This window comes from Vipera berus, assembly GCF_964194415.1.
Source record: "Vipera berus genome assembly, chromosome: 1".
Taxonomy (NCBI): domain Eukaryota; kingdom Metazoa; phylum Chordata; class Lepidosauria; order Squamata; family Viperidae; genus Vipera; species Vipera berus.
Window position 1 is genome coordinate 160,264,991 of NC_138202.1, and position 72,089 is coordinate 160,337,079.

The 72,089-nt window shown below is 40.7% G+C and overlaps 1 protein-coding gene across 2 annotated transcripts; it reads right to left on the bottom strand.

Moving 5' to 3' along the window:
- Positions 1 to 10,989: 10,989 nt before the first annotated feature.
- On the bottom strand, positions 10,990 to 37,233 carry SP3 (Sp3 transcription factor). Of its 2 annotated transcripts, XM_081332450.1 has the most exons (7): positions 36,739 to 37,233; positions 36,165 to 36,313; positions 35,792 to 35,893; positions 23,745 to 25,101; positions 13,474 to 13,666; positions 12,959 to 13,155; positions 10,990 to 12,724 (listed from the first exon to the last, which is right to left on the bottom strand). In XM_081332450.1, exons 1-7 carry the CDS (start codon positions 36,743 to 36,745, stop codon positions 12,408 to 12,410), a joined length of 2,322 nt encoding a protein of 773 aa, XP_081188576.1. In that variant the 5' UTR covers positions 36,746 to 37,233; the 3' UTR covers positions 10,990 to 12,407. The 2 variants fall into 2 exon arrangements, with proteins under 2 accessions (XP_081188576.1, XP_081188575.1); XM_081332449.1 differs by lacking the exon at positions 36,739 to 37,233 and having other exon boundaries at positions 36,165 to 36,578.
- Between the last annotated feature and the right edge of the window lie 34,856 nt (positions 37,234 to 72,089).

A 72,089-nucleotide genomic window follows, 5' to 3' on the forward strand; every position in this document is an offset into this window, starting at 1 on the left:
GACAGACAGACAGACAGAGGGCTTTTTTTCTCATAGAACGCTCAGAACGGCGTTCCGGCACCTTTTTTTTGCAAAAAAACCAAAAAACCTCCCTCTATTGGCTTTAGGAGTAGGCAATCTTGGCTCTTTTTTATGACTCACGGACAACTCCCAGAAATCCTGAGCCAGCCATGCTGAGGGGAAAGAGAGAGGTTTCCAAGCTGAGCCATGCTGACCCAGGAATTGTGGAAGTTGAAGTCCTTGAGTCATAAGAGAGCCAAGGTTGCCTACCCTGCACTAGAGGAGGACATTAAAATTATTTACAAGGTTACTTCTTTAGGAACTAAACTTTTAGAATCTAAAACAGCTAATTCAAAAAAGCCAACAGGAAAGAACCTCACATTTTTCATCTTTTTCTGTCTTTTGGAAGGTAAAATTAGATAACAAAATAATCTATTTCCTATGTTAACATCTCTACAATGAAATAAATAAAGGTAACAGGAAAGAAATGAGAAACATTTTTCTCAATGTAATATGTCTAATTTAGCTGATGCTAGAAAAAAAATAGTATCTTTTGTACACTCTTGAAAACTATTTTGAATCTATAACCATCTATTACAACTAAACCACTTTAAAATAATTCTTAAGAATGAAATATTCTTAATTTGGACTTTACTATTACTGTTTGGACTGTTGTGTGTTTTGAAAAATAGATTATTTAGAATCTAGTTATGTTGCACTTCAATCTTTAAATAATTAACCTAGTATATACATAACAATATATGATGTTTTCCATGTTGAGCTTAACATCAATAACAACATTCATTAAAAAGGCTAAAATAATTTCTGGTGGTATTATCTGTACATTAAAATTTTGTTTAGTCACAATCTTTCACTTATCACATTCTGGACAAGCAATGGTCATGTATCCTAGCAAAAGATGTTACATATGTGCATAAGTGTAGTCAGTAGCATATGCCTTTTTAAAAATATCAAACATGGAAAGAAACAAAAGTAAGCCCAAAATATCTGTATTACATCCAGAAAAGCCAACTTTGCAACCAATATTTCTCATCCATAACTATGGCACCCTAAGGATACCTGCATACATGCAAATGCTTCTCTGGAATCAGTAACACAGCAGGGATTGCTTTTTCCTTCCAGTAACAGATTGCTGGGAAATACCAAATATGGCCTTGAGATTCCAATGTTTGTTACAATTTTTTCTGGATGTGGTTGGAAAGAGGCTGTTTGGCACCGAAGACTACTGCCACGAGGAACACAGCTCTGGGTTGGGGTTCGGAGCAGCTCAGCACGGGCCGCGGCGTGGCAACTGCGGGGAGGGGAATCCCCATGGCGGCTGTGGGGAGGGGAATCCCTGTGGCATGTGGCTCCAAGCCGCAGGGGCGGGGGTGCAAAGGACAGGCGGCGACGCCATAGCAAGACACCGGCATCGCTCCCAGTGACAGCACCTCTGAGTTCCGGAACCTTTTTTTTAGAAAAAAAGCACTGGATAGATAGATAGATAGATAGATAGATAGATAGATAGATAGATAGATAGATAGATAGATAGATAGATAGACAGACAGACAGACAGATGAGAAAGAAAGAGACAGACACAAAAGACACAAAAATGTAGAAAGGGATATAAGGGAATAAAGAATTAGCCTAGCTGAAAATGGGAAGAACTCCTCAAAGTTAATCAATAAGACCTTAAGATACAATCGACATTACATCTGGAGATGGAGAGCTAAAAAAAACAAGTAATGAGTTAAGAAATCAGGCAAGAGAAGATACTGTAATGTTACAAAGTCATTCTTCTCCGTGAACCAGCATTCGCTAACTATATCAACTAAATAATTATAAGGATTTAAATCTGAAACAGCTGGAAATAATTGATGGAAACTTTTAGAAATGTACCACTTGTACATAAATGCACATCCTCTGAAACGTGTTGTTTGCTCTGGTTGTTTGTATTGATGCTTATTCTGTAAATTCCCTCTTTCACTCGCTTGGGAACTTTTACCACAGTTTTAGAAACTATTTTACCATTTTCTCTTTGGAACACTTTGGTTTATTATTATAAACTCTTTGGTTTATTATTTCTGTAAGCTGAACTATACCTGAACAAGCTATGTATATATGGACATATGTGTGTGTGCGCGCGCACCTTATATTAACAGGCCTAAATCAATCCTTTGTATGATGATAGCATCTTCACTACAGGTCATGAATTGAAACATTGACCTTAGGCATAGCAGGTGATAATAACTTTTCAAGTTCTCAGTCTAAGACTGAAAGAGAGTGATGGGCCCGGCTATCTGCTATGCCTAAGGGAGGACTAGAACCTGGATCTCCCTATTCCTACTCCAGTACATTAACATTACACCACCCTGACTCTTGTTTTATGTATGCACGCATATATGAACACATATTAAACATATGAATATGTGTGTGTGTGTGTGTGTGTGTGTGTTTGTGAATACACATATACAGTATATATGAAGAGTCCTTGTAAAGGGGACAAACAGCTGGATTTCATCTTTTCAAAAATGGGGAACTAACAACTATTTGGTGTCTTCGGGGAAATCTAATCCTACCTCTATATTGTATTGGACAGAGTTTGCTTATTTTGCAGGATCCAAACTGAGTCGGTCACCAGGTCCAAAGTTTTATTCTTCCAAGCTCGTTTTGGAGCCCGTCATCAGGAAACTTCTCTCTCTCTCCAGAATATGTGCACTGAGCTGTTCTACGCTCTGCATTTATACGGAGCCTGGTTTTGTGTAGCTTTATTTTCAGTCTATTCCAAACTCTAAGATGGCAATCTGCACGAACACAGTTTGGACATGAGTCACAGATTTTCTTCCAGAGTGTTATTAGTGACATTTAATAAAGCCTATTTCATGTAGTGATTCTTGGGTTTGGGGTTCGTGATAAATACATGAAAACCTGCATGAGGGGAAAAAAGAAACTTTGTAGAGTTAAACAACTAAATAATGATACTGGAAAAAGAGAACTGTGTGCAAAGCAACTTCCTCCTTACCTTTTCCCCTTTTCATATATGTATTAAATTTGCTGAGCCACTTAATCAAACAAACCACATTTTAACTATTCAGCAAAATATTTGCTGGCTGATGGTATATATTTGCACATACAGCAAGTGTTGGCAAGATGGTTGAGAGATGAGGCAGCTCTATCAGCATACTTTATAATGAGCTCTTCTTATACCACTGACACCTCAATATAATTTAAGAAGCTTCAAGTAGATCATATCAATGTTAGCCTGTGTATGTGTGAAAATGCAGAAAAGCAAAATCCGCCTAGGCATCTTTCCATAAACTCAGCAACCTGAAGCATAATGAAATATCTGGAATTTGGTCAAGAAGCCAACATGAAAATTCTTCAGTTCTGTCTCCAGTTTACAACCAGATTGGGGTAATTCTGTAACCATTCTTTTTCTTCCAAATAAATAGAAGGAAAAGCCTCCAAAAACAAAAAAAAATGACACAAGAATCATCAGCCTTAGAACCTGTTCAGTAACTGTTCTAAATGCAGGAAGACTGCATATAAATTACAAGGCTTGACCTGTAGACTTAATTGTGGGACATATTTTATACTAGGGCCTTCCTATTTTCCAGACTCAAAGGAAATGACAGTGAGCTAAATGCAGATAGCAAAATTGGGCTCATATATAAGGTGAGTCCGTTGCAGTCAAATAAAAAAATTTAAATCCATTTTGCTGGACAAATGTTTTTACCATATTGCTGAAATGTGTTGTTTTCTAGTCAATTGCCTAAAAGACCATAAGAATACTGTACAGCAGGGTGAGAACATACTGTAGTACCTAGCAAACAGAACAACTGGAGAGCATGTACCTATGTAAACATTAGAAGAAATTAGCTGGAAGACTTTGGTGAACCCCGATCTTCCCGGATGTGCAATTTGTAGTGGAGGAAGAAATGGCTAAACAATTGCCATTTTTACATGTGCTTATCGACAGACAGGAAGATGACAGCCTAGAAACTACGGTATATCGCAAGGTTACCAACACTCGCACATTCTGAGTTTCAACAGTAACCATCCACTGTCACATAAAAAGAGTTGCATGAGAACACTATATGGCAGGGTGAGAACACACTGTAGTATCCAGCAAGCAAAACAACTGGAGAGCAAGTACCCACGAGAACCTGGGATACATATTCATTACCTTCATTCAGAATAGGAATATTTCTCAATAAGGAATTTAGCAAGAATTTCTACCTTGGTTGATGGGATCGTTTCTACTTTTTTTAAAATAGTAAACTTCCTTTTTATATAAATCATTTCAAGCACATTTTATCTGTAAGCAGTTTTCACACAAATGACTACGATAACTTTTCATATTGGTGATTTGGGTGTATACACCCAAATCACTAATATATCAAATGGGTCATTGTTGATCTATAACAACGTAGCTTTCAGCTTTTAACAGTTATGTCACAGTGAACGTACCAGAAGCAGAAACTATACTAGTAATAAAACTTCTTTAAAAACTTTTCCATGCTCCTGAGATATTTCAGTACTCAAGGTCTCACTCTCTGCTCATTGGCTGTCTGCTCAGAGTTTCTAAGAAGCCCAGTCTGGCTGACTATGCCTTTTCTGATCATTTTTCCAACTGGATATATTTGGAGGACAAATTGTCTCCAGCCACTAACAGGCTTTTATAAGCTTTTAGCTCTTGTCATGGCCGAATATAAGCAGACCTCCTATTTGTAAACATTCCAGGCCTTGCACTTGTCAGTTATCTTACCTAGGACTAATGCTGATTTCTATTCAGGAAAACAGACAAAAACATTTGGTTTTTGTCTACTGAAAATGAAGGTGTCGGTTTAATGGAATCAAATCCTGCTCCTCAAGATCCTTTGCTAAAACAATATTCAAGCAGACAAGATTTTCTTTTTTTTTTATTGAAAAGTTTTAACATACATTTTGTCTTTAACAATCCCCCCTCCCCCTCCCATACCCATCCCTCCCTACCCCTCCCCCCTTCCCCCCCCCACTTCCCAGAGCTAAGTACAGGGTATAAAAACAAGAAAAAAACAATCATAAACATCCAAATGCTAACAACCACAAACTCTAAAATCTATCACTCTCTAGCTCATATAGGATAAGCAGACAAGATTTTCACGTCTGAGTTCAGCACAAGTTGTTGCCTTCTGCTGGCACAACACAGTGGAGTGGCTAATGGAAAAAGAAAACATTTGCTAATAGAATAGCATCAAGGAGTCATTCTCTTTTTCCATAGCAGAAGCAGGTAGCAGAGACCTCCAAAGAGGCCTTCCTGGTAGAAGATATCAATGGCATGCTATTCTGTGTCAGGAAAGCATCACAGTAAGATCAAGCTTTGAAAACATTTCTTAAAAAAAGCAAAACAATGCCACCCATCCCACCTATTTAACAGCACCTATTTCTTCACTCCCCAAAAGACATAGCAATTCAGTGGATCAATTGCCATGGAGAGAATGTTAGCTGAGTTCCCTAATCCCTCTTGTTAGCCTTCATTTGAGCAAGTTGCTTTGGTCTGTGTACTGCCTGTTTTCTAAGTATTGTCTTGTTGTTTATGAATATCAAAGAGAGGCCTTCTGAACTTGGCCATCCACATACTTTGAGAAAAGGGAAAGCTGGGAATCTGTATGATGCATTTTTTAAAAAAAAACTCAAGAAAAATTAGAGGGCAAAAGGAACCACATTCCTACAATTCCATACAAGGGAAAAACTATTGGTTTGGTTTGGGATTTGGGGCAGACATGATATTACTAATAAGACATACTTGTCAAACTGAGTTCTTAAATTTGGCTATTAAGCCATCACATGAACCTGCTAGAAATTCCTACTTGTGCATATCACGGCAGCCATATCAAACTATTAATTTTGTCATGTACTTTGCATTACTAGGAATAAAAATACCAGCAACAGCTGTTGTCAAAAAAAAATACATGCAGCATTTTTAAGACCTATTTCAAGTCAGCAGCTGGATGGCAGATTCCAGATGAAAATTAGGATGCAGTCATACACATCTTTATCTATTTAGTCAGCCCCAAAGGTACCTATAATAACTTAGAATTCAGATGTTTACTAAAAATGTAAAACTATGAAACATAGCTTTACAAAATTTAGAGGTGAAAAGCAGCTCTTTTAAAAACAGAATAGCGCTAATATTAATATATTGAAAAGCTCTTTAAAACATGAGAAACAAAAAAGAGGCACAATTAAACTGTGTTTTACTTCCAGCCTGGAAGTTCCCTTTTCCTATGTTGGTTTGATTTTAAAATTTCTTTTGGTTTAGTGCAGGGGTGTCAAACTGCCAACACACAGGCGGGATGTGTCACGCTGAAACCACGCCCACCCGACTGCCAGCAATGGGGGGAAAAAATCATAATACATCGCGACACATCACGTGACATTGTGAGTTTGGCACCCCTGCTTTAGAGTAATTTCAAGAACTTGAAGGTTATGAAGAAAATTAAAGGCATCTTCAACCGCTCAATAGCTTCTTTCAGCCCTTTCATTCTAACATTAAGTTGAGGGTACAGCTCTGGAACTCTCAGCAAAGCATGATCAATAAATGATGAAGTGAGCTAAAATTCTGGTTATAATATATAGAGGGAGCAATGGGGAAATATCTGGTTGAAAGGATGGAATTTTACACAAGTTATAATCTTAAGAATTTTTTCAAAATGAAGTATCGTTGGTATGTATCACCAGAAAAAATTACCTAGAATTTATAAAAGTGCCTCAAATCTATGCTGGAAATGTGAATAACCAGAAGGATCATTTAATCATGATGGTGGACATGCAAAAAAAACTACCGTACAAAATTTTGGGTCCAGATACATACAATGTATCTGAGGATTTTAAAGATTAATATACAACTGAAACCAGATTTCTTTTCTTTTGGGACTGATGGATAAACATTTGGGAAAAACAAAGTTATTGTATACACAAAGTTGGAAAGATTTGGCAATATCTACAATGCAGGAAGGGTTGGTGAAGATGATAGTTGCTAAGATGCCCAAATTGACCTGTCTGATTAGAGAAAAGACAATATATTTGGACAGAAAACCCTTTAAGGACTTTTTTTTTGCATAAAATAGGAAAAAGTGAACCTTTGATGTATGGTTTTGATGGTTATGTAAAAGAGATTATAGAAAAAAGAAAGTCATACATTTACAATTGTAATTATTGCTATAAGCCAATTCTTTATATATATTTTTCTTACAATTTTTTTCTTTGTCTTTTTGCCCTTTAGCTTTCCTTTTTATTTTTATTTTTTTCCTTCTTACTCTATTTTACTTTGCATTAATTTTTACTCTGCGTTTAAAACTTCCATTAAAATTAGATTCCTTTAAAAAAATAATATATGTCACACTGTATGTATCCTCCTTTTATCAAAGTAACAGCTACTAATAATTTATAGCAACAAGGCTACAAACTCCAGTACATTATAATATTTATCAATTTCATTTATTTATCTGCTATATTTCAGAACAAGAGTTCTCCCAAAGTAGCTTCCCAGCTGCATAAACAATGCTAAATCACAGTAAATATGATTTAAATACTGCTTACAGAGACAGAGGCATTCCTAGTGTGATCAATAATATAAAAATGGTAGAAGCAACCAGATGATCAAATGACTACCCCTTTTTTAAAATGCATCATATATAAAAAAAGGAGCAGGGTCTGAAGGGATTGGCTAAGTTGCCATTTGATGCTGTTCCCACACAGGTATACACACAGACAGACACACACACACACACATACATTGTGGAATTTAAAGGGTAGTTATGACAATGAAGATTCCCTCTGGAGCTTTTGAGATGTCTTTTCTCTCTTTGTCTTCCTGAAGGAGCTATTATGATATAAATTTCTGTTAGGTTTTATATCCATAAAAATTCAGGCCTTGCTGTTTCTAGAAGAGGGGTGTGTGTGTGTGTGTGTGTGTGTGTGTTTCAAATATTACAAAATTAAAAGAAGGATAGTCAGCTCCCTCATTGCATGTTATTAACTGAGAACCTGGAGCATCTAAACTTTAAGTAAACCTATGCAATATTGTAATGCACTCAGTTCGAGTAAGTTAAGTACATAATAGCATGAGTAATTAAAATATTAAACTTAATTAACCTTAATTTTTAAAGGCCGTTTTAGTAACTCAAGAAGATATCAAACAAGCTAAATACAAAAAAAATACAGGAGGAAAGCTATTCTTTGCTGCTGTCCCATGCTGTTAAATAATTGTGTATTTATGGCACCTTACTATATAACATTGATACAAAAATATATGGTAAATTTCACCATTTTCACAGTGTGGGTAATTATTAATCACAGCACCTCAGCAATTTTGCTCTTATGTTTTGGGAAGAAAAATTGAAAACAGTTGTATGATGGACTAATCACCATCCTTTTGCTTTCATTATGTAGAAACTAGAAACACCGGCACATTTTTAAAATGTTCCCACTATTCAGCAAAGTAAAAAACATATTGCAAGCCTTCCATTCCCTTTTGCTCTCCATGTCATTCTCTGATTGGCTTCTTAGCTGTGTCCAGGTGATAGGTAACCATCATTAGCAGAAAAGCAGAATGACAACAGAATAGCAGAACTGGAAGGGACCTTGGAGGTCTTCTAGTCCATCCTCCTGCTCAGACAGGAACCCCCCTATACCAGAGTTCCCCACCCTTTTGGGCACCAGGGACCAGTTCCGTGAAGAGAGGTTTTTCAGCGGACCGGAGGGGGCGTGGTTTTGTGTGCTGCCTGCATCTTGCGGATGGGGCTTTGCTTGTTTGTGCGGCCCGGTTGCTGGCATGCCGCAGCCTGGAACTGGTCCACGGACCTGGGGTTGGGGACCCCTGCTATAAACATTATAGTGAAATAGAGAGGCAGCAACCTTCACCTCAGAATCTCTGAAATGTAATTGCTGAACCACAAGCTATCATTCAAAAGAGCAGTGCTCTTCGATGTACAACCTGGCTTGTATAGGGGAAAAGCTCAGAATATAAACCAATTTCATATTATAGATAGAAGCAGAGATGATGCATGACGTCCCATGGCAAACAACTGAATCAACTTATCTGATTGTTATATCTGAACAATCAAGATGATTTCTTGAAAATACATCCCATATAGGTGTTTATGGTGATTCTCAATTATCCAGGTCATGGTTGTCCCAAAGGTGCTTTACCAAAAGAAAATTGGACTTTCTTGGGGGTTCCCCCCCCCTTGAAAACATTTTTCTTCTCCTCCAAGAAGCTTCAAGGATGAAAAAAGGTTTCAAGGGGGGGGGGGAAGCAAGAAAGTCCAGTTGCTTTTTGGAAAAGCACCTTTGGGATCCCATACAGGCCCTTTTTAATTCTATCCAGATGCTTATTAAAATGAGACCATTCTCATTTAAAGAATTAGGCCAATTACAAAGTCTTTACAGGAGTAAATTGGGTATTTGCTAAGAAAGTGGGCAAATAATCAAGGTGCATCCAAGTTTCTTACAGTAATTATCACAAGGCTACAAGAAGACACTGACAATACAAAATTCAAGAGTAATACAACAGGGATCAGGTAGCATTTAAGAACTGGATGTAATGCATGATGGAATACCTCATGCTATAGGACAGACATGTCAAACTCAAGGCAGGCCAGATCTGGCCCGTGATGTGTTTAGATCTGGCCCATAAGCAGGAGGTGATTATGTAGTGGGGGGCGAGCTGAAATGGTGGCAGTGCCAGAGAAGCCTGGGGAGAGTCAACTGGAGTTGCAATGTTGCTGGGGCTCTGCTGAGGCCCTGGGATTGGCGCAAGCAGCTCCACCTAATCGGGGCTTCTGGTGGTCTTGGGGTTGGCCAGCAGCTGCACAGAGTCTTCAGGGAGTTGGAGCTGCAGGGCTCCTAGGGCTTGGCGGGGACCCCAGAATCAGCCTACACAGCTCCAGCTGATGAGCACTGCATAAAAAGGCCAGCTGGGCAGTGTGTGAACACATGGGGGAGAGGGGAGCATATAAAAGGAGAGTTTTTGGCGGGAAGAAGTAGTGAGGGAGAGAGGCGGCGGATAGAGAGATGTCGTGGGGAAAGCCTGAGGGAGAGAAGGGGATAGGAGAGGCTTCTGTGGGGCAAGCCTAAGGGAGAGAAAGGGACAGCAACTGACCCTTTGAGGGCAACCATATTGCTGATGCGGCCCTCAATGAAATTGAGTTTGACAGCTCTGCAGTAGAAGATCCTTCCAATGGACTTGTTTGCAGCTCTGGCACTACCATAAATGATCAAACAAGCCATTGTCTTTGCTTAGTTGTTTTGGTTATGGTTATAAAGGAAGTAAAACACTGCAGCGTTGTTCATTCCAAGCCAACCGTAAAAGCAAAATACCAAACGTAGCTTGGTGAAGAGTTCCAGTGTGAGGAAGCACGCTGGCTGGCATCTTCACAGGCTCCAAAGTCTGCCAGTAAAGACTTCAACGAAGTTTACCATTTTTATTTAGGTATTGCTCTAAACCAGGGGTGTCAAACTGGAGGACTGCGGCCGAATGTATCACGGCCAGGCCACACCCACCCCAGCTCCACAAAGGCAAAAAACATCACGATACATCACGTGTCGTGATCGCGTTTGACACCTGTGCTCTAAACAAAGGATAGTCACTTGGTGTGGTACTTCCAAAAGGATGCCTGCTGGACCACCAGCCTTCCTTTCTTTCCAAGTGTAGGCCCTGACATCAAAATTGTGTGTAAAGAAATCCAAATCAATGGTAATATATCCAATCAGATCCCTCAAAATACATCGGAAAAAATACACATAGCTGTCTTTGAGAACTGCACATTTCTTGAATGAAATGGCATAAAGGAAGAATTATACTGGTCTATTGGTGAACAATGAAGTGTCCAAGGTTTGTTGTGCAGAGAAATGGTAAAAAGGAACACCATCTGCCTCTATGAATTTCAATGAGTCATTTGTCATTTTTAAACAATTAAGGCCAAAAAAACCAGGAATCCCAAGTCAAAAGGAAAAAAAATAGTGTTTTATTAACTACCACACTGTTATAATACACTTTTAAACGTACAATAAGGTAGCCTTTAAATTTGAGGTGGTCTGAACAAATGAACAGATTTCCAAATGTTTGTAAATAGTGAACGATTGCAATTATTGTACTTTTTTTTTGTAAAACGGGTAGAGCACTTACAGCCTTGGCTATGCAAATTAAGAGTGTACATTTTTTATAGTTGAAAATATAAACAGTAATTAAAAAATAAAAAAAAATCAGCTTAATAAAAAACATATATGTTTATCAGTTAAATGTACTGGATACATACAATTTAAGGGAAGCATAAAAGAAAGATGTGGATATTTAAATGCAGCTCAACTAACCAAAGCTTGGCAGAAAAAAGCATTGTAAAACCCTTATTCCACTATCACTAATATTAATATGGACTATTGTCCCTATGGAAATGATTTTCTATTATTTGCATTTGTATATGTGTGTCTGTGTCTGAGTGCTTATGTGTCTTTTTTTTTTACTGATAATTTACATGATGGCTTTTAAGGCCCTGGCAGACAGATGTATTTGGAGACAAGGTTAGATAAAAATTGCAATTGACATGGATAGCCTTAAATTTTTGGTCCTCCACTATTCAAGATAAGGTTATCTTTATTTTTGTTTCATCACCCAAAATGCAGCAACTTTTTTTTATTTAAGCCTTGAATAATTTTAAACATCGGTTATATTGCCCAAATTAGTTAAAGAATATTATTAACAAGACATTATTTTGGCAAAATTAAACTTTAAACATGGCTTTTCAACAGGATTTAAAAGGTGACTATCCCTAGAGCTCCATGTTAAAATGTAATTTTCAAAATCTTACAAGAGTAATGCTTAAAATATTGTACATAGTTAACCTAATTAAAATAATTAGCTTCAAAATGACAACTTGATGAGCTAAGTAAAGCCTATACAATGAAACATTTGCTTGGAAACTTGATTTGTCAGTTATGCATAATAAAAATTCCAGTCAAGAAAATTACAAAATTTCTTTTATCATAACATGATTTCTTTCACCAATCAACTTTTATCTTACAATAGATAAATACCAACATGTTCTCATTTTTACACTAAACCACAAAGGATTGATGCATTTGATTAGACTACCATTTCCATTGTTAAATTTCTTTTTATACAAGTTGGTAAAATTTAATCTCTTCTAGATTCCAAAAGTACCTACAAAACTCATGCAATTTTACCATTTTAATATACTATGGAATATCATACAAAGTAAGGCATTTCAGTGTCATGTATAACCAAGTTACTGTCAATCCAAAAATTTTTGCACATCAATAAAAAGATATCTAAGAACTTAGGAACAATATTCTTCTCACTACTGTATAAAAATAACCACAATTAATAGGTATTTTGTGTATATTTATTCCATTGTCTCATTTCCGGAAACGGTAACAAGCTGTAAAGGTATTTCAGCATTGGTAAGAATATCTTGATTGCTGGTGCCAGATGTGTTAACAGTCCCTATCCCTGAAACAGAACCTTGTTGAATATTAGCAAGGATGAGCGTTGTTCCGCCCGCCGTAATCAAAGTATCCTCTGGTGTTGCTTCGACCGATGCAAGCACTGTACTGCTAGCATGAATAGCTTTTTTATTCTGATGGGTTTTAATGTGTTTGGCAAGATGATCACTTCTCATGAAGCGCTTGGAACATTCTGGACAGACAAATTTCTTTTCACCTGTTCAACATATTGAAAAAAGAAGTTTCACACCAAAGCACACGTAACCTTCACACAGCTGAAATTTGAAACTCTTGACAGCTCTTCCTTTTCTTTAAATAGAAAATCACATATGACTTATAAGTACTGCTAAAGATGTTTAAATGACATTTTTAACGACTAACCGGTGCTTTAAATTCCCACCCATACACCAAAAGAAATAAGTAAAAAAAATAGAGAAAGAGATTGGGTCACCTGTGTGTGTTCTTCTGTGTCGCTGTAGCTCATCGCTACGGGTAAACCTTTTCCCACAAAACATCCACGTACAAATAAACGGACGCTCTCCAGAATGCCAACGAAGATGAGCTCTCAAATGTGATGTCTTTCCGTAGACTTTCCCACAGCCTGGTATGTGACAGATGTGTTGTTTCTTTTTCCCCAAATTGGTGCCTCTGTTAAAACAGGCAATGAAACAAACATTGCTCAAAACACTGACGTCAAGACAGGTTGCATCTTATACTGAACTGCGAGAAAATGCGCTCGTGTACCTCAGCATAGACGTACAGTGATTGAGGGTATTAACTAGCTCAGGAGCAGCATGAGCCGTCACCGCTGAATCGAATGACACGTCCTTCAATCTGTCATGGGCACCGAAAGAGCAAGGTGCACGGATTTCCCACAGATACAGGTGCTCAGTTTGATGATCACTCTCACTTTTGCCTCATTTATTTTAAGGATGTTTGCTACACAATGAGACAAGAAATGCCTACCTTCCACCGCCTTCTTTACAATTGGGGCAAGTGCAAGCTACCCTTCGCAATCTTTTTCCTTCCTGGTGTGGCTGGTCCCCTTCCTCGTCTACCACTTGCACTCGCAAGTGTGTCAGGTCATTGGTATTCAGTGTAGAATCACCACCCAGCTGCCATTCCTCTGGATCAGGCTCCTCTTCTTTGATCCTAATATCTAAAAGGTTGGGGGGGGGGGGGTTGGGGATATTGCAGATCAACAATCAGTCCCATTACACAGAAAGGAAAAAAAACTGTGAAGGTCTTAAGCCTTAAAAAAATGTTCGTTATCTGTTTATCCTATCTTACCAATCGATCCATTCCAATCTCAGAATGCCACATAGCAATTTATGTACTTTTATTCATAAGCTCTTCTCTATTGAACAGCCATTCTCTATGCCTGTTACTCGTCCCAGCTTCTGCCAACCTAGCAGTTCGAAAGCACGTAAAAAATGCAAGCAGAAAAATAGGGACCACTACGGTGGGAAGGTAACAGCGTTCCGTGCGCCTTTGGCATCTAGTCATGCCAGCCACATAACCACGGAGAAGTCCTCGGACAAGCGCTGGCTCTTCGGCTTTGAAACGGAGATGAGCACCAGCCCCTAGAGTCAGAAACGACTAGCACGCATGTGCGGGGGAACCTTTACCTTTACCGAAAATCCACATCTAGCTTCACATGTCAAATCAACTAAGCATGCTTTTAAGAACACCACTAAACACGTTACAAACAAAAGCAATATTTTTTCTAGCTAGAAAGGGTAAAAGTAGCCTTTTTTTAAAAAAAAGGGGGGGCTTCTCAATGTAATGTAAAGAATTCTGTTGAAACTAGAAAGAAGATTTTAAAATGTGAAAATGATGTTTCAAGAATGCTTTAAAAAGCAACAAACCCTTGCGAATCATTCTCTTGGGCTGGGAGCTTAGCTGATGTGTAGCTGTCTAAACAGCTCAAGCAGACGTTTCATACCAAGTAACGATAACGATAAAACTGACACATTAAAAACACACCCACAAATTGCAAAGATTAAGAAATTAAAACAAATGACTGGTCATTGTAAACCAGTACAATAACGGTACGTTTGCTGGAGGGTTTCTGCAGCTACGTGTGCAAGTGGGATGGCCGCACCAGCGCGCAAGCCAAACTTCACATCTGTTCAAAAAAGAACATGCTTCCTGTCCTTGGATCAGCTCTAGCTGGCCACAACTATTTAACTGTCCTTCCCTCCTTATCTTCAGAGCTACATGAAAGCTCAGCAAAAAACTATGCCAGTCCTGATGCAGTGTTGAGTGTTTTAGCGCTGCCATTTACTCTAAATGGGAAGCCTTAAGAAGCCTATATATGGAAGCAGCATTCTTCCCACACACAGCAAAGCCAGGCCAAGGAAAGGTAATATTCTAATATGCCAAAGGAAGGGGGGGGGATCCTTAAATGCCAAGGGAAAGCTTTCAAAAGAAACAGAGCCAATACCAATTAAATACAAAGGTGTTTTTTTAAAAAAAAAAACAAACAAATCTTAAGTATTCACTTACATTACATTTATAGTACTGTTTTAGCATCCAAACTATGATTAGCCTATTTTTCCCCCCTAATAATATCCATCTTTATATTTGCCAGCAGTATCAAGGATATTTTAATACACTTAATTTATCTTGACATTTAATAGCCTTAAGTTGCCGCAATATGACATATGTACCTATGAAGAGGAACTTTTGTTGAGGAAGATTAACATTACAAACCTGTGAAGGGTTGCAAGCGTAACTTGTAAAAACAAAAAAAGACAATCTAACTGCCATTGATATTTAAGAAACACATGTTAAATTATTGTCCTTGCTGGACAAATTTCATATTCAGTACAAACAAGAACCAAACATATTTTTCAAGAAGATTATTTAGCACACATACATCCAGAGACTGAGAATTTCCCACAGAACATATTTTACAATTTGTCATTGGTATTAAAGATGGATGGTTGAGGAAGCTACATATTTCATATAATATAAAAATCCATTTACATGAATGAGATCATCTGTCACCATGGATAGAGGTATCAATAGTACGCTGGTGATACTCAACTTTATATTTCCATACCTGGTGACCCAAGTGATGCTGTTCCTACCTTCTTATACTGTAGTACTTGGAGAATGTAGGCACTGAATCGGGGACAACAGACTATGATTGACCTTAACAAGGCTGAGTGGCTTTGGGTACACAGAGCTTCAAGATCTGGCTCTTTGACATCTTTAGTTCTGGGTGGGGTTGCACTACACCAGGGGCTAGGCAACCTTGGCTCTTTTATGACTTGTGGACTTCAATTCCCAGAATTCCTGAGCCAGCCATGCTGGCTCAGTTGAAGTCCACAAGTCATAAAAGAGCCAAGGTTGCCTACCCTTGCACTACACTATTCAGACCAAGTTTGCAACTCAGGGATTCTCTCCTGGACCCATGTCTCCTGCTCCAAGAGTGGGTGGCAGCTGTGGCTAGGAAAGCCTTTGCACAACATTGATTTCTGCACCAGCTGCAGCCTTTCCTGGATCAGGACTCCCTGCACTCAAGTCAGTACAGTCCTAGTCATCTCTCGTCTGGACTACTGCAATGCACTGTACCTGGCAGCTTCAACTAGTGCATGAGCAGTCTTTGGATCCCCTAGAACGGCCCATGTTACACCGCCGCTCCGTGAGCTGCACTGGTTGCCATTTTTCCCCCCCTGATGCAGTTCAAGGTATTATGACGTTTAAAGCCCTCTGTGGCGTGGGTCCAGGATCCTTGATGAACTGTCTCATCCCACTTAGCAGGCCCGTCCCAATCGTGCCGGCCGGCCAAGGAGGCCTACTGCAGATTTCATTGGTCAAGGAACTCCAGCTGGCAGAATCCAGGAGAAGGGCTGCCCTAGCGCTAACCGCCTGGGACATCCTGCTCACTGGGGCAGTCTGCCCCCCACTCTCCTGCCTTTCCACAAGAGCCTGAAGACCTGGCTCTGCCGGTTGGCCTGGGGGCCTAATGGAACAGAACCACACTGGAGGTGGCTATTAGACCCCCACGTGTGTCTCTCCCCCCCCCCCCCACCCAATGCATCCTGTTCTCTTCCTGGCCATCTTCTAGTTCATTTTGCTGCGCTTCATTTTGATTGCTTCATTATTTTACTATTGTTACATTTACATTTTTTTTAAATTTTATGTTCTACTGTTGTAAATTGCCCAGAGTGGCACCATAGTGAGATGGGTAGCAAACAAATGTAATAATAAAATAAATAAATAAATAAATAAATATTACTCAACTCCCAAGTGTGTAAAAACCACCATATACTAGAAACACGCACAAGATTACCTCTATTTTGCCTTTCAAAGTGTACTTCAAGCTTCCAAATTTGAGTAAAAAACAGGCTCCCAAGCTATAAAGCAAAGGCAACAAACAGGCAGCTTTGCTCAGCTGCAACTCCCGTGGACCTCTATCGTATCTTCCGTCTCATAATTTTAAAAAAGCCAGTAGGAAATAGTCATACGCCCCACCCCATCCCCTCCGTCTCTGAGTTACAAAGGGAAGATGCCACCTTTACTCAATGCCTTCCTTTACTTTTCTGATGAACATTTTTTGGGAGGGCTTTTGCCCCACCAAATTCTTCTGTCATTTTATACCATGTGCCTATAAACTGAAGTCCAGCTCATTTTTTCTCCATGTTCATCAACACAGCAATCTCTCCCAGCCAGAATGAGTAAATCACTCAAACCAGCAGATCTTTCACAGTGTAATCTATGAGTCTTTACTCAGAAGCAAGTTCTACTCTGTTCAACAGAATTTATTCCCAGCTAAGGGGGCATACATAGGACTGTTATCTTGAACAACATTGATACAGATCCATTTGGTTTCAATTCTCTTTGCCCCAAATATTACTTTTCAGAAAACCAAAGAATCATTTATGCTTTCACATGCATGCAAAAGAATGCTAATTCTCTGTTCCTACCACAGCAGCATGCAATACGTGTTCAGGAATTGTGATCTCATGACAATCCAGAAATACTGAGATGTTGAGGCTAGCCAAGCAAAGCAACATCTGAGAAACAATTGTTTTAGCATCTTGATTCACAAGACAAATTGCTCCATAAGCACACCCTCCCCAAAATGATAAAATATAAATATTTTATATTTTCAAATAATTCTGAAAAATTGGAATTCTTACTGAAATATAAGTTTGGTAGCATTTGGCTAATTCAGATATATCTTCAAGTGTTCCTTTATAAAAGCATTAAAATTTCAACTAGCAAGAAACATACATGGAGCTCCCACAAATTTGAGTCCTTTCTTAGATTATTTCATTACTATATCCTGACTCATTAAAACTAAATGTATTTGTACAAAGTGGCTGAATATATAAGTATATTTACATTAAAACTACAAATATATTTTATCATCAGAAACAGAAAAATGGATCTGAAATATAAGAATTATGTAAAGTCATGTTTGTTAAAGGACTATTTCAAGTGAAAATTCATTTGGTCTACTCAGCTGTCAAACATGATTGATAAAATTTTGGAGGATGAAGGCAACCTATTCAAACATTGAGAAACCCATTAAGATTCAGCCTGCATGAAAAAGTTATATTACAATTGATAGTCATATGTCAATATAAGAAACATTTATTAATTAATAATAATTACTGGCTACCATTCTAAATACAGTATGAATTCTTTGCTTTCTTGTCTTTCAGTTTCTCTTAGAATATAATTTAAAAAGCTCAACTATCTTTTTAAGAACAGTATACAAATATGTCAGAAGCTACCAATATTGATAAAAAAATATCCCCTGTACCAGGAAAGATATTTTTCATCTTCTCTCCCCATCAGTATTCTTGAACAGGTCTGGATGCAGAAGGGTTATAAGGAAGAGAGGGAACATATTCTATTCCTTTAGCCATGATCATAACTGGATATCACTCAATATATATATATTTTTAAGGTAGATGTACAATATTCAAGATAGGCAGTTTACTACAAGTAATAAAATACATTTTAAGTTGTTTCTTCTGTTCAATCATGTCCAAATCTCAGAAACTGCCTGGACAAGTCCCTGCAGTTTTCTTGGCAAGGTTTTTCAGAAGCCATTTGCCATTGCCTTCTTTCTAGGGCTGAGAGAACCTGACTGGCCCAAGGTCACCCAGCTCGCTTTGTGCGTAAGGTGAGATTAAAACTCATGGTCTTCCTGGTTTCTAGTCTGATGCCCTGACTACTACGTCAAACTGGTTCTCTGGTATGGTTAGAAAACCTAGATAATTTAAAAAGTGCGTTTTTGAAAGCTTTTGAGTCAATGTGATTAATCAATAATCCTGTTTCTAGACCAAACATTCTTCAGTTTCGACTTCTGGTGGCGACGCGACGTCGAAAGACAGCCGTTTTCGGGCTGCCCGCTCCGCAGCTGTGTTTTTCCATCGTAAACAGCGCCAATCAGCTGTTTAGATGGATTTGAAGCCCCCTCCTCGGGAGAAGAGGAGGGGGTGAGGCCCCAGGTAGGGGTTGAGCTCTCTGGGGCCGCCTGAGCTGAGAGCTAGGGCGGCTGAAAGATGAGCCCCCCCGAAGCCTGGGTTGCTCCGAGCTGCGCAGCGCCTCTGCTCTGGGATTCTTGGAGCAGAGCCAGGCGTTAGCAACCACCCCTGCCAAAAGGAAATACTTTTGATTATCAAGATGCAGGCAGAGCGGTACAGGAGGTCAAGGTGAAGTGGACTCTTTATCTTTACTCTCTAGCTCAATGGATTTTATAGCTTTAAAGTGAAAGTGCGTAATAAGTGAAAGTGGGGGAAGATGGCGGCTAAAACTTCTAAAGCTCTTCGGAATGCGGGGTCTTCCCTGGTGCAAGAGACCTCACTGCAAGCTTTGCTTCCTCCTGCATCTCCCCCGGTATTGACGCTTAAGGATTTACAAGATGCTCTTGGAAAGCACGCACAACTGATGTCTGATATGATGGATGAAAAGTGGAAAAAGCTGGAGGAGAAATTGGAGAAGAAAATGGAGGAGAAAATGGAGAAATTGGAGAAGAAGATGGAAGAGAAGCTGAGAGCAATGAGGGTGGACATTTTGTCTATGGTTGAATCCGTAGCTGAATGTGTGCTACAGCTGGATATAAAAGTGGAGGATCTCAGTCAAAAGAACTCTATATTAGAAGCAAAGGTATTAGAAAATGAAAATATAAGGGATAAAATGGACGAAGAATTGAGCCTTGTTCAGTATAATCAGATGCAGAATGCTATTAGAATTAGGGGTTTAAAGGAGAATGGTAAAGAAGATCTAAAGCAGCTGATTTCTGAGGCTCTGGAAGGGGTACTGGGCCAACCAGCATCTGAAATTGAGGGAAATATGGACAAAGTTTTTCGTGTAAATTCATGGATTGCAAGACAGAGGAAGTTACCCAGAGATGTGGTGGTCTATTTTACAAAGAGAGTAATTAGAGATGAAGTCATTCAAGCTGCTTATGATACTAATTTGGTAGTGGCTGAGCAAGAAGTTTTGGTTTTAAAAGAGATTCCTCCGAAGATCTTAAGGAGAAGGAAAGATTTCGCATTTCTAGTACAGGAACTTAAGAAACGTGATATTAAGTTCAGATGGGAGATTCCAGTTGGGTTGGTGACAACGCACGAAGGTAAAAGACATCGTTTGGTTACTGTGGCTCAGGCACGTGATTTTTATAGTAATGTGTTAAAAGCAACCCCCCTATCATTTTTGGAAGCTGCAAAAGGATACGGTGTGGGAAAGTTTCAAGATGTTGCAGATAGACAGACAGTGGACAATGGTGTTGGAGGGGATCAAGCTACAGTCTCATCGGTTGCTGCAGGAGGCCAGAAGATGACGCGTGCCGCCCTAAGAAGAGCGAGACGAGAGCAAGAGCAAGACCAGCGGAAAGTTATGGAATCTTCAAAGTGTGCTTACAATGAAGATGTAGGAGGAGAGCGGTCTAAAGAAGTTTTGGGGGTCATGACAGAGGTGCTCCAAAAGTTTTGGGGTGTTAAGATTGCTGATTAAATTTTTAGATTAGAATGTCAATGGAGTAAAATTATTATAGAGGAGAAAGAAAGTTTTTTTTCTTTTTTTTTAATATTTTATACAATTTAAGATTGATGTTATTTGCTTGCTAGAAAAGTATATTAGGGTTATGGACTTAAAGTATGTGTTGAACTAAGAGTGGGTATGTAAACTCCTAATTAACAACAAGTTGTCTTAGAGATTGCCTAAAATTTTTTTTTATATATACTCTTTTTATTTGAACTTTTATTTGAACTTAAGGATGATTTGGAACTGTGAGACATTTGGCGTGATATATGCAAGAACTATTTTTGACTATAGTTTAGTTTGGTTGGAGATTATTAAGATTAATAGAGATAAGCGCTTTTGGTGCGTAACTGAGAATTTGTTTGGAAATTAGAGAAAGGTGGGAGAATGCAAATAGCAGGTGAAAGTTTTTTTTTTCTTTTCTCAATTTATTTTGAGTAAAGATCTTTTTCTGTTTTCCTCTTTTTCTTTTCTACTTTATTTGTAATATTAATATTGTTTGTACTCATTTTATATGAGCTAGAGAGAGATAGAATTTATAGTTTATTGTTGATAATATAGGGGTGTTTATGTTTGTTTTTTGATTTTATGCCCTGTATTTAGCTCTGGGAAGTCGGGGGGGGGGAGTGGGGGAGAGGGATAGGGGTGGGGGAGGGGGGGATTAAAGTCAAAATGTATTGTAAAACTTTTTAAATAAAAAAAAACATTCTTCAGTTTCAGGCTTCCAAATAATGGCCCATAGGACTAAGAAGGTGGAGAATCTGCATTACTTCCCAAAATCATATATTGACAGAAATCACATCCTTATCTCTTGCCCCCTGGATTCCTATCTTTTTAACAGGGAACAATGAAGGACTAAGCAGAATGACGATTATAATGGTTTATTTGTATCAGTACCAATCAGAAGTCAAGCAACCATTTGTCTGAAATGGTATAGGTTTCCTGCCTGAGCAGGGGTTGCACTAGATGACCTCCAAGATCCCGTCCATCATCATCATCATCATTATTATTAAAAATGTATTAAGGAAACCTGGCCAAAGATAGTAATTTCCTTCTTCATGCAATCTACTCAAAAAAGAAAAAAGAAAAATATCCTTGTATGCATTCCTATGGGAAAAAAATGTTTAATCTTATTTTAAGATGGATTTCACAGTTCTCATTTCCCCGTTCCCCAAAGCACTTTCATATTTGTGTTTACTGCTTCCCATATGAAGTAAACCCAAATTTGCAGACTCAAAAGAAATAGACAAAAATTCAGTAAAGGGCAATCTGGAAAAGAGTGGGAAAGGACAAAAAAAATATTTGTACCTCTCTTAATATCTTTCACGTCTGCTTCTTCTGGACTACAGCTGAATCACTCCATTTGGTTATAGCCTATACCACAGGTCTGCAACCCGCGGCTCCAGAGCCTCATGCGGCTCTTTCAGCTGTCTCCTGCGGCTCCCAGTCCTCTGCCATGTGCAGTCCCCCCCCAAAAGAAGTGGGACTAAAAAAGTTCAACCAATCAATTCAAATATGCAGGGTAGGTGCATATCTCGCCTTGGCTCCACTCTTCAGTCAAACCCTGTTCTGCGCATGTGCGTATGTACGCGCATGCGCACACATTTTTTGCGGCTCCCAGTTTTTCCTTTTGTGAGGGAACCGGTTCCGATTTCACTGTTTCAGGTTGCTGACCCCTGGCCTATACAATAGTTGCCATTCAAACTTATATTGCAACTTCTATATACAGGCGCTGCTTTAAGATTTGGTATCTTAAAGTATCCTGCAAAACTATCATAGCATCTTCTTTTCCAAAGTGCTTTCTACAATTCACCAACAGCTGAACAGGAGATTGGTAGGAGCAAACTAGGTGATTGGTGGTTTGTTGGGAAAGTTCTAATGCTATCTCTTTAGAGCAGGGGTCTTCAAACTCGGCCCTTTTATGACTCATGGACTTCAACTCCCAGAATTTCTCAGCCAGGCATGCTGGCTGAGGAATTCTGGGAGTTGAAGTCCATGAGTCATAAAAGGGCCGAGTTTGAAGACCCCTGCTTTAGAGGGATATGTGTGCACACTTGACCCTAGGAAAGAGGAGATATATATATATATATATATATATATATATATATATATATATATATATATATATATATATATATATATATATATATATATATATATATATATATATATATATATATATATATATATATATATATATATATATATATATATATATATATATATATATATATCTCCTCTTTCCTAGGGTCAAGTGTGCACACATATTGTCCATAATAAAAATGTGTGGCATGTAACCCTCCAGATAAAAGATTATTCCATTTTAAATGAGAATGCAGCAGAAGCAGATCAAAAGACTATGTAGTCCATCATCCTGTTTGCGACAGAAGCCAATAGTATAGCTCAAAAAGAGGATATGAATGCAACAGTCCACTTCCACTTTTATTCTGCATGACGTATTTCCAGAATCCTGAGGACATACAATATATAACCACCATAACTAGCAGTCACTGATACGTTCATTGACAAAACATAATTAAATTAAATTAAATTAAATTAAAAAGCTATCTGCTGGCAAAGCAAATAGCACAATTCAAGTATTACACGTAACAATTATTATTGCCTGCCCAAGTCTTCCACCACTGAGCTTCATCTCATGACACTAGTTTGTATTATTGGGAGACAGGAAAAAACTTTCTTCACATCTCACAGTGCTTTAAAAATAATACATATTCCCCTTAATTTTTTCCCCCATAAAATAATTACCAAGCCCACATATCAGAGCACTGTTTGTGAAACCCCTCGTTTTCAAAATAAATTTGCCAAGTGGTTTCATAAAATGAGGTTAAGAGAAAAACACATCTGGACTTTCTGTTTCAGAACCAATTTTAGTGTTTCAGTTCTAAAATCAATTTATGCTGTTAACAGCTTGTTTTTGTTTTAAACCTATCCAAAATGACATGAGCTAATGGACTATGGGTGTCCAAATCTGGTATCAAAATCCTTTGGAATCCAAAATTTGGAAAATATAATTTTAAAAACGTCAACTTGACAAATCACCAATTCGTTTAACCAAGAAAAAAACATCAGAATTTTTCGCTGTATGAAGTGAAATGTATTTTGGCAGCTGAAATAATTTGTTTCTCCTAAATGGCAACATCAAGTTTTGTGCGCTTCAATAATTATGATTAATTTTACCATAATTCAAAGCATTAGTTTTACAATACCTGCAGGACTGTCAGCATTGTCTCCAGGATGCAGCTGAATACCTCCAGAGTCTATAGAATTTATTGTAACTGTTTGTAGGTTTGGCAACTGAGCAGTACTTAGACTAACAGGAGACGAAGTCAAGGCCCCACCTGTTCCAACTTGACCAAGAGTGAGGGTCTGCACAGGGGTCAATGTGATTTGTTGGCCAGGAGCATTTTGAAGCTGCAAATTCTGCAAGTTCTGCACTCCTTGGACTTGAAATGTTTGCCAAGTTATTTGCCCAGTTGGGGTCACTGTCTGTGCCTGGATTAAAAAAGTTCCAGGATTCAATTGAAGCTGAAGATTCTGCAAAGCCTGTTGTGATATACTTTGGGTGGCTTGCACACCATGGATTGTCTGTTGCGCAATACCTTGTACAATCTGAGCCTGACTCGTAGTTTGTTGAGATTCTTGAAGCTGTATATGTTGTACAATAGGCTGTGCTGTTGAGACCTGAATATTCTGGGCCTGTGTCTCCTCCGAGACAGATGTTTGGATGTAATTTCCCTGAAGATCTGAACTATGGACCTGCCCACTAGTAGAGGGCAAACTGTTTGAATTTTGTTCTAATATACTAGTATTGTCTATGGTTACAGGCAGTTGTTGTGAGGATGACGATGTTGGCACAAATAAGTCTGTATCAGTGGCTGTTTCCGTCATTTCAGGAGAAACCTGTTCTGCAGTCCTATCAGAAGTGTCCGAATTATCCATTGCCTGTGCAGTGCTTATCAAGTGTCCATCGGCATTAATGCCTGCAGTCATGGTTTGAGAACCACTTAGTCCCAGAGAATCTAGATCAACACTATTGATGGGAACAAATGCAATGTTTCCTGGCAGTCCAAGAGGAACATTAGCAACTACCTGTGCTTGCCCAGGAAAAGATGAACCACCAATTGTAACCCCTTGGACTTGGCCAGTCTGTGATAAAATATTCTGGATGTTACTAGAGGATGTTCCAGAGGCAATAATGGTTTGATTGGAGCCAGGAATGATCTGAATTTGACCAGTTTCTTGATTCACACTACCATTATCCGAAGAGGCTGCAAAACCAAGCTGAACCTGCTGACCATCAGCTGTCTGTATCTGGGGTATTACTTGATACTGGACATTGGACACAGTGCCATTTGATGAATCCGAACCAGGTGCAACAGAAAATATCTGTTGATTCTGCAGACTCTGAAGAGGAAGAACGTATTGTCCACTTGAAGTTACTGTGGCAGCCCCTGGGATCTGCACTATATTGCCAGCTTCATCTTTAATAGTTGTGGGTGTAGCAGACAATACCTCCCATCTATTTGGCGTTCCTGCTAACTGTACAGAGGCCAAATCTCCTGTCTAAACAAAAGCAAAAACAAAAAATCAAATTTAAACGTCTGTGCAAACTACAGATGAGCAATACATTACTTGCACATACCTAGTAGGCCAAATAGTTCAACCTTAGTGCCATATAAAGTTACATGGGGAAAAAAAATCAATTGTTCTCCACAGACAGAAATCTTTCTTCCATTGTTGTTTTAAATACTTTATAATCATTCATTCCTTACATTAATCTAAATTCTGAACTGTTAATTGTAGAACAGCACCTATAACAGGCAAGTAGCTACTTATGTATTTTATGTATTTTTCCTGCTTTTGCTTAACTTAGTATACTGTTTGTTTAAACAATGGGTTCTTAAAAAGAAACTAGTTCCAAAATTGTGCATTTAGATACATATATTTGAATAACTGAAGAACAAGAAATAGAACTTGACTTGTTATGCCAGCATGCAAACAAGACAATCCTATCAATTCAGCCTCTTCATTTTTACATGTCAGTAAGTGTAATTAGAAAAATGTCTATTATATACTAATTCCTACTTTAGCTGAACTAGAAAACTATAATCAACAGCTCTGGAACATTAAACCATAGTTTGAGGGTAGTTTGATAACTTGTCAGGTTCTGAGGTTGTTAATCATAATTTCTCAATTAAAATAAAAAGGAAACTATCATTAGCAAGATACATCCTATTTGTTTATCAACTTGTCCCAAAGTGGATCCCAAAATTTATTCATCTCTTGTGTTAACAAGTTATGACTGCTTACATTAAGAAACAGAAGAGGTCTTTTCTTTGACATTACCTCTGATATGAACAGTTTGACCTGACGGAAGTAATTCTATACAAATATGCATATATCAGGGTATTGCCTATCCCAAAGTTTCTTAGCCACATCTATGGTGTATTGGATGTCCCTCTTTATAAAACTTTTTCAATTCAGACTTTATTAATGCATACAGTGCTTACTTGCACATGTAGCTCCTTAGCAAAAATACATTTGAAGCAATAAAATGCTGACCTTTACATTTTCAAAACATCAGTATGTTTTAAGACAGATGCATAATGAAAAAATGGTTTACACAGTCATTAAAAGTGATAGTGATTTGTTTTTGGAGATTAAGAAATATATGATTAAGAAATATATGATTTGGAGATTAAGAAATATATATTAAGAGCCTTGGTGGAGCAGTGGGCTAATGCCTCCTTAAGTAACACCAGCTGCCTGCAATTAGTGCAGGTTCGCGTCCCACCAGGCTCAAGGTTGACTCAGCCTTCCATCCTTCCGAGGTAGGTAAAATGAGGACCCAGATTGTTGGGGGCAATTAAGCTGACTTTGTAATAATGCCGCTTGGGGTGTGTGTGAAAGCCCTAATAAGCAGGCATATACATAGAATGAAGGCTACTGCTAAGCTTGTAAGCCGCCCTGAGTCTTCGGAGAAGGGCGGGATATAAATGGAATTAAAATAAAAATAAAAAAAAATGATTCAGGAACCTACAAGAGAATCACAGCTATACTGATACTTATAATAGATACTTATAATTTAAGCTAAAATTACATTGCATAAATAGCAGCAATAAGTACTTTCCACCCACACCAAGGGCACTGTCAGCCTGAATAAGGGCACTGGAAATCAAGGTATTTCAGTTTATAACTCTCAACTGCAGATCTTAATCATTCTAGCTTTCTTCCCCCTCAAAACACAAAGCTCTATAAATTAAGGAAATTTCAGATAACACTACACACAGCCTACTCTTTTCTGCTGGTCACAAAATTCACAAGGAAGAAAAATGAACAAATCTAACGCAATAACATCTTCGGTCCTTTTTTAATACTAGCTGCTGCATTTATAAGAATGCAAGATGGGTACAAAAGACGCAGCCACTATAACTTAGCTATTAAAAATGTTTTGGAGAAATTTTGAAAATAGGAGTTTTCCTCCTTACAGTTTACATTATTAATCATCTCCCACTTAAGTAACTCTCCAAAGATTATCTATGCCCAACCTTGGAAATGATACGTGATTTCTAGTCTTGGCCTTACAGGTGTATATTTCTTCTGAACTAAAATGTGCTTATATTTTTCCTTTGCATGAATCTTCCCGCATGGTTATTTTTAAAATATTTGATGTACAAAGCCAAAGAAGCATAAGGAACAACAGAGCTTCTCTCTGTCCCTCTCTCATGCTCTGGGCAGAGTTTCAAAAACTGAAATGACAGTCTCTCTTTCCTTTAAAGTCTGAAAGGTATCTTCATACATGTGGCAACCAGGAGCAGGGTTGTACAGCTCTATGATTTCTATATAGTCAGATTCTATTATTTATTTTATTTATTTTATTTTATTAGACTTATATACCGCCCTTCTCCCGTAGGACTAAGGGCGGTTCACAAGGTTTTTAAAAACAATACAACAAATTACAAAACTTAAAAACAATTAAAAAGATTACAATTGATTATAATTGAAATAAAACCCCAATTAAAATACAATTAAAATCCCAATTAATATTCTCAGTCCAGGCCAGAGAGCTCAGAGCCAGGTCTTCAGGTCCCGGCGGAATGAGCGAAGGTCAGGGGCAGTCCTAAGTTCTACAGGCAGCTGGTTCCAAAGGGCCAGCGCACCCACAGACAAGGCTCTCCCCCTGTGTATAGTCCGCCGGAAATCTTTTACCGGCGGCACCCTGAGAAGACCCTCCCTGTGGGAGCGCACAGGACGAAGGGAGCTTGATGCCAGCAGCAGGTGTTCCCTCAGATATCCCGGACCCAAGCCATTTAGGGTTTTATAGGTCATCACCAGCACCTTGAATCTCACCCGGAGGGCAACCGGAAGCCAATGCAGCTCGCGGAGTAGAGGTGTTACATGGGAGTATTGGGAAACCCCCATCACAACCCGCGCGACTGCATTCTGCACCAGCTGGAGCCTCCGAGTGGTCTTCAAGGGCAGCCCCATGTAGAGAGCGTTGCAGTAGTCCAATCGGGAGGTCATGAGCGCATGAGTGACTGTGCGCAAGATACACATCTTCCAAGATTCTTATGATCTTACTGAAAATGTTTTTAACTACTTCTAACTTTTCTGAAATGCTAAAGTTGCACACCTGTAGCTATTTTCCTCCCCAGGGGTTTCCTGAAACTTCAGAATGTGGAAAGGGCATTTTAAAAAGGCACAGTAAAAATGTAGTTTTTTTAAAAAAGAAAAAACACCTACATTTCTCATTATGTTCATGCAATAAAAAACAACGGAAAGAACTCTTACATGTGTGAGATACCAATTCTTATTGGTTCCAAAATGTCGCTGGCAAGAATAGACCTCCTTAATTTTTTTCTTTTATGCAATCCATTCCATCATCTTTCAAAGTGTTTGAGGACCATCTAATATGTCAGGAGCTGGCAATGTGGCACTTGTGCACAGCATCACATAGATGGTCTCCACAGATGGGATCCCAAGAAATTCCAAAATTAAAAAAAAAAATTAAATTTGTTATCTATGGGCATTGCCATCTCAACTTTTGTTGGCATTTTTCTTGATCTGGAGCTCTCGCAGAAATGTGAATAAATCTTATGAGCAAGCTTGATTACTTCAAGTTCGGAATTACTGAAGTACTGTATGGTCAGTTCTAATGTTGTGTTCAAGATAAAATATGATATGTAAAAATAGTTATTAATTTTTTTATGCCACCCATCTGCCCTATAAGGTGACACTGAGCAGCTAAATAAATAAAAAGGAAAGGGAACTAGGTCACAGACTAATAAATGCAATTTGCATTTCAACACATCAGATAATAGGTAAATAAGGATATAAAAAAGGGACGTGGTGGCTCAGTGGGTTAGGACGCTGAGCTTGTCGATCAGAAGGTTGGCAGTTTGGCGGGTCGAATCCCGAGTGCTGCGTAACAGAGTGAGCGCCTGTTACTCGTCCCAGCTTCTGCCAACCTAGCAGTTCGAAAGCACGTAAAAATGCAAGTAGAAAAATAGGGACCACTACAGTGGGAAGGTAACAGCGTTCCGTGCGCCTTTGGCGTCTAGTCATGCCGGCCACATGACCACGGAGACGTCCTCGGACAAGCGCTGGCTCTTCGGCTTTGAAACGGAGATGAGCACCGGCCCCTAGAGTCGGAAACGACTAGCACGCATGTGCAGGGGAACCTTTACCTTTACCTTTAAGGATATAAAGGAAATGCATATTTGCCTTAGTAAAAACGTTCATAGAATTGGAAAGCAAAATACCGTATATACTTGAGTATAAGCCGAATTTTTCAGCCCACTTTTTGGGCTGAAAAATTCCACTTCGGCTTATACTCCAGTCAACAAAAAAACTTACCGAGGACTTGTGCGCGGCCGAGGCTTTGGTGCTTCCGGGATCGCGCGCACCTCTCCCAAGCCACCACCGTCCGGAGACCTGCCGAAGTTTGGGGAGGTTTGGGGAGGTGCGCGCGCACCTCCCCAAACCTCCCCAAACGTCGGCAGGTCTCCGGACCTCCGCGCCCTGCCTGCCTGCTTCTTTCCGCAGCGGAAAGAAGCAGGCAGGCAGGGCGCGGAGGTCCGGAGACCTCCCCAAACGTCGGCAGGTCTCCGGACCTCCGCGCCCTGCCTGCCTGCTTCTTTCCACAGCGGAAAGAAGCAGGCAGGCAGGGCGCGGAGGTCCGGAGACCTGCCAACGTTTGGGGAGGTTTGGGGAGGTGCCCAAACCTCCCCAAACTTCGGCAGGTCTCCGGACGGCGGCGGCTTGGGAGAGGTGCACGCGATCCTGGAAGCACCGAAGCCTCGGCCGCGCGCAAGTCCTCGGTAAGCTCCGGGCGGTCACTTGCTTCGCGTCTCCTGAGGGAAGGGGGGGCGACTGGAGCGGGCGTGTTTCCTCGCCTGCTGGGCGCCGCGATTTGCCCGGGGAACGCGCGGGCCCCGAATGGCAGCGTGGAGCGAGGAAGCGGACAGCCAGGGCTTCCCCGAGAGCCGCGGCCACACAGGGTATTCCTGTGTATTCAGGCTTGCAAAATGGCGGATCGAGCCTCTGCTGGCGGCAGAGGCTTGCAGAGCGCGGATCCAGCCTCCGCCGGCAGCGGAGGCTTGCAGAACGGCGGATCGGCTTATACTCGAGTCAATAACTTTTTCCAGTTTTGGGGGGTGAAATTGGGGGTCTCGGCTTATACTCAAGTCGGCTTATACTCAAGTATATACGGTAAAATGGTATTTATAGGTTAACAGTAGCAGCACACATCGGTCTGAACCCAGATTTCACATTCTATAACTAGAAGAGTATCTACTTGTAGGTCAGCAGGATCCGTCCTGCCAAAGGAAGCAGGTAACCGTTGCCAGTGTCTTCCACGTGCAGCTGGTTGACTTTCCTAAAATGTGTTTCATACACAAGTGTACAATTAAAACACTCTTTTGTCACAGCAACTGATCTAAAGTGACTTAACTTTTTCATTCCCTTCTCAATATGGCAGAACTCCTATTGTCAGCAAGTAACTAGCATTTTAAGCCACTCACAAAGAACACCTTAGCAATTTATGACGTTTTGTATAATAAAATGCCACAATTATGAAACGTTAGATTTTCATGGGGTTTTTTTCTTTAAAAAAAGCCTATTGTTTCTATTATTAGAGGCGGTAATGGATGTACAAGATCTGCTATAATTGTTGATAGGTAAAAGAGAGGTAAGAATGTGTATGGATATGGCATGAATGACCTAAGTACAAATTTCCTTTTGTCATTAACTTTCGTTTTCAAGAAGTCCTTCTATCCATTCAGTGCACCTTCCCTAATTCAAACATCATCCTGATCATATTTATATGGACTCTACATTACCACCACCAATGTCCCGAGCAACATAGCTGGAAGGAAAAATGGCAGGCATATTGCTTTCCTTTCATTATAGTCATCTTGATTCAGTACAGCAGCATATGCTCTCCTTCACTACTAGCAGCAGGAAACCAAGAAAGCTGCCACATACAAGGCTCTACTGCAGCTTTCCAACCAGTGGGCTACCAGGAGTATGCTCACACACTGAATACCTCACCCGAAGAGATGATGTGTTGTGGGTTGCAGGGTGGAGCCCAGCAACCAGAGTAACTTGTCAGGGTTCAAAACCAATGTTCCTTTTAAATAGCCACCCAAGGTCCATCTGTCTCAGAACATTTCCTTTTTGAGAGGGTTATTTTTAAAGTAAAGCCTTCCTAAAAGGCTGAAAATTATAGCTTTCCTTTTTCTAAAGACAACATGGCTATACCCTTCATAGTCCCCCAAGGCCACTTTTTTTTTGCATTATCTCCACTCTACCCTATTTCACATAGTTTCTTTTCTAAACTATCGTAAATGAGGGAATGAGTCTTGGGTTCACAGAAATTGGAGGAAAAATGATTCCATTTTTTTACTTAGTTGACTATTTATGCAATCAAAAAACTGTAATTAACTCTTAATTCAACCAATCAATATCCAAATGCAATATTTGATATATTCTGAACTGCATTAATTATTTGCTTAATTAATGGCTTTGGCTTAGCTTATTTGGAAAGAATTATCCATTCGTGTACAACTTACATTGTCTAGAAGGCAAAAATAGGCAAAAATGCTTTTGTGATTATTTTACAGAAGTACTTTCAAATAGTTAACCTAAGGGAATGTATTAAACCAGGGGTGTCAAACTGCCGGCCCACCCCATTGCCGGCAATGGCAAAACTGTCCCGATACACTGCACATCACATGATGTCACAAGTTTGACATGTTTATATTAAACAAATTGGTTCTACACTACATTGAACAATCTTATATCAACTCTGTTTCTGAGAATTAACATCAAGGTATCAGAAGCTACTTGAAACCAAAAACTTTAGCTTATATGAAGTATAAGAAAAGCACAGTTATTACTTGTAATGTCAGAACCTAAATCAAGTGCTTAACTCACACAAGATGCCAGTAATCATTATTTTGATAGTCATTTATTCTGGGGAATTTTAATTATGTGTTCTTACAAAGACATACTGGGTGGTCATTTGAAGACTGACAGTTTAAAGTCTTTACTATGGACAAGATTCCATAGTAAAGATTTAAGCAGTCAGTCTTCAACGATCCAATATGTCTTTGTAACAACACATAATTAAAATAGATACATGTTGCCACTATGTAATTGGGACAAGTGCATACAATTAAAATCTACAGTAAACATTATTAGATTTAACTCCCAAACTAAATGTATTTAATTAGAAGCAAATCCAATCAAGTTCAAATGAACTTTACTTTCTTATTAAGTGATTCTAAATCATAATGCAAAAAAGACTTTAAATACATTGATTATGGTATGTAAGTCATATACTGTCCTTCCCTTATTGATAACATTAATTAGAAATCAAATTTTCATTTGCAGGATGGGATGCTTCAGCCTACCCCACAGTACTCCTGGATCCAGCCCTAGATGGTGCCTGGCCCAAAAGTATGAATAACTTCATGTTCAACTTCCAAATGTACAAAAAGAACAGGGGTGGAGAAAATGGCACAGATGAGAAAAAACAATCACTACAGGAAGTAAACAACAGAATAAATGAAATATATGAATTACTTATGACAGAAAGCTAGACTATAACATAACTATATATACACACATATACATACATAGTGTGTGTGTAAATCAACAAAAATAAAGGCAGCAAAAGCAATTATAGCAAAATGTATAGAAACAATTTGACTAAAAAACATAAGCAATTAATGCAAGTACTATTATTTTTTCTAACACTCGGTAATTACACAAAGAAACAAAGTGAGCTGCTGTAAATGTGTATGCATTGTATTATATTAACATCACCCTTTTTACTAAATTCCCAAATGCCTTTCTATCAAAAAGAATACCATGCACCATAGCACACACATACACTTCAACCTGACTCAAATTATTTTTAAAAATGGAGATAAAATAAAATAACTCCATTAAAATATATCAGCAACACTGTCTGGAAACAACTAATTTAAATCTCTAATTCAGCAGTGGAGCAAGCATGCCCACAAAGGCCAATCGGGGCACAATTTGCATAGGGCACAAGCAGAATTCTGAGATGTAGACCAATAACTAGCACAGCTGTTTTAGAAACGAAGACATATGCTTCTTGTTTCCAGACACCTAGCAAAGGACACTTCACAAGAAAAAAAATATTTTAAAAAAATCAAGTCACCTTCAAGATGGTCTCAGCTCTTGATGACTTACATGGACATTCACAATTTTTTCATGAGTTATGGAAGTGATGTACCGCTGCTTTTTCTGGAATGCTTATTTTGATCCCCTAGTCAGCCTGCAGCCCTAGATTTCTCAGATGGTCTCTCATTCACCAAGATGAATCCTGGTTAGCTTTCTAAATTAGCGTAAGTTAACAACAGTCAAAGCAGGGTCTAAAGCAGAGCTGTCAAACTCACAACATCACATGACGTGTCGTGACGTATCATGACTTTTTTTCCATTGCCGGCATGGGGTGGGCACGGTTTCGGCAGGCCGGCAGTTTTACCCCCCTGGTCTAAAGAAAAGCATGTACCGCTATGATCAGGGACACCATTTGCAAGATCAGTCATAGTATACTATGCTGCTACCCACCGATGAAAGCTAGGCACACAACTCCAGAGCTGAATCTAGGAGCATGATCGGATTCCAAGCAGGTGTGTTTAACTGGCCTGAAAACCTGTCCACTGCTGATTGCATACCTGTTTCTCTAAACTTCTATGCGGGTTCTATTTTGGCTACTCAGAGACTGATTAATTTTTTAGTTTGATTTGTGCATTACAGATAGTCCTCAACTAACATCTGGTCATTAATGACCATTCAAATTTATGACAGACCTCCCCAGAACTACTTACAGCCTATTTCCAGAGTTACAATGGCCACACACATCCCTGCAGGCAGGTGACATTTTGGATACTTGGCAACTAGCTTATCTTTATGGCCATTCACAGCATTCCATGACCACGTAGCCAGGATCTGTGTCATTTTGTGCTGGTTTTCTGTAAATGACCATGGTAAGCGATGATCCTAACTTCAAATCTGATCGCATGATGCCTCAATTTACAACCGCAATGACTTACAACCATGGCAAACTCTTTTCCTGATTTTTTCTTCATGTACCTCTTTGCACCTTTTGGTCCTGAATTCACACAGTAAATTCCCAATTTTCTGCTTTAAAAGTCATAAGTAATTTTGTAGGCCAAGACCACTTTTAGGATGAAAACTTTCTATCATGCCAAAGAACCTCAATTCAGATTCTTCCGCTGCCTAAAAATGTGAGATCACACTGTGTTATTTTTTTCACTATGTCACATTTGGAAGGACGTGTATGAACATGTAAAACCAGCTTCATTCCAGGCACTAGCTCAATGAGGCTGCGGAGAAGTGATAAACTTGGAAGCATGTATTACTTTTCTGTTGTGCTCAGAAGATAATACTGTCTACTACATGAAGCTATTATGCTTAATCCATTAGTGCAGGGGTCCCCAATCCTCGGTCCATGGACCAGTACCGGGCTGCGGCATGCCAGCAACCGGGCTGCACAAACAAAGCCCCGTCCACGAGATGCAGGCAGCACACAAAACCACATACCCTCCAATCCACAGAAAAACCTCTGTCCATGGAATCGGTCCCTGGTGCCCAAAAGGTTGGGAACCTCTGCATTAGTGTATTTTTTAAGTTACAGCAAAGTTGATAATAACTTATAGTATAGTTACCCCATTTAACATACACCCTAAATAAAACTCAGAAACACGAAACTCAGAAAACTCAACAATGGTGCAGATTTTCATTCAAGGTAGTGTAGTGTAGTGTTCACCACAGTCTTTCAACATTAAAACCCTGCACTTCTGCTTTTTCTTACACAGCTAAATTCCTGAGACATGAACTAAACAAGTCATCCATCAAGAAAAGATCACACGTCAAATGTAATCCTCTCCTCATTCAAGTTGGCAAAACAAACTCTTTTTTTTTTCCCCAGGAGCCTTTCAGATGTTCCTAGTAACCTCAAGGACCGAAGCCCTCTGAAAGGAATCCCCAAAGGACATAAAGAGGCGAAAACATTAGGGGTAGGAGGTGGGGAAAAAAGTTCTGACTACTTTTTATCTCCCACCATCTGCAACCGCACACTGACCCAGCCCAGAAACGGCCTTCAAAAAGCAGCTCTCCGCTAGGGAGTACTGACTCCTTTTTTCAATCAGCCATTTTACTGCTTAAAGTGCATCCTGTCTTTCAGCCCAGCCTTCATTTTGTCTGACTGTGGGGTGCGCTGTGTGTTTGTGTGTGTGTGTGTGTGTGTGTGTGTGTGTGTGTGTGTGTGTGACAGCTGACGTCCAGGAAGAAAAAGGAGGGAAAAGAGGGCCGTTCGGTTTTTCCCGGGACAACCCCCCCCACTTTACCTCCCAGTTGCCGGGGAGGGGGGAGAGCCCGCAGTCTTCCCGCCTCTCTCCCGCCCGCCCCCCCCCACCCCCGCCGAGAAGCAGGGAAAGGCGCCGCGGCGAGGGGAAGTCCCAGCGCCGCCTCCTCCTCCCTCAGGGAGACCGGCTCCTCCTGGTGAGGCAGGGGAGCCTGGGGACCCCTCTCCGGCAGGTCGGCCTTGCGATCGTCCCTCCCCCGGGCGGGCGGGCAGTACGATGCGGTGTCTCCCCGTCCCTCCCCCCGGGCGGGCGGGCGATCTGCGCCGTCTCCTCTCTTCCCCCCCCCCTCCGGCAGGCCGTGCGAGCGCGGCGGGGCGGGCACTTACCGCTCCGGCAGATGGAGAAGCGGCGTCGTCCTCCTCCGGCGACGGCGGCCCGATCTTGCTGCAGGTAGCCGCCAACAGCGCCAGCGGCGACGGCTGGGTGTCCTAGGCGGAGGGCAGGCCGGGGACGGGGGAGAGAGAGAGAGAGAGATAGAGAGAGAGGAGCGGGAGGGGAGGTTAGAAGGGCGCCCGCCCGCCGGCCTTCTTTGCCGCCGCCGCCGCCTCCCTCCCCCTCCCCCTCCCCCTCCCTCCGGACAGCGCGCGCGGCGGCGGGGGCGCCTGTGAGTCCTGCGCTCGCGACGTGTCACCGGGCAGGACGGGGGGGGGGAAGAGAATCGCCGCGGGGGAGGGAGGAGACGTCGGGCTCCGCATTTACCTGGGTTGTTCCGGCTTCGTCAGAGGCGTCGGCCGAAGCGGCTGCCGCGGCCCCGTTTCCCTGCTGCAAATACTCCCCGTGGGGGCCGCCGCCGCCGCTGTCCACGTCCAAGGCAGCCATTTCCTCTTGTTTCACGGGCTTCTCGGGAGCTGCGGGCATAACGGGGAAGCGAAGGCGCGGGGGGGGGGAGGAGAGGAGAAAGGCGGAGGGAAGCGGGGAGTGTGTGGGGGGGGGTGGGCCGGTTGTCGGCGGCGGGGGAGGGGAGGGGAGTCACTGACTGGAGCGCTTGCCCCCTCCCTTCCCCATCGCCCCAGCGCTCCCTCCCGCGCAGAGGAGCCCGCCCTGCTCTCCTCCTCCTCCTCCCGCCCGCCAAGCGCAGCCCTCCTCCTCCTCCTCCCTCCGTGCTGCCGCCGCCGCCGCTGCCCCTGCCCCTCTTCTCCCTCCTCCCCCTGGCTCTGCTCCTCCTGCTGCTGCTGCTCAGTGCCGCTCGAGCCACACTCCCAAGCAGACGCCCGCCCGCCCGCCGGACCCGGGAGCGACAGCAGCAGGAGCCGCCGCTGGGGCCCGTACGTACCCGTCATGGCGTGGAGGAGCCAGCGGCGCCTTCTGCCGACTTGGCAGGCGGGGAGGGAGCGAGAGAGGCAGGAAGGAAGGAAGGAGAGCGAGCGAGCGCTGGCTGGCTGGCGGCAGGCGCTCTCTCTTCCCCCCCCCTCCCCTGCCCGACGCGCGCAGGCCCCGCTTGCGCCGCCGCCGCCGCTGCTGCTGCTGCTGCTGCCGCCGCTGCTGCCACTAAGGCGAGGCGGCCGCGGCCGCTGCCGGGGACATGCTTATGGTGCGCGCGGGCGGCGGCGGCAGTGGTGCTGCTGGTGGAGGTGGCGGCGGCGGCGGCCTGGAGCCCGCTCCGGGGTTTTCCCCTATTTTGATTGACGGTGCGAGGAAGCCGAAAGGTGGGGCTTGCAGCAAGGGAAGAGGGGGCCCGGCCGACTCCGCCGCCACCACCGCCGCCTTGCCCGCCAGCCCGGAATTTCCGCCTTCCCAGGACGCTCCCGTCAGCTGATTGGTTGCGGTCCGCCGAGCTCCGCGCCGTCACTGGCTGGCCCGGGCTGTCGCTCCTGCGCTGCGGGTGCCCCCCCCTTCCTTCTCTTGCCGAGGTGGCTTCCTGTTTGCCAGGGTTTGTGTGAGAGACAATGAGCGCGGCCTTCTCGGAGGTATCCGCGCTGCGGGCCAAGGAGACCGGGGCTTTGGTTGCCTCACGGAGGGACAGGCAGAAGCGGGAGCGGCGGGACCGCTCCCCTCTCGAAAGCACCGTAGAGTCGGGGTTAAAAGGGTCCAGTTACGGCGGAGGGCCTACGCTTGCTCTGCCCGCCGCTGCTTTCCCCCTTGCCCTTCGGAAGGGCCAGGAGCGCTAGGGTGTTAAGCGGGTCGCATCCGCTTTCAGTGTACATGGGGAGAGGTTGGAAACTTCTCTCCCGGATGCCTCTTAAAACTGCTCGTAACAGCGGACTGAGGGCGGGAAGGAAACGTGGAACCCGCACAGCCGTTGCGCTACAGAAAGGACGAGAAGAAGCGCGCAGGAAGCCAAACCTCCCCATTAAAATACCGCCAGACCGCGCGTTTTGGGCCCAAGCGGGCTCAGGGATGTGCCTCAGACCGAGGCCCCCAAGGGGTCGTTTTCTTTGCGGGTTCTCTTAACGGAGAGCTGGCCTTTCCATCCTTTTGTTTTTAAAATAACGCCCCGGTTCTCAGATTTTCAGAACAATCGTTCACAGATCCTGGTAAAGAGTGTAGAAAAGACACCCTCAAGTAAAATGACCTTATTTAAAAGAATTAGCTTAAAAAAAACAGAAGGCCCAATCCACATTTTAAAACTGAATGGCAAAACTTCCATTGGGATTCATTCTTACGAATTGTTCCTCTGAGAAACAATTGCATCTCAGTGAACTCTGGAGAAATAACCATTGGTTCGAAGTGATCTGGGGATTGATTCTCCAGTGAAGTGAAAGCGGGTGTTTTTTAAAATGAAACCTTGGTTGAAATGGTATTTTTATATCTACATGGGGTTTTTCCATTGCTAGAAATCCCACTCTACAAAATATTATATCACAACATCCATTTTAGGCATTTTTTAGTTACTGGGTCTCACTGAATTTCACTTGCACTTAAGCCTGAAATCTCAATCTGCCATGTAGAATGCTGTGTGTTTATGTGGAGTTAAGTAGGTCATAGCCTAATTCTAAAAGACCCACTTTTTGAGGTGTTAATTTCCTGCTATTTTGGTTTTGTAAACAATGATCACAAAGCTAGATAAATGTTTAACATTCCTTTATGTAGACTGTCATCTACAATGTTTCTCAACCTCAGAAACTCTAGAAATATGTGAATTTCAATTCCCCAGGCAGTATATAAATTAAAGATCAATTTAAAAAGTTACATTAGAACTGAATCATTATGCATATTATCTCAAGGAGAGACCCAGCCTAGAACTAAGGAGAATTTTTCTGACATTTAGAACAATTAATCAGTGGAATGACACCTCCAGAAGTTGTGGGTGCTCCAACACTGGTGGTTTTTAAAAAGAGATTGGATAATCATTTGTCTGAAATAGTATAGGATTTCCTGCTTGAGCAGGAGGTTGCACTGAAGGATCTCCAAAGTCCTTTCCAACTCTTATTCTGCATCTGCTATCACACATAGCACAGTAATTAAAGAAAGTACAAGTTTAACCCACAACTCTGTAAGAGAATCAATCTAATAAGCATACTACAAAAAATTAAGGAAGAACTTGTTTAATTCAAAATAATAGCAACGCTCAAATCCTTATTGGTTGAAGACTGATAAGCCAGATACAAGATTGGAAACAGCTTTTTTTGGTGTAATTTACCAGATTTTTTTTAAAAAAAAAGTTTAAATGTTTCCCTCCCGAAGTAGCAATGAGGGAAAATATTTGGACATTCTCAATGATTGAAATGAGGAACCCCCAACCTTTTAGGGCTTGTAGTATTTTGAGAATATATTGTCATCCTGCTGGGGTAGCTTCCCCATTCACAAAATGCTTGCTTTTGGGGGCATACTCGGAGGAAACCAATTTATCAGAATACTAACATCCCTCATCCATGCAATAGGATGCTCCTTACTCTTCTACTAATGCTACTATTTAGGGGGGATGTAAACACAATTCCAAACAATATACAGATACAGCTGTCCATTAAAATTTCTATATGCCTCTTTTTTGTAGTTAAAATATTTGTTTTTAATGTAAAAATTCAGGAGTGGAACCTGGCAAACCAAAGGAAAAGTGATTGAGTATATTAGTATCCCTGAAATCCACATGCAAATGCCAGATCTAAATAGGCTGAGGATGCTGAAAATGATCTGCCAGCTTATATTGTAGCTTTCCAAAGTTGAAATTTTCTGTCTTGAAAGAAACAGCCTTAAAGAAAACTGACGGCTGATATAGTGTGGTGTGGTCCTCAATGGAACCGCATCTACATGGAGGGAAGTGTGTAGTGGGGTGCCCCAGGGCTCTGTTCTGGGCCCAGTGCTCTTCAACATCTTCATCAACGATTTGGACGAGGGGATAGATGGGGAACTCATCAAATTTGCAGACAACACCAAGCTGGCAGGAATAGCCAACACTCAGGAAGATAGGCTTAAGATACAGGAGGATCTAAACAGGCTTGAACACTGGGCGCTATCTAACAAAATGAAATTCAGTGGTGAAAAACCTAAGGTTCTACATTTTAGGCAAGAAAAACCAAATGTACAGGTATAGCAGGGGGTACCTTGCTCAATAGTAGTAACTATTGGATCTCGGAGTCCTAGTGGACAATCACTTAAATATGAGCCAGCAGTGTGCTGCAGCTGCCAAAAAAGCCAACACAGTGCTAGGCAGCATTAACAGGGATAGAATCAAGATCACGTGAAGTATTAATACCACTTTAAAAGGCCTTGGTAAGGCCACACTTGGAATACTGCATCCAGTTTTGGTCATCACGATGTAAAAAAGATGTTGAGACTAGAAAGAGTACAGAGAAGAGCAACTAAGATGCTTAGGGGACTGGAGGCTAAAACATATAAAGGAACTGCTGCTTGAATTGGGTATGACTAGTTTAATGAAGAGAAGGATGAGGGGGGACATGATATCAGTGTTCCAATATCTCAGGGGGTGCTACAAAGAAGAGGGAGTCAAGCTATTCTCCAAAGCACTTGAGGGCAGGACAAGAACCAACAGATGGAAACTAATCAAGGAGAGAAGCAACCTAGAACTAAGGAGAAAAGTCCTGACAGTTAGAACAATTAACCAGTGGAACAACCTGCCTCCGGAAGCTGTGAATGCTCTAACACTGGAAGTTTTTAAGAAAAGACTGGACAGCCATTTGTCCAAAATGGATTTCCTGCCTGAGCAGGGGGTTGGGCTAGATGATCTTCAAGGTCCCTTCCAACATCATCATCATCATCATGATTATTATGATTATTATTGGATTTCCCTTCCAAGATTGAAGGCTGATCTCAGGAGGAAAAATGTTTCCCAAGAGTTGTAGGATGGAAACATTTTTGGTTTAGTAATCCTTTGTGGTTTATGTAGATTTTTTAGACCTTTACCACTGTAGTTCTTTCAGTGTTCCCAATTTTTTAATTCTCTTCTACTTTTACTATCATAAATTACTTCAGTATGAAGTAATGTCTGCTTTTTTAAAAAATGCAGATCTTGAAGAAATGTCTTTAGACATTTAGAAGCTGAGGGAATAGTGTCCATTTAGACCTGCCAAATGTGTTAGATAAATACCACATCCTGCAACATGCATTTCATGGAACAAGCTGATTACTAAGGAAGATGGGGATATGGGGATTGTTCCTTCTTGCTCAAATAAAGTAACATTACTATAATTACAACTTTTAGGAATGGTTTCATATGTTTCAAATGGTTACTTCATTACAATATTAAGGTATATTTACTTGAAAAATATCTTGTCCTAAAATAAATTTAGAAATAAGATCAGTTGATCCATTTGTTCAATAGACGGACTCACAATACAGATAATAAATGTTTCAGAGTAAGTTCAACAAGTAATGGAAGCTGATTAAACTGATTGTGTGCAACTTAAAGAGTTTGCAGATGAAAAAGGAGGCAGCTGAATACTTGGCAGTGATGTAAAGACAAACTTTAGTTGCATTACATGCAAAACACCATCCTTTTAAAAATTCAGAATGAAGAATAAGTACAATAACAGAAATATAAATAATCCAAAAAAGAATGAAAAGCATATGAGTAATCCTCTATGTTAAAATGGTATTTCCAACAACACATTAGATAAATTGATAACTTGTATAATATAAATATTGAAATGGACTTTTTAATAGAAATTTTGTATTTGCATAGTGATAATATAAATGGATTTATCAACAACAAAATAATATCTAGCTGGAAGCAGTTCCTGGAAACTGAGGTAAAGAGAGCAAAAGGAGGCTTGGGCCATATCCAGTTATTTCCATCCATCAACAAGCATAAAACAAGTAATTTCTCCTGACCTCAAAATCTGAAAAAGCTGAGGAAATAAAAGAGAGAATCTGCTCCCATTGGAGACACATTCAAGACCTCTGAAACCCTTCACACTATAGATTTCCCTGTCTTTGCTATAGAAAAAAAGGAACTTCACACTAAGTCCAATATATTGCTCATATATAGATAATCTTTGAGGTGTAGCAGTCTCACAGATTTTTTTTTTCAAAATTTATAATGACTTAATATCATGGAGAGTGGAAAAAAACCAGCTACTAACTACAGCTTAGTAGGAACTGCATTGAATTTTTCCCCAAACATGTTATTTCCAACTTTTTCAGAGTGTTATTTCAATATATTCCCAATAATTTTAAGGCAAAAGTGGGCAAAAATGGCTATAGAAAAGTTTCTGAACAGGTTAGGTGGGAGGGAAAGAGAAGCAATTGACCTCTGTTCAAGCAATCCTGTTGAATATCACCGCTTCCTTTTTACAGACTTTATTCTAGGATGTGCAAAGGGTCATGTGCAGAAACTGTTCCACGTATGGAACAGCTAATGGTGGAGTGGTTTGTATTTGCACTGAAATGTCTGTCTGGTTTTGGCTTGGGCCAAAACATGTATTCTGGACAGAAGTGTTTTAAAAGGAATGAGGGAGAGCAGGAAAAAGCAAAGGATATGGGTGTCCCACAGTGAAACTCTCCTGCCCCCTTTCTGATTTTATGAAAGGCTTCCTTGCGCTGCTTCCCCTTAACCAGGGGTAGGCAACCTTGGTTCTTTTATGACTCATGGACTTCCACTCCCAGAATTCCTGAGCCAGTATGGCTCAGCTTGGAAACCTCTCCCTTTTTCCTCAGCATGGCTGGCTCAGGAATTCTGGGAGTTGAAGTCCACGAGTCATAAAAGAGCCAAGGTTGCCTACCCCTGCCCTTAACCATCACCGTTGTCTTTACTTAAGGAAGGCACTGGGATGGCTGTCACGTAAGCCATGCAGGAGAAGAAGAGAGACATGCCAGCCTTGCTGTCCTCACCCAGTTAGACCTCCAGGTGATTTTTTTTTTCCATTTCTGTTTTTGTTTTCAGCGGAAATCTGAAGTGCTCCAAGATTCAATTTTGCAGCCTTCCTGGAATAGCTCAGCAGAGCTTCTGAGACATGATATTTTCAGTTTGGAAAAAAAAACCACACTTAATGTTTTCTGCATACTGCGATTTCATTCTCCTTCCCAGAAATCTGGGTAGTGTTTTTGGCTTCTCTCCTCTTAACAGACCGTTGATTGTTAATGTTGGGGGAAAATAGGTGGAGTACACAGGCGCTTCCTAGGAAGCTATAAGACCGTCCAGAGCCTTGTGTGGGACACCCCAATGTTTTTATGATGAAAATGGGGGGAAATCACAGTATTCTTCCCATATTTCTACCTTTTTTGCATCATGAAAACTAGCTGAGTGACTTCGGTAGTCATTCTCTCTTAGCCCAACCCACCTCACAGGGTTGTTGTTGGCAAAATAGGAGGAAGGGATATTACATATGTTGGCTACCTTGAGTTGCTTATAAAAATAATAAACATGAGACAGAAATAACAATGTGACTATTAAGTTAGATGCTTATGCTAAGGATACAGTTTCTAGTACAGTCCACATAATTTTATAGGATTCCAGATCTTCCTTCTTCCTTTTATTAGCCAGGGCTTCCCAAAATTTCTTATGTCTTACCTGCATAAAATCCATTAGAACAGCTGCATAATATCTTTTGAATGGTATTTTAATACTCCTCCCAATAACTTGGTAAATATTCAGAATATTGTTCAATATGTTCATGTTGTCTGTATTTATGCTTGAAAAATGATAATTATGATTACTTGTTTTATTTTCTCCTCTGTTATTCATCTTTTATCCCCCAGTCTTTCTAGTGGAGTCTGCTATCCCTTTAATAATTTGTGTTCCAAATGAGTGGGCATATCCATCCCAGGGTCAAATTTCAAATCTGTACAAGGTGTCAGTTCAGACCTGAGCTGCCTATTGCTTGGGAAGGAGAAGGAAGTGTCCAGGATAAAAGGAAATATCAAAATAACCAACCATTATTTGCTTCATCCATATAGATATATATGCTTCATCCATATAGATATGGAAATGTGATTATTGGAATTAAAAATAGATTGAACAGCCCTTTCTCCTCAGTAATTGTTGATTTATTCCTCATCAATCATGCTGTTGCTCCAACACTCAACAGCACAATTCCCACTTTATTATTTAAATTTATATACCGCCCTATTCCCGTAGGACTCAGAGCGGTTTACAGGGAAAATTAAAATACATAGTATCCAAAATTAAAATCAATTAAAACTATTAATTAAATTACAATCCCTGAAGTTAAACTAAAACCCAATTAAATTAAATTAAAACCCCTCAGTCTGGGCCAAACAGCTCGAAGAACCAGGTTTTCAAGTCCCGGCGAAATGAGCGAAGGTCAGGGGCAGTCCTGAGTTCCGTGGGAAGTTGGTTCCATAGGGCCAGCGCGCCCACAGAGAACGCCCTTCCCCTGGGAATAACCCACTGGCATTCCTTAACCGGCGGTACCCTGAGAAGGCCCTCCCTGTGGGAGCGCACAGGACGATGGGAAGTTGATGCCGGCAGCAGGTGTTCCCTTAGATAATCTGGACCCAAGCCATTTAGGGCTTTATAGGTCATTACCAGCACCTTGAATCTCACCCGGAGGGCAACCGGAAGCCAATGCAATTCACGGAGCAGAGGTGTTACACGGGAGTATCGGGAAACTCCCATAACAACTCGCGCGGCTGCATTCTGCACCAGTTGAAGCCTCCGAGTGGTCCTCAAGGGCAGCCCCATGTAGAGAGCGTTGCAGTAGTCTAACCAGGAGGTCACAAGCGCATGGGTGACTGTGCGTAGGGCATCTCGGTCCAGATAGGGCCGCAACTGGCGCACCAGGCGAAGCTGGGCAAAAGCTCCCCTGGTCACAGCTCCTATATGGTCTTCAAAATTGAGCCGTGAATCCAAGAGGACGCCCAAGTTGCGAGCCCTATCGACGGGGGGTAACACCTCACCCCCCATCATTAATGATGGAACAACCTGGCTAACCCGAGATGCCGGTATGTACAGCCACTCAGTCTTGGTAGGATTGAGACGAAGCCTGTTTCTCCCCATCCAAACCCGGACCGCCTCCAGACAACAGGACATCACGTCGAGTGCATCACTGGGTTGGTTCGGGGTGGAAAGAAAAAGTTGGGTATCATCAGCGTACTGATGATACCCCACCACGAAACCACGAATGAGCTCGCCCAGCGGTTTCATGTAGATGTTGAACAGGAGGGGAGAGAGGACCGACCCCTGAGGGACTCCACAAATGAGAGACCTCGGGGTGGACCTCTGTCCTCCTGTCAACACCGACTGCGAGCGGCTCAGGAGGTAGGAGGAGAACCACCGTAAAACAGTGCCTCCCACTCCCAACCCCCTGAGACGCCGCAGTAGGATACCATGGTCAATGGTATCGAAAGCCGCTGAGAGGTCTAAAAGGACTAGGACAGAGGAACTTTAAGTAGCCACAACAGTAAAAACATTTCTGGATATATCAATGAAGAAAGATTTGATTAATTTCTGTTATAACTCAGTTTCCTCATTTCTTTTGCTCTGGTTTCTGGAAAGATTTAAGCAAGATGGGCACATCTCAGTCAATCCTTCAGGGCCACAGACTGAAAGCCATGTCTACCTCTGATCTATTGTAGAATTTAGAAAGGAGAAAATGGGTTGGCAATCTGGTGCTGACAATACTACTTTAAGGGACAGAAACAACCTTGGTTCCAGTGGGGAGCCCTAGAATAAAAGTTAAAAGTTAGCCTCAGTATGAAATTACCTGGGGGCTTTGATGAGCATGGGGGAAAGTTAAATATTTTGAATGCTTTGGGGAATGTTTTAAAGAAAATAATGCACGCTATGCTTCCTTCTTTGCCACAATCCTGACCAAAAATCTGCTTTCTGGTATATCAGTGAGCTACAACTGACATCTTTTGTGCTTAACTGAAGCACATTGTCACAAGATAAGCTTTTTTTCAGGACAGTGCTGGCAACGGCATGTAGTGTGCATTGTGAAGAAAACAAACTGTTTTAAGTTATGTTCCTGAATGTAAAGATATATTTCCAGCTCTGTGGTCTCCTTAGTCTGGGATTACATGCTAGATAGATAATCAGTTGCTACTGGTTGCCAGGGTTAGAACACTCACAGTCAGGTCTGGAGGCAGAGAACTTGCCTGGGAAATGAGTGGGAGGATGCAGTTGGATGTCCCGTTGGGATTTGGTTGACCATTCTGGGAGCAGAGTGTAGAACTAAAATCTTTGAGCCAGCAAACTGTGTGTACTTCATTTGCTAGCCTATTACATCTAATTAAGGGGATAAATTATCACTGTAGTTAAAAGATACCTTGAGAAAAATTATTTAATGAGGAGTGAAACATTTGGGATATTTCTAATAATCACATTAAAATAGTATACTTGGCAGACTTCCTAAAACAGAGGGACAATGACTGAAATGACGATTGGATTATCAGCGTAAAGAAAACAGTCTGATACTTGCCATTGCTAAAGTCACAGATGGACTTCGTAATGTTGATTAAAATATGTGGAACACTGGGGGAATTTCTATCGCTCTCTGGGCCAAACCAAGCTTTATCTTACTTAAGTTAATACAGTTAACGTACGCATTCTACGTATGCTCAGGTTGGCTCAGAGGATGCATAACTCCTTCCAATACTGCTATGAGGCTGAAAATACCACAGTGAGCAGCTCACTTGCTTGGGACCCTTCTGTGCTGGAAAGGGGCCTTGGGAAGCCAGATTTCCTTGGAATACCCTTACCTTGACCTCCCTCCCCCAGTGTAGAGAGGAATATGACCTTGATGGGGTGGGGGGGGCAGAGAGAGATTATCTGAGGGAACACCTGCTGCCGGCCTCAACTCCCCATCGTCCTGTGTGCTCCCACAGGGAGGGCCTTCTTAGGGTACCGCCGGTGAAGGACTGCCGGCGGGTGACTCCCAGAGAGAGGGCCTTCTCTGTGGGTGCGCCTGCCCTTTGGAACCAACTTCCGATGGAACTTAGGACTGCCTCCGACCTCCGCTCATTCTGCCAGGACCTGAAAACTTGGCTCTTTGAGCTGTCGGGCCTAGACTGAGGGGTTTTAATTGGGTTTTAACTTTTTAAATTTTGGGCTTTAAATTTAATTAATTGTTTTAATTTTTTTAACTTTTGTATGGTATGATTTTAATTGCCCTGTAAACCGCCCTGAGTCCTACGGGAATAGGGCAGTATATAAGTCAAAATAAATAAATAAATGTCAGGGTAGACGAACGTTGCAGAAGCCCAGAGTTACAATAATATCTTGGGACACCCCACTAGTTCATGATATATAAAAGAAGGAGGGAGGAAAGCTCTTTGAGACTTGCAAAAATTTTGTTCCTATAGTAGCTAATCTCAATCAAAATATTTTTATGCCTCTTTCTTGGTCTGGCCTACCTCAAAGGGTTGGCTTCCAATTCAACAAAACATTGACACAATAAGAAGTAAAAAACGATACTAAAAGCAATCTCAGGCCTAACGCTTTGAGGCAAGGGTGTGACTCTTTAAAAGACATTGAAGCATGCTTTTCCACATCATCAACCTTTCGTAAAACCATGATACTACTAGCTATTACGCAGTTACTCAGCAGCTCTTCTGAAACCTTTTTGTCAAAAAGAATAATGAAAAGGAGTCTAGAAAATTCCATCCATCTTTATTATGCTCCAGCCCATCAGGAAAGCCATTAAACAAACCACAGACACTATTGCACACATCATTTATGCCAGGAAGTTTAATTTGGTACTCTGCTTAATTGCCGAGCCCCTGATATTTCCTGGGTTTTTCCCTGATCTGGTTTGTCATTCCCATTATTCCAACAATACACTTGCCGCAGTAAACACGCGCCCTAAGGAATGGCTGTTGTATGATGGCGTCTTTCTAAATATCATTGGCCAGCGCTATACAGTAGTGTACACTGTTACCTGCTGTCTCTTGGGTCGGATCCCTCATTGCCCTTAAGCTCGTCAAATTACCAATCAATCATAGGTTAGCTAATGTATGAAACAGTTGCTGGAGACCTATTTGTGAGATACTTGACTGCAGTTGGAATTTCTGCATTGCATTTTACCCCACTGTGGTAATATCGGCTATGCAGATAATTATAGGAGGAGGCAGGAGAGCTGGCAACCACCCTGCTGCAGATTTATTGCAGATGCCTACGCCCCAACAACAGGGGAATTGCTAGGAAGTTCACACACGTTCTAGCCTGCAGCTGAAAGGAGAGGCTCCACTCCAGCTTGAAAGGCCACAGGAAAAGCCCTCTAGTCCGTGTATATGAAACTTAGGCAAGACACTTTCCAAGCAATGTGCACCAGAATTTCCCTGATGCAGGCTCTGAATGCTTCCATCCTTCTGGTAACCCTTGTAAAATTGCAGGCATTGCTTAAGAGCAAGACGTACAGAATTGCCAAGTAAGATGTGTGCTACTTCCTATTTAGGCAAAGGCTTTTATACTTCTCTGGATTTTGAATATGAAAATACGGACTAAATCTTGGTACAATTGCTAATTCCAGCGTTCAGAGTTTTATCGTATTCTGCTGCTGTTGCCAATTCACCCCACTTCAGAAAAGTCCTCTGCTTAGGAGAATCAGTGACAAGATCCTGCCTGTTGTTTTATTCATTGGGCTCAGGAATTTCCTAATAAAGGAGAATATTTGTAACTCAGGGTTGAAATGAGGGGTCCTTGGTGCTCTCTGAGCTTGGTTGTTTTCTTGCAGACGTTTCATTGCACAAACTGGGTAACATCATCAGTCCTGTGATGTTACTAGCACTAGCGCTGATCATGTTACCTAGTTTGGGTAATGAAACATCTGCAAGAAAGCATCCAAGGCCCGAGAGCATCGAGCACCTCTCAGCTGTTTGTTCTTCCTATCTGATAGTTTAATCATCAGCTTCCCAAATCCTAAGGTGAAGACTTCATTTTATTCCCTCTTGTTAAATTCCCCAAGAACAATAGAAAAATGTTACCAGCTAGTCAGAGGAGAACCTACGTCCATTATACACAAGATGGTGAATGAGGACAGGTGACTCTTTTCCAGAAAGTAATCGATCCTTCTTTATCATTTTCTTAGGGGTTTTTTTTAAACTCAACCAACTTCAGCAAACCACCCCCACCCTAATCTTGCTTTGGCCACTTGCCTTGCTATTTGTCCAAAAGAGAGGGGCCCATAGATTCTGGCAATTTCATCAAAATGACAACAGTGGCGTTGTGCCATTGCAATATAAGCTCCATCCCTTTTGCAGATGCATGTAAAACCATAGACAGAAGGTGCAGAGCCTGTATGATGTCAGTGTAGTGTTTTGTCAGCTGACATCCACACACCCCCAGCATTATTGCCTCTGGTCCTACAGCCAATCTAGGACACAGAGTGCTGTTCATTATTTATGTATTTATTAAATTTAAACAGCTGCCCGTCTTAGCCTGTGACTCTGGCTGGGGCACGCAATTAAAAACACAACGTCAAAACTATATAATTAAAACCTTTAAAGTTAAAACTGTTAAAACTGTGATAACAACAAAGGGAGAGTGTATTTTAATTCTACACACAATACAGCCTCTTAATGGGCTCTACACTGGCACAGGATCCCGCAGACCTAATGGTAAAACCAAGATTTAAGGGCCAATGTCACTTTGGGGGAAAAGGGGGAGAAATGTTCCAGTGGGTGGGTGCCTTGGCAAAAAGACTTTTCTGCATCCTGCTGAATGAAGCTCCTTGGCCAACTCAAGCTCCCACAGCCCCTCCTGCCGACCTGATAAGACAGGTAGATGTAATGAGAGAGGTGGACTCTCAAATACAGTAATCACAATCAGATACTGCAGTTCCATATTTCCATGTTAACTTTGGTTAACAGTTAACATTTTTAAGTCTTATGCACTTAGTGAGATCGTCACAGTAACTCGGTCTTCATCCTTTCTTTCCCCCCACTAAACTGCTAACTGCTTAATATCTGTGTAAACCTTAAAGTGCTAGTAGTAACAACTGAACACTAAATAATTACAGTATTTGATTGCCTTGGGTGTCATTAACCTCACACATTCTTCAGTTTGATAGGCTATTAATTATAGTTTGGATTTTGGACCTCTAGAATGTATAGGCCTGTTTCATATTCTTTATCATTTGGGTTCCAGAGGATTGACACGGTAGGAAGAGGTGTCAGACATGTGGCCCACAACACTCCTGGGTACAGCCCAAACCAGATTAAAACCTGTTTGGTAATATTTAGGAAAATCGAAATACAACAAAACGTAACATTACATTTTAAAACTAAATGCAAGTAGTCCTCACTTACTGACTGCCTCATGCAGCGACCGTTCAAAGTTACAATGGCCAAAAAAAAAATTAACGTTGTGACCAGTCCTTATATTTATGACTGTTGCTCTGTCCTGCAGTCACGTGATTGCCATTTTCAGGTTTGGCTTGGAAAACAGGCAGAATTAATACAGAAGGCGGAAGTAAAATTGTGGGTCCAAAAATTATTCCAGAAAAAAATTAAAGGTTAAAATTCAGTTGAAACCAGAATTCTTCTTGCTGTGATTAATGGATAGAAAATTAGAAAAGAGTTATGGACATTGTTTTTGTATATAATAAGTGCTGCGAGGGTATTGTGTACATAACAATAGAAAGATTCTCAAGTGCCCATGCTCTGACCTGGCTGGTGAAGATGGCAGAATTAACAGAGATGGCACTTGTCTGATTAGAGAAAGAACAATGACCACCTTTATTAGCTGTTGGAAACTCCTTATGGACTTTTTGCTGAAAGAAGAAAAAAAATGAATTTGTTAATTTATGGACTTGATGATTGGAAAGGGTAGAATATGTAAAGAAGGCAATTATGTTGTAATTTTAAAGAGAGGGTAAAATACGAAGATAACCGCTGTTAAGAAAATTGGAAGCTGCTTCTTTATAACTTTTCCCTCTCTTTACTCTTTCTCTGTCTCTTTTTCACCTACTTATTACTTTCTTTACTTTTTTTTCCCCCAAAATTTGTGCCGTTTTTGTTCTTTAAAAAAATCTTCGATGAAAGACATATTAAACAAGGCGGAAGTAAAATCACAAGTGAATGGCCAAAGGTCAAGTAAGACTCTATGCTTGTCGTGGTCACGTGATTTTCTAAGCCACGTGTGGTTTTCTAAGTCAATATACAGCCCACAGGGTTCTTCATGTGCCATTTAGGGGGCCCAGTTTCTGTTAACTTACTGCCCTGCTGTAAAGTGCAATGCTGTGGAATAGCAGAAGAGCTGCAGGAAGTGACAGAGAGAGGGATTAATGCTTTCCTCTGTTGTGTCTCATTAAAACTCGCTCTACTGAAACATGCATTTGCACTAAAGGGGCCTTCTACTGGCACTCAGGAACACTAGGCTGATAGCGTCAATGGGACCATTTTCATCTGGAGTTAAATAAGAAAAGAAGAGCATACTTCCACTCTTCCTCCCATTCACTGCAGTCTGACTTCTCTGGATACCCTTGTAATTTCTATTTATAGCTCTTTAAAGCAGCCCATTAATTGCTGTCACACAATTTAACATCCCATCCAGCTTGACCCTCTGTCACCCCAAGGCAAGTCTGACATTTAAGACTTCATAATTTAGGACTTCGTAGCAGCTGCCCACTGAACGTAGGAAGCCAGGCAATGGTGAATAGCATCTCATTAGCGCCCTCCGTAGTAGTCTCAAACAATTAATTGGACATTATCAGTGGTATCTGTCATAGTGGCTGGTTCCACACTAGTTTGTATGGTGACATGGCCACTTTTTAATACGTGCACTTTTTTTTACATCTTGGTGTCATCCTCCAACCCATGTGGCCCTCATACATTAGGAAATGCAATGTTTATTCAGCCAATGGTCCTTGAGTGGCATCTACAGGGCAAAAACTGGACTGATTAAAAATTACATTAAATTTAACGAAGATGGCCCCTGTGTATTTAATCATTTTCTGTTGTCATATTAAAAAGCGCAGATTGGCAAGAACATTTGGAAGAGTTCTGGATCATAGATTTTTGACCTCAGTTCTACATCAGACTTTGTTTTTGTCTTAGCCACAAAGATTATTTCGCCCTTTTGATACTCCCTTGCTTCATGCACTTTGACCATGGTTTGGGATGTGGCTTCCAAGCACCCAGCCAGATGGCTCTGTGCTCTGTAATGCATATTAAGTCTATATAGTGTTTAACGTTATGGCTTCATCTAATGTAATGGGATGTGAACAAGAATTACTATACTGTACGTTCCAATTTATTAAAAGGTAAAATGTATTAAAAGTACACCCTATATTCAGTAATGTGGATTTTGCTACAAAAGATTGAATCTGATTCTCTCCCCCCCCCCCACCTCCATTGTTCTCTACCTATGGAGATTTCACTTAATTGGCCTTTTTAAAATTTATTTATTTTCCTTCTTTATTATTTTTATAAAGAACTCAAAACACACAATACTGCTTCTCCTCCTATTTTCCCCACTGCAGCAACCCTGTGAGGTGAGCTGGCTGAGAGAAGGCGGCTGCCTTGGAATCACCCAAGTGTATTCCTAATGTTATGTTCTCTAGAGATACCTGAAGAGGTTTTTTGTTGTTGTTGTTGTTGTTTTACTTGTAACCTAAAGTAGCGGACCTGAAAATTTCAGCTAGGGGACAGTTCTCGAATCATTAAAAAAACACTTAGCTTGCAACCTTTACGGACAGAGGAGGGTGCAAGAAAAGAAAAAAGTGCCACCATTGATCTTCCCCATGTAATCGAATAAGGAAGAAAAAGTAAGTTGAGGGAGACTGCACACTTTATATCCTGGTATGAGTAAGCTGAGGTTACAGATTCTCCTCTGTGGAATCATCTCCGAGCTTGGTTGTTTGCTTGAAGATATTTCATTAGCAGACGAGGTAACGTCTTTAAGCACTACCTGAAACACCTTTGGCACTGAAGATTCTGTCTAGTTGGCAATGAAACGTCTGCAAGCAGACAACCAAGGACTCCACACTTCAGTCATCAGCTGCACATAGTCTTTGATTTGACTGAGTCCAGAATTTAGGTTGTAAGTCATTGCAGTTGCAAGTCCAATCATCACAGGACCAGACTCAGTTTTACCACCATAATTGGTAACTAAGTCGTTGTGGTTGTTAAATGATTCACATGGTGAAAACTCTAAATTCAGCTTATCCAAAGAGTGCAAAATGCAATCCTGTGGCCACGGGATGGTCCAATCAATTTAAAAAGCACCTAAAATGCAATCACATGACTGCACGGGTGGTGCTGCAGTTATAACTTCAAGGGCAGGTCATGAATAACTTTTTAAGTCCATTGCAACTTTGAATTGTTGTTAAGTGACCAGTCATAAATCAAGGACTACCTTCTCGGATATTCTCTTCTATTGGTTTCTCCTGTCTCTATGATAACTCAGCTGTTGTGCTTTAAATCTACATGCATTAAGGAAAGTTTTTATTTGCTTAATAAAATATGTTTCGGGTTTTTAATGATAAACAATAGCCCAGAAAAATGATAATATAAATATTAGTTTAAAAATAGCCAACGTATTATTTTTAAGTAATTTTAAACTTCTGAACATGAATATTTATGGTTATAACATTTCTATCTATAAAAAGTTTAATCAGAATCAGAGAATTAAAGCATTTATTCCTATTGGACTAACTTATGTAACCTATTTGTTAGGTTACTTATGTAACCTATTTGTTAGGTTACTAATTAATGTTACAGAACTATTTTATAAATCAGAGGTCTCCAATCTTTCCGGGCTCGCAGACCAGAGGGAAGGAGAGCAGCTTCAAAATTGGTGTGCGTGTGCACGCGCATGCGGGGCCACATACACTGGCGCGGCACTAACAGCCCCGTTTGTGCATGCACTGGCGCTGTGTGCATGTACAAACAGCTGTGCACCCCCCCACGGTGGCTAGTGGCCCCGTTTATGCCCGCTCGCATGCGCAAATGGGGCCACGGGTGCTAGCACGAGTGGGGGAGGAAATGCACACCCATGCATGCACGCACCAGGCAGCCATTTCCGCAACCCACTGGCCAAGAACCCACGGCCCGGTTCCGGGCCACAGCCCATAGATTGGGAATCCCTGTTATAAATGGTAAATGTGTCATCTTAGGTCAATGCCTTGAACCCATGACTATGTGGATCTAAATAGCAAACAGGAAAGCTAGCAGGTGGTATATCTTGAATATAATTAGCGAACATTTCAAATGATGTTGTAATCCACTGAATCTGTCAAATAATTTCTGGACTGTGGATTTTGAGAGCATTTCAAAAGTTAACAGGAACTTTCATCTTCCAGAAAAACGTGCTCTCTTTAATATGGTTATTTACAGTCTTGTGGCTTTAGGATGAAACAAGAATTTTTACCCATCAAGGGCCCAAGTGTTCTGCTATGTTTCAACAAGCTAGCAAGCTAACTGAGCTCCTGCTCTGAGAGGGAGTTTACATGAAAAAGAGAAATTTCACCACTACCACCTCTCCCCCACCCAGCTGCCAAACACAGCATTTTCAACTGGATTTAACTTGTCCATGAGTCAGCTTCCTAGTTAAAAAGCAGAAATGTTCACATCTGATTCATAATGCTACCAGACAAGGCACTCCTAGCACTATTAAATCCAAAGCCCTGTCCAATTCCAACTGCCATTCTAAATTGTGGTTCTCTGCTAAGAAAAAATGCAGGGAAAATTAGGAGAAAAGCACAAGACGTTATCAAGGTGGAAGGTGTTGCCATTACAATCCTCTTCCCTTATTGTGCAGTGACTACAAGAAAAAACAATGAAGCAACCCAAACTTCAGGATTTAGATGGATCTGAAGAAAAAAAACACACAATATTACTTTCATGTGTACGATTTGCCACCTATTGCCACATTATCTTATCTTTTACACTTAAGAGTCTGTCCTCTATCCACCCACTGCCTTTAAAATAATTTAACAATTGTTTCTTCCTAGGTTACATATTCTCAATACAGTTGGTGGACTTTTTCTGAGAATGTCCTTCCATTGGCCAGGAACAAGCTGCAAACCTAACAGAGACATTGGAGAGAGCTGTTAGTTCTATGTTGTGAAGATGAATATTATCAAGATTATGGAGTGATAATTCTGTTGACATTTATAGTTTCATTCATTTTTCTCTATGTTTTGCTCTTGCTTGGTGCAAACAACATCTAGATTTTAGTAGAACAAACAAGCATCTGTTGTATAGCCTGAATAGAGAAAATTCATCTTCTGGAGTTGTTTTTTTCTTTCTTAAATTTTTTCTCAGATCCTGTCCTTCGTATACAGTATAAGTGGTGAAAACTGGCTGCTGAACCCCCAAGGTCTTTAGGTGGCAGCATTCTTAACTCTTTGCTGCCACTTAAAGGTTATTCAAAGTGCTGCAGCCAAATCTGGTAGAGAAGGAAAAGAGAAAAAAAAAGGCCTGTCTAATAACATCCAGTCTGGAAGCCCCTGTGGTCTTTTTCTTTCCAGTTTCTTTGCAATAAACTCAGAACACATGTTGAAACCCAAGATTTTATTAAGCAGGTAAGTTTGTAACTAGCTAATCTAATGGTAGTTTTATTTGGAATTCTGTTTGGGCAGTTGTTGCCTTTTGTTGCGTTTCTGAATTTCCCTTCCCCCCCCCCAAGTGTTTTGTATCCAGAGATTTTCTTTTACTAACTTCCTGAGTGCAAGATGAGGCAGTTGGTTAGCTACCCCTTGTGTTTAAAGATTGGCACTAAATTGTTAAATATAGTACTTCTGGATTTTAGGGCTGGACGAGCCACAGCATTTGCTATTTTTCCTAGAGATGAGGTGAAAAAAGAAGTCCTTGGATGGAACTCCCTAACCAAACAAAAGAGATTCAGGCTGATTTCTAGCAGCCTATCCTAACAACCTTTTGCTGGAAAATTCCTTGAAAAATACTGGGATATTTTTAAATTATCCCTTTTCCCAGTTATCACCTGGCTTCAATATATATATATATATATATAATTCTTAACACATATTTCCCTTGCCTTCTAGCTAATAAAAGAGAGAAAGAACCTGTGGCTCAGGAAGTTAAAACAACTGCCTAATATATAATCAGCCCAGGTTCGAATCTCAGATAAAGGGTATGACTGACTGATGAGAACATATTAAGTTGTGGATAAGCCTTGAGTCAGGCCAAAGCAGGAAAGAAAGAAAGAAAGAAAGAGTTAATTAGCAAGGTGCATTCAAAAAGACTTGACAAATTCTTAACATACATACATACATACATACATACATACATGAAAATACCCTAATTTCCCCACTTGCCAGTCTAGTTCAATTATTGGATTTCTTAATTCTGTATTCCAAGCATCTTTTAAACTGGAAAGACAATTTCATAATTTGTAATAATAGCATACTGTATCAATCTTTGACATTATTTCTTTTGGTTGTGTCAAATAATATTAAATTCTCAAAAATAGTACAGGTAACCCTCAACTTACAGCCACAGTTAGGCCCAAAGTTCTGTTGCTAAGCAAGGCAGTTAAGTGAATTTTGGCCCATTTTACAACCCTTTTTGCTACAGTTGTTAAGTGAATCACTGCAGTTCTAAAGTGAATCATGAAATCATTAAGCTAATCTGGCTTCCCCCCCTTTAATGTTGCCTGTCAGAAGCAGTCTAGAAGAGTTTCAAATGGTGATCACATGACCCCAAGACAGGGCAACTGTCATAAATACATGCAACCTGCCAAAGGCCTTTATTTTGATCACATGACAATGGGGATGCTGTAGCAGTCATAAATATGAATCACTTTTTCAGTGCCGTTGTAACTTTGAACAGTCACTAAATGAATGGTTGTAACTTGAAGACTCTCTATATATGGGCAGGTTCTTGACTTTACCTAATATTTCAGTGTTAAGCTCTTGCCAGAAAAAGCAATATAACTGGCAGACAGCCCAGTCTCTTATTTCATGGCCCAATATTGGTATAGAAATAAATAATCCTGTCAAAGTTATAATTCTTCAACAATTTTAATTGATTTAACCCATATTAAAGTTCTGTAAAAAGTCATTAGAAGGACTAGAGGAAATTGCCACCCATCAAAACTATTTTTGTTTTCAAAATTTGTAATATTGTGCCAGTCAAGTATTATTAATTTTGTATATTTTGGGGAAATTTTTCATCTGGAAAAATATATAATTCAAAAGATTGCCAGCTTCTGATATAATATCTGTACTAGCCCTCTGCTTATTTGGGTGCTGCACTATAAATGGAATCAAATAGCTTAATCCTGCTGATTCATAATAATTATTTGTGAGCCCCCAACTTCCCTGTGACTGATATAAAATCTTTCTATTGTTTTCTTATAATTGAAACTATAGCTTTCAGTTTTCTTTGCCATTTCATTAGTATTTTGTCTGGCGTTTCAAATGGGAAGGATTTGAAACAAATTAAGTTTGGAAAGGACCTTCGTTTCAGTTTTAGTGAAATTAGTATGATTACAAAACAGTCTCTCAAATGGTTTCCCAAGTTAGGTTTGTTGTATCTATTTGTACAATCTAACAATTCACTTAAAATAAACTGATTGTCAATTTATTTAAGGCAACAACATTCTTTATTGCATGACATTCCTAAATTTCTTGAAAATGTAACAGTTGATTTGTCAATTACAAATGCTTTCTTGATTCCCTTATTAGAAATAAAATCGCTAATAAAACTTAGAATAATGACCTTTCAGAGGCAAGAATCAATTATCATACTTGGACAGATTAAATTCCAAACCACAAAATTGCAACAGGTGTAATCTTGTCAATTCTTGTTATATATGGATATGGTGAACAACTTTTGGACTTTTTAAATTAGTGGTGACTTTTACTTTTCATTTATTCATATTCTTTTTTGTATTTGTCCTCACAGCTTTGTACATTCTTTGTTTGCTTAATACTTTTCTCTTTGTGTAAATTACTATTCAATGTTTAAAAATCTAAATAAAAAACTGGAACAAGTTATGATTGTTTTCCCTTTTGTATTCCTATTGTAAGATGTTGCTGCTTGCATTGTTAACCGTACTCCATTTATCAAGAACTACCAGTCAGCCAAACAGCTCAAATTAATTTTCAAAAGTCGCCACAATGAAAGTCTACATCTACGGAATGTCAGGCAGTTCCCATTATTACCAATAGTAATTTTCTCCTCAGCAGATATATGCAGGTGGGGAATTTAGATTAGGATTGAAGAAAGATGAAAAGCGTTCTTCTTCCATAAAGTGGACTTGATCCAGAACCTCATCTCTGCATTTTGCTATTTAGTTAAAAGGAAAAATGCCCTCACAACTTACAAGTATCAATTATGTATTTGATTTGATTAAGTTTACAGTAAATGTGAGGCAAAAATAAAGGCGGGGGGGGGGGAGCAGAAAAACAGGCATGTATAAATCTGAGATCTTCAAATGCCTTAGCTTTGGACCTATCCCTTTTACTAGTTTAAAGTACTATTCGCTACCCTTGCAAACTACCCTATGATGAATTTTTCTGCCTTTGTTGCTATGACCCATCCTGACTCCATGAACTTTGTTGTGACTCAGTCCCAATACTGCGTGGAGAGGGCCTGATGGGTACAATAAAGTGATCTGTTGATGTCTCTCACTTAGCTGTCTTCCCTACGTTAAGTCACCACCCAGCAGGAAAAATATCTGCCAGTGGTGATGTTCTAACAGGCTGGAGCTGTAGGATTCTGCCAACAATGGTGCTGAAAAGAGATCTGGGCCCTTCTGGCTTCTGGCCTCTCTGTCTTTCATCTCTGTGCTTTTCCCTGTGCCCCTCCTACAACAACTCTTCCAAAACAGGTGAAGAATTTTTTATTTATTTTATTTCAGATCGGAGTTTTGAAGGAAGCGGAATCCCAGGTGGTGCTTTTGCTTAAGTTTGCTTTCTCTGTCCCTTTCTTCTTTCCTTTTTATAGGCAATAAATATCACATCCAAATGCCTAGGTCAGTGGTGGCGAAACCTTTGGAGACCGAGTGCCCAAACTGCAACCCAAAACCCACTTATGTATCATCGGGTGCCGAGTGGGTGTGGCCCATTGGCTGGGCGTGGCTGCGGTGGTAACGGCAGACTGGGTGGGACTAAAAAGTTCAATCAATTCCAACTTTGCAAGATCTTTTTCTCCCCGTGAGAAGTTGAAAGTGATTGATTGATTGAAACTTTTTCTTTGCACACAGCAGTGAAGGCCTAAAACAAAAAGGTTTTATAAAACCCAGCTGAAGGCCTAGGACTAGGACGACGGGGTGCGTGCCCACAGAGAGGGCTCTGCGTGCCACCTGTGGCATGTGTGCTATAGGTTCGCCACCATGGGCCTAGGTGCTTTGTTTGGGACGGGGAGGGACTGGTGCCATCATTCCACCCAACACTTTATACCTTTACCCTCAAATCAAATTCAGTTTTTGTTCTGCCTCCATTCTTTTTGTCCCTCCCCTACTTTTTGGAATGTGGCACCTGACATCTAACTCAGTGAGCATATTTGGCTATTAATTAGCCTGAAGACGAATTGGAACCTAACAGGATATATAGGCTAGTGAGAGTTCAACAATAGCCATAGAAAATTCTGCAAAACGGTGGGTGCAACATCACAGTCCTAGTCCCAACCTTCGTACATGCAGCGACATCTCCTTCCTTCCCTCCCTCCCTCCCTCCCTCCCTCCCTCCCTCTCTCTCTCTCTCTCTCTCTCTCTCTCTCTCTCTCTTTCACACACACAATGTCACATTTGTCATCTTGCAGATTTTGATGCAATAATCCCCTGCTGATGCCCTTGATAGAATCTTTAAAGAGAATCAATTGAATTACAATATTCTGCTCTGTATGAGTTCTCCCACCGTTGGGCCTATCTGTACACGAGTAAAGCTAAGTGGGAACCCAACAGCAAACTAACAGCCAAATGCTACAATTTGCTACTTCATTCCTCCAGAAGATGAACTAATAAGGCATCAGTAAATTCAAGATAAACTCATTTTTCTTTTCCACATTACTATTGGAGAGAGATTGTGTGTGCACAAAGACAAATACATGCAGTCTACTTTTAATCTTTTGTTGCTGGGATAATGATAATAATGATCAGCTCTATAACAAGAATCTCCAGGCATCACAGCAATGAAATTAAATCACAATCTTCATAACCAGCTTCCTTATTTTAACTTTACGAGGAAATAAATATCTATCTATCATGGGATCAAGCTATACAGCCTTAAAATTCTTTAATAGCTCCGAAATAAATCTACATATATATATATAAAACAAGGTGGCATAGAAAACACTACCAATATTAGACTATTGGTTGTCTTTTTATCTCTGGTTAAGCAATTATTATATACAGTAGAGTATTTCTTGATTATATGCAATATAATGCTTTTTCCCATCTATTCTGCTACTTGTTTTAGAAGTGCAGTAACTAATAACTTTGAAGTATTCATCTTGATTTTGTCATGAAACTGAAATTTCAGATCATCAATCTTTGTTCTGGTAACACAATACTTAAAATTGCAAATCTCTATCAGCTATGAAAAACTCCAATACAGTAGCAGGAATTAACATATAATTCAATGCAATTATATGCTAGCTACAAAGCATTGCATTTTACTGAGATATTAGACAATAACAGTTTCGTGAATGAACAAAAGCAACAATTGTCATACAGAATTTTCATATAATATAAACAAGTCAGTACAAAGGTTCACAGAATTAGCAAATAGATGTCAATAAAATCAATACAATATCAGATTCAGGGTTAATGACTTCAAATTAATGCACATCCCACCATAGAGTCAATTAAATGATTTTTTTGAGAAGTATCCATTCTGGAACAGCCCAAACCAGCTATTTTACACTGCTCTTTTCAGAGCAGGTCTTGTATTAACAACAATGGGTGTGATTCTCCCTTCCACAGGTATGATGTGTAGAAAGCATTTGGCACAGAATTGAAGTGCCAAAATGCTTTTATTTGGCACTTAAGACTGAAGGCTAAAACATGAAAAATTGTTGCAGAAATTGGGTATGTCTGGTTTAATGAAAAGAAGGACTAAGGGTGACATGATAGCTGTGGTATTCCAATATCTCAGGGGCTGCCACAAAGAAGAGGGAGTCAAGCTATTCTCCAAAGCACCTGAAAGCAGGACAAGAAGCAACGGATGGAAACTAATCAAGGAGAGAAGGAACCTAGAACTAAGGAGAAATTTCCTGACAGTTAGAACAATTAATCAGTGGAACAACCTGCCTCCAGAAATTGTGAACACTAGAGGTTTTTAAGAAGAGATTGGACAACCATTTTTCTGAAAGGGTATAGGGCAGAGGTCGCCAACATTTCTCAGTTGGCAACCAGAAGGAAAGGGAGGAGAAAGCATTTTACACACATGCGCATGGGGCTGTGTGCATATGTGCAATGCAAATGGGGCGGGGCTAGTGCCCATGTGATACTCAGTAGCCCTGCCCCATTCTTATGCAGCACAGTGCCCTGTTTCTGCTCCCTGAGGCATGGCGGCAGCCCATTTTTATGCCCTGCAGTGCGGCATCCTGTTTTCACGCCCCACAGCTGCAGCGGTAGCACAAGTGGACGGGTGTGCGCACACTGGCCAGCCTGTCCCATGGCCCGGTGGCCAGTAGGCCACGTCCCACTACCGGGACGCAGCCCACAGGTTGGGGACCCCTGCCTTATATGGTAAAACAAGTTGTTTGTTTGTTTATTAGATTTATATCCCTTTCATTCAGAGTCACAAAGAAGCATATATGGTGCCCCCTCGTTTCACCCCACAAGAACCCTGTAATTCTGGGTCACCCTACTCCTGGCCCACCACACCAATGGTTGAGCCTATTTAAATAGTACTGTAGGAATACTGTAGGGCACTAAAATAGTTTACAAGGGAGGGAGAAAAGACGGTCCACTTAAAATCTGTGTCAGTTGTTTTCTATACATCATACCCATGGAAGGAAGAATCAAACCCATTGTTGTTAATATAAGACCTGCTCTGAATAAAGCAATATAAAAGAGCTTGTTTGAACTGTTCCAGAACAGATACTCCTCAAAAGAATCTTTTGATTAACTCTATGCTAGGATCTGGGTTAATCTGAAGTCATTAACTCTGAATCTGATATTGTATTGATTTTATTGACATCTATTTGCTGGTTCTGTGAGCCTTATACTGACTTGTTTATATTATGTGAAAATTCTGGTAATGACAATTGTTTTTATTCATTCACAAAACTGCTATTGTCTAATATCTCAGGAAAATGAAATAATTTGTAGCTAGCGTATAATTGCATTGATTTATATGTTAATTTCTGCTACTGTATAGGCATTTTTCATAGCGGGTAGAGATTTGTAGTTGTAATATTGTGTTACCAGAACAAAGGTTGATGATCTGAAATGTTAGTTTCATGACAAATCAAGCCCAACCTTGGCAACCTGAAGATTTGTGGACTTCAATTCCCAGAATTCCCCAGTTATCACAGTCAGTGGTGAAAAATGCTAGGAGCCCTGGTTCAGTTGCATTGTATCTTTCAGACATGTAGACTTCAACTCCCAGAATTACAAGGGATGACCTTGCTGGCTCTTGGAATTCTGGGATTTGGTGGGCAAAACAGCTGTAAAGTTACCTAGCAATCCTATGACATTAACTTCAGGTTAAATCATAAACCTAGCACAGATTATATGGTCATCATTACTTAAAGAAATAGAACAAAGTTTTACACCCTATGCATGGAGGGAAGGGGGGGCATTTGGATATGGTCCTTAAAGTATGTAGACAAATCCCCATAAACATATAGATCTTTGTTTATTCTAATACATAAACATTCCACTTTCATAGAGAAAAATGACTGCAGCAAAGTTTTGCGTTACAGTAGTTTCAGCCTGCTTTATTGCTGAATTGTTGTATTAGCTTGTTTAAACATAACATTTAATAGCTACACGTGCAATTTGCGGCAGAGAACTGGGTAATCTGCAATGCTGATTATAGAAAGATAATCAGAAAAAAACTAGTGCTCCATCGAGTGGCCATCGAGAGCTTTGTTTTATTTTTATTTATTATTTTTATTTATTATTATCTTTATTTTATTAATTTTTGTCAGATGATTTATTTTATTTATTTATTTAATGGGACTTATATACCGCCCTATCTCTCAAAGGACTCAGGGCGGCTAACAACAATAAAATACAAGAGAATACAAATATTAAAATTAAAATTAAACTATATATATAGCCCCAATTAATAAAACCAGATTAAAAACCCCATTATCATCAGTCCAGGTTGGCCTGTTGGAAAAGAAATGTCTTAAGGTCACAACGAAAGGACCGGAGTCTGGGGTCATCCAGAGCTCCAGGGGAAGCTGATTCCACAGGGCAGGTGCCCCCACAGAGAAGGCCCTCCCCCTGGGGGTCACCAGCCGACATTTTCTGGCCAACGGCACCCTGAGGAGGCCCTCTCTGTGTGAGCGCACAGGGCGATGGGAAGTCGTTCCTGGGAGCAGACGGTCCTGCAAGTATCCCGGGCCTAAGCCAGATGATACACATCCCAAGCATGTTTAAACTCAGTTACTAATAATTAACCCACTACCTCCACTGGAAGTTGGTTCCAAGCTTCTGCTACTCTTTTTGTGAAGTAATACTTTCTAATTATGCATCTGCTTTTAAACTACTGTATACTTCATTGGGTATATTGTGATTTATGTTTTATCAATGTCATATATATTACCATAGCAGCTTTCCATAGGGGCCAAGTCCTAAACTGAAAAATCGAATAAATTAAGTATTCTGAACATTGCTACCAGTTAAGCTGGAGGAATCAACATAATTTTGTACTTAAACGGGATAAAATTCTTCTTGAAGGGTCAGGAGAATCTGAAAGCCATTATTATTATTATTATCATTGGGAATTTATGTAGTATACAGTACTTTCCATTTGTTTAAATTGTTATGTCCACTTTTACCCATCTTTAGCTTGATCATAATTTATCTCAGAAGCTTTTAGTGATATCTGGAAACATAGGAACTTGTCTATATTATACTATATTATAGGTAAGGTAAAAAGGTAAAGGTTCCCCTGCACATGCGTGCTAGTCGTTTCCGACTCTAGGGGCCGGTGCTCATCTCCGTTTCAAAGCCGAAGAGCCAGCGCTTGTCCGAGGACGTCTCCGTGGTCATGTGGCCGGCATGACTGGATGCCAAAGGCGCACGGAACGCTGTTACCTTCCCACCGTAGTGGTCCCTATTTTTCTACTTGCATTTTTACATGCTTTCGAACTGCTAGGTTGGCAGAAGCTGGGACGAGTAGCAGGCGCTCACTCTGCTACGCGGCACTCGGGATTCGACCCGCCAAACTGCCGACCTTCTGATCGACAAGCTCAGCGTCTTAACCCACTGAGCCACCGCGTCCCTTATACTATATTATACTATCAATCAAAGAAACTATCTATAGCTCAGGACTGAATTGTGGAGTCCTTGGTGCTCTTTGAGCTTGGTTGTTTGCTTGCCGATATTTCATTATCCAGCACCGACGATACCTACTCAGGTAATGAAACATCGGCAAGCAAACAACCAAGTTCAGAGGAGAGGGCACCAAGGACTCCACAATTATACTATTGCAAAAAAGCAAAGTGGGTATAGAAGTCTCATGGAAGAACATACTGTTTGTCTCACATTCCTCTCCGGATATAAAGATCAGAAGCAGGAAATGACAATTCCTCCATCAGTACTTCCAATCTGAATAGTGAACGCTGTAGGCAAAGGACAAAGAATGTGTCCTAGTGTTATCAAGAAGTTTGTAGTTTGTAGTTTTATTTAATTTGTATACCGCCCTTCTCCTTGGTAGGGACTCAGGGCGGTTCACAGGGCATATATAAAAAAGACAATACAAAAATTAAAAAAGATTAAACCCATGCCCGGTTAAAACAGTAATACAAATCTAAAACAACAAATTAAAACCCATAATCCCCCGTCAGGCCAGACCAGCCATTTCAAATAGGTGTCCTCAGCCTCATCATATCTCACCTGACGTCTTGCTGTGTTTGACTAGAGGATCGAAGTTCACTATACTTTACGATAAGGAGGTGCCATTAGCCAAAAGGTTCCCCACGAAGTTGACACATTGCGAAACATGGGTTTCCTTCCTTTTTCTTCTGTAACATTATACAAGAGATTGGGCATTGCTCGTTAACGCCATAAATGTGTTTAAACTTGACAGACATATAAAAAATATTCAGCCCCACCCCAAAATAAAATTTGCTGTTAAAAATTGCAGAACTGATGTTCACTAGAAAAAAAGGAAACTGGACAGAATCCAGATGATGTTAGATAGGCCTAAGGGCTGGGCATGTTTTTCTTAAAATAGAAACAGACCCATACTCAAGTACAGAAGCATATTTAAATGAGTTTCCCTGCAGGAAACAGAACTGGGAGTGTGGTTTGTTTCCCCCCCTCCCCACCCCTGATGAAAACATTCATTACCATGTGAAAATAATCTTATTTGATGACAAAGAAAATGGTGATGAAGACGATGACGATGAAGGTGATGATCCCATTCTATCTATTCAAGAAATTTCAAACACACCCTGGTCATGTACAACGGAGAAGAATATCTGTGTTTGGCCAGTTGATTTAACCCTAAATTTGGAAAGCAGTGCTTGCAGGAATTGATTCTAGCTGTACAATCCTATTTTATGAAATGAGTAAAAAGGTAAAGGTAAAGGTTCCCCCGCACATGCGTGCTAGTCGTTTCCGACTCTAGGGGCCGGTGCTCATCTCCGTTTCAAAGCCGAAGAGCCAGCGCTTGTCCGAGGACGTCTCCGTGGTCATGTGGCCGGGATAAGGCGCCAAAGGCGCACGGAACGCTGTTACCTTCCCACCGTAGTGGTCCTTATTTTTCTACTTGCATTTTTACATGCTTTCGAACTGCTAGGTTGGCAGAAGCTGGGACAAGTAACAGGTGCTCACTCTGTTACGCGGCACTCGGGATTCGATCCGCCAAACTGCCGACCTTCTGATCGACAAGCTCAGTGTCCTAACCCGCTGAGCCACCGCGTCCCTTTTCTATAATACTATAATGCTAATAATGCTATAAGGAAAATGTCCAGAGTCCTGTACCGTTTTATCGGAGGGATTTTAGTGATTGAGACCTGAGATGGCCAAGGGACTTTGATGTGTTCAGTTCACAACTTAGGTGCCTGATCAAATCTAGTAAGAAGGGACTGGGTCCAGGAGGTCATAGATGTCTTACTTGAGAGAAGGAGAGAAGAGGCAGTGATCAGGCTTTTGAAGAAACCAAACCTGGGCCCAGAGATTGAAACTAGCTATAAGCTAATGGCAAATATTCCTTTCTTAGGCAAAGTGTTTGAGCAGGTAATGGCTATTCAATCCAAGTGCCATTTAATCCAGATTCAGAAACAGGAACCAGCCTGGTTTACTTGAGACTTATTCCAGAAACAAAATAGAAGGCATGCAATCCTATTGGTCTTTCTTAACCTCTCAGGAGCTTTCAGTATCATTAATCATGGTGTTGTTCTGGACAGACTGCCAGAAGTGGGATATACGAAGACCCTGTGCAAGTCCCTACTCTCTTTCAAGAGAGGCCAAGGATGTTTGCTTTGTTAGTAGAAATGGTATCTGATTGTCAGGGCACTCCACTGTCATTGCTGTATCTTTATTGTAACTCCAACAACAGATGGACTCACAAATAACTAACCTGCAAAATGCCAAGATGCAACTAACACAGTATTTGGAACACAGTTTATCTTGGGCAACAGTGGTACCATAGCCTATAGCGTAGTTCTCATGAGATTTTGCTAGAGACATTTGGAGGAAACCAGGACCAGTTCCTGACTTTCATAATTTAGGGTGAAGTGTTTATGCTGGGTTGACCAGCAGTTTCCCACAGGCCCTATGAAACTGGATTTTGAGCTGAAGTTGCTGAGAGAAGATGCAGCCAAATCTGCCATATCCGTCATTGATGGCAATGGCCCAGTACTGGACAATGTTTATGACATCATGCAGAGATTTAAAGTTACATTTGATGATTCGACTAGAGGAACAATAGCCGGTTGTGAGATTTGCAAACTCATGCAAGGTCAGTGTAGACTCTGGGTTGCCAAATCAGATTTTAAATTATTTACCCGATTTGGCTCTGAATGACCAATTTAGAGAAGAACTTGTAGACAAGCTGAGAGATAAATTGGTGAGATAAGGCACCAGGATCATTTGAGCAGTAATAAATGGCTGATCAGAACGGAGGAAAGGGAGAAATGAAAGGAAAGACAGTTTATAAGCTTTTACATTTTTACCCATGCCCTTCCTCTGATGGCATCCTGATGATGCACCAAAGAATCCTTGCACATTAGAGCCGCCAAGAAATCTCTGTCACCAAGGGAGAAACGAAGAAGGAGCAATCTCACTTTATGCTTTTACTACAGAGCCCTGCTGATCATGCACAGCTAATCTTCATGCTTTTAACTCAGCTACAAAATGGCTGCACTTGTAGATCTACAGGCTGCTTAGCAAGCCAGTGCCCAAATAACTCCAAGGCCATAGCATCAGAAACTTTACAGACTTCCTTCCCAAGAGAAATAATTAAAGAGACAATTAAGGACAGCCAACAAATGCATTGTATTGTTCTTGTTGCTCTTTGTTTAGACTCAGGCTGGAAAATGCAACTCTCTGTCCTTGTGGACTAGGGGGTGACAGTTAGTTTTATAGATGAGACCACAATACAAGAGTTTATCCATTGGACACTAGAAAGGCTGATGCTCATGGGAAAAAAATAGAAGGGCAGATGCTCAGAACTGGGCCCATGATGCATTATCTTCTTGCAGCTGATGACACAAGATGACATGGAATATTTGCCACTCTAGGTGATGACTTCCTTATAGGTCCCATTGCACTGAGAATTGATTGGACACAATTACATAATCCAGATGTGCACTGGGAAGAAGGAATTATATCTTTTCCATCACCAAAATGTCAACAAAACTGATTGCAAGCTTTTTACTCTAACCCTCGCCCCCGCCCCGCATGCCCATTTAGCACAGTGATTCTCCTGCTTTGCCAATGAAATACAATGTGTTTGGGAAGGAGCAGGCAATGGCACTGCTTCCCCCATCAAGTGTGTAAAGGCACCATGTACTTGAAATTGGGACCCCAGATTCCGCTGATCAAAGCAATATCAAATGTCTATTCAAGACTTAGCCATTGTGAAGGAATTTCTGAATGACAATTTGAAGAAAGGATATAGTCACCTCAATCTCAACGATGCACAACTACCTTTTTAATTCCCCCCCTACACACACGCACACGCATATGCACACACACACACACACACACACTATGGTTTTATTAAGGCACTTATGATTTTAGACTTTTTTAAATATACCATTAGGGATCCCTACCTACTGCATCTTATTCCAGGTCTCCTGGACCGCCTCCAAAGGGCACATGTTTTCATGAAGTTGGATCTGAAAAGTGCATACAATTTGATCAGGATGAAAGAGAGGCAGGCATAATTAACTGCATTTGATATAGACATTTGAATACATGTGATGTCTTTTAGCTTGGTTAATTGTTGGGGGGAGGCAGTTTTATCTAGATTCAGGATCTTTTTGGAGGATCTTACCTTGCATGCAAGTCATATAAAAATTGTCTTAAAGAGACTCCACAAACACAAGCTCTTTTTCTAAATGGTAGAAATGTATGTTTGATGTTCCCCAGTTTAAGCTATCTGGGTTAAAGCAGGGGTCCCCAACCCCCAGTCCATGGACCGGTACTGGGCCATGGCATCAGTGGTGGGATTCAAATATGTGAACAACAAGTTCTCTGTGTGGATGCTGCTTCCAGAGGTCCGTTCTGGGCCTGGGCAACAAAAAATTAGCTACCAGTTCTGCCAAACTGGTGTGAACTGGCTGAATCCCACCACTGCATGGCATGCCAGCAACCAGTCCAGACAAACAAGCAAAGCCCCATCTGTGGGGTGCAGGTAGCACACAAAACCACGCACTTTCTGGTCTGTGGAAAAACTCTTTCCACGGAGCCGGTCCCTGGCACCCAAAAGATTGGGGACCTCTGGGTTAAAGGATCTCAACAGAAAGCATACAAAGGAACTCTGCAAATGTACAATCCATATTTTCGTAGAAATGACCTTGAAATGTGAAGTACGGTATGTGCAGTGTTTTATGGGCTTTGCCATTTTTTTATAGGGAGATCATTCCTAAAGTTGCAGACCACATCCAACTGCTATCTCAATTCTTCAAGAAAAGTCCTAAATTCACTGAAGAGCAAATTATTTCAGGAATTGAATAGCCTTTTCACTTCACAGCCATTGCTCAGACACCAAAACCCTACCCACCAATTTGATTTGCAGGCCATCTCCCCTTATCACAGTACTTACAACTGAGCAGCTTTGTTTCTCCCTGTAATGCCTTTTTTTAACTGTCTGAAAAATTAGTGTATTTTCATTACAGTTCTAAGTGGAATATAGCTCAGTGATTGGTTCACACAATGCTATGGAATTTTTTTAACCCTGTTTATTGGATAAGTTTTAAGTTTCTGAGTTAACGCATTACACAGTGCCATAAATCATGGTAGCTGGGTCACAAAATATATTAAGGAACAACAATTAATATTAGGGCTTACAACAATGCCCGAACTGAACCATGAACTAAGAAGGTTTGCTATTTTTTTGCTATTTTACCAAGACATCATTTTCAATTATTTAGAATCATTACTATTTGCAATTACTAAACTTTCAAAGCTCAGAATTACAAAAATCCTAAAATCACAGTATGATATTTTTTTACTTGTTAAAATTCTTCACAATTTTTTTCCAGCCCTCCTTCAGGTATTGTTCCTTCAACATGCAATTGTTCCCTCTATTAAGGCTGAGCACAATACCCAAATCTTTATAGTGGATAATTAACAGCCAGCAGTAAGCCTTACCATTAATTCAACTGAGTATGAATGACTTATGAAATTTCTCTTCGCTGTTGAAATAATAAGATATTGCATATTTGGCTTTTGTGTGACATTGTATTTACGAGTTTCCTAATTCAATATGAGGAAATAAAAGGGCAATGATAGAATGTTGTGTACATTGATATTTATTGAACTATTGATGAATACATTTTCTCTGGCTGTCTGCTCTTAATTACATTTATCATTTATTTGTATTTTGTTAGATAACTGTTCTGAAATTCTTCCTTTGGTTATAAATCTTATGCAGTGTTTTTGCATAAGAGGGAAAATGGGCAACCTTGAATTCCGGTCTGATGGGAAGGCATGAGATATTACCGTATGTGGATGCTGGAACTAAGCAGGTGCTCAGTGGCCTGGAATGGAGACTCCTTGGAGCCTATGTTTGAGTAGGGTACAAGAAATATTTCTAAAAATAAGTTATTACATTGTCTAGATTCTGATGTTGCATCATCATCATCATCATCATGTCCCTGGGTCTATATTTTCAACAATGAATCATTTTAAGCCACTGTTTCCCTCTGTGCTGATTCAGTGCAATAAATATAGGAGCAGAAATAAGTTTTTTGAAAATATAAATACAAATATTTCATTGAAGCTGAGAAAGAAGCAACAGGGGAAAAAATTATAGAATTAACTACGTAGAGCACTTTTTTTCATGCATTTGTCCTGGCATGCTTATTTTTGTTCTCCCTGTTTGGGCAACACACTGCTTCTAGTTGAGGCATTGACATTGTTTTCTGTTTTCATTGAAGTTGCAGGATGCTTTCCTTTTAGATTTAGGCTTCATAACTTGTATTTAAAATTGCAATCTTTCTGGGCAGAGGGGAAAGGAGAGGAGGAGAGGAGAGGCTCTCTTGTCCTGTGATTCCAAAACTTGGTGTAAAGTTTGTGCGCCAACACAAAGAGAATATTATTTTTCTCACAAGGCCTTTATTGGTTATTGTTATATGCACAAGGTGAAATTATAACTTCCAGTTCCTTAGCTGATGTTGGCTTTCATATGCACTGAGTTCTCCTCTCCTCTCCTGCTCTCCCCTCCCCTACTGTCCCCTCCCCTTCCCCTTCAGAGGTCCAGAGGGAACCATGAAAGTTTTCCCATGTCCACGTCACACCCTGGTAACATCAAAAAATGTTTTCAAAAAATGATCACTGAAAAATGTACTGTACATTCTTGATTGAACACTAATTTCCCAAGGATGTCATGATTAAAAGCTGTCCTTAGATTATTGGTTTCGATGGACACATGGTATGGAGATGCTGATAAAAAAAATAATGTTGCAGCTTTATTCCTACGTGGAATATTGAGAGTTCAGTCCTAGGTAGCAGCAGATGTTTCTCTCCTAGGGATCAAAGAAAAAAAAATATGCTGTGTACTCCGCATAGGTGTTAGGAAGGGCATCCAGCCAGTAAATGCTCAGCTCCATCCATTCTCAATCCTGAGCCTACCTAGACCACAGGGTCATAAAAAGAGAGTTTATTCAGAATAGATCCCACTGAGTTCAGAAAGGCTTATTTTCAGATCCGTACACTCGGAGCTGCAGTCTTAAAGGGGGACACTGAGATGAAATCCTGTGCAGAAAACCCTCATGAAGATGGCTCCCTTAAAACAGTACAGAGCATCAGGAGAATCAAAGCCAAGCCCTTCTTTCTTTCTTTTGTTAAAAAAAAAAGGAAGTCGACATTGTTTCACTCAGTGCATTAGGCGGATCACCTCAACTGTGCAAGTAATTGCTACGCAGAAAAAGACTCTCCCAGATGGTGCTTATAGAAGTTGCAAGAATCCATTCTTTTGGAAGAACTAACTGTGGGAGCCGGCTGAGTATCAATCCCTCTGACAAGAGATGAGAGTAGCAGGAGTAACACTTGCTGTGACAATGACCAATATCACCTAGAACCAAGCACCTACAGCATATAGCAATCTGCAAAGTACTTATAAGACCGTGTAAGATTACCTGGGGCATCGCAGGAACTGGCTATCATCATAAAAGGTGTTAAATTACAGAACCCAAAAAACGTTTCAGCAGTGTGATTGTCTAGTAAGCACTGAAATACTGAACAGATGCTGCTATTTTCGTAAGACAGCTAGCACAGGAATCAAGGTCATTGTGGCCCAATTCATCGGGACATATGGGAATTTAAATTGAGTTTGATTATTAGATAATCTGAAGCATTCAGTCATTATTCAACGGATGCCACGTTCAAATGAAAAACAACAGAAATCAAATGCCTGGGAAATCATGTCCTTAAGAAAAATTAAGCATTTTTATTTTGTTCAGTTCTGATGACAGGATGGCATTGCTGACTAAATTGTTGTTAAGTGGAGAATAAGGACAGATGATGTGCCAGCCCTTTCCTGTAGTGGGAATTTCTACATA

Coding starts and splice junctions, on each gene's coding strand:
- SP3 (XM_081332449.1), bottom strand. CDS start 36,323: ATGCCCGCAGCTCCCGAGAAGCCCGTGAAACAAGAGGAAATGGCTGCC. Junction 35,894..36,164: donor ACGAAGCCGGAACAACCCAG/GTAAATGCGGAG, acceptor CCCTCCGCCTAG/GACACCCAGCCGTCGCCGCT. Junction 25,102..35,791: donor CTTCTCCATCTGCCGGAGCG/GTAAGTGCCCGC, acceptor GCTTTTGTTTAG/ACAGGAGATTTGGCCTCTGT.